The sequence below is a fragment of the Dasypus novemcinctus genome, unplaced genomic scaffold (genome assembly GCF_030445035.2).
Source record: "Dasypus novemcinctus isolate mDasNov1 unplaced genomic scaffold, mDasNov1.1.hap2 scaffold_252, whole genome shotgun sequence".
NCBI lineage: Eukaryota > Metazoa > Chordata > Mammalia > Cingulata > Dasypodidae > Dasypus > Dasypus novemcinctus.
Window position 1 is genome coordinate 141,873 of NW_026688218.1, and position 69,525 is coordinate 211,397.

Genomic DNA, 69,525 nt, shown 5'->3' on the forward strand with positions numbered 1-69,525 from the left:
GGGCACGTGGGACTTTAAATCATAATTTCATTGCCTTCATTGGTCTCATTGTTAGCATCTTTATTGAACCTGGGGCCTCAACTCAGTGTTGAATTTAAACTTAGTCCATTGTTAGGAAGGTTCATTTTCTAGTCAGAAAATAGTAGCTGTCTTGTTATAAGAGTCCCAATGCAGTGTCTGCTCCAGGGAAAGCATACCTCATCCCTCTCAAGAGCAGGAGGGGACCAATGTCACAGTCATTGAAGTGAGCATGATGGACACTCATGGGTGAAGTCCATGAGCTGTTGACAAGTAACAGGCAGCCAGAAATGTTGGGCTAGGTGCCTCAAGGCCTGGTACTCAAGTTGTTTGCCTTTCCTGTGGAGCCACTCTGCTTCTTCCCAGGTCTCTATGGTATGGCTCTGGATCTTCACAAAGGCATCTGCCTCAGCAGTTCTAAGAGAGATGTTAGAGGAGTGGGCAGGGTCATGACAGACAGTTACCTGTCACTGCTGGCAGGCATCCCAGATGTTCTTCTACAGATCTCTCTGCCAGAAAGTGAGTCAAAACAGTCCATTGTTTCTGTCCTGTTTTCAGTATTTGCAATCCACCCCTAGATAGGGATGGCAGTCTTCAGAGTGACCAGACACTATTGTGTTAAGCCTTTCACTTTCAGCAGGGCTTCTTATGCTGCACAAAATTGATTTTTTTATATTGGGCTTTCAGCCCTTTCCCAGAGTTGTTACTAAAACCCAAGGGGTACTTTTTTAGAATGTTGCCTCTGCCATAAACCCCACCCAAAGAAAATATTGGTGCTGGCTGAACCCAATTCATAGGCTAAGTCAATGTCCACCTTCTCCCTTTTTTTTTTTTTAATTTTTAAAGCAGCCTGCTGGAGGTCCTCCTACTCCCATGGAGGACCTTTCCCAATTAACACATACAATGGTTTGAATATTTGAGCTAAGTAAGGGATGAAAGATTTTTAGTATGCCAACAATATTACAAACTACATTAACATAAGAAAACTTTATTGATTACAGCAGAGGGTATAGTTTTGTCTTACCCAATCAAATAACATTTAAGAATTTGATAGAGCAGCTGGGACCTTGCAGCCTGTCCCAATTGTTTGCCTATTGAGGCTCTTAAGGTAAGATACTGTTGTCTCTGATGTTTCTTTTAATTATGACATAAGGATTACTGGTTACTGTAATGTCATCAGTAAGGTTTCAGCCACAGATTTCTTCTACACAGCCAGATTCTTTGCCACCAGGCCAGGGCAGATGGTTGGGCTATGCACACAGCCTTGGGGAAGCACTGCAAAAGTTCATTGTTGACTTTTCTACAGGCAGGAGAATGCTAGCTGGCTTAACCTGCCTAAGGAAATACTAAAGAAAGGCTTAGCAAGTTTTAAAACAAAGTGATAGTGACACAGTTGGATATTAATTTCTTGCAACAAACTAGCAATATTTGGGACTGCTGCATACTACAATGGTGTTACTTTAATTTACAATGAGGTTGTTTCTGTGACACATAATATTTATAATAATAAGTAAAACCATGATTAACCACATTGTACTTTTATCTAATATTATGCTGAAACATTGGTAAATTTCCAGGAATTTTATACACTCTTTAAGTATTCATATGAACATTTTACTCTTTACAAATTTAATTAACAGAGGGTTAAATAATCCTTTTAATTTTATAACACTTTTAAACACTTTCCATTCAACTTATAACATATTAAAGGAACTTAACTATTTTATTACATTAATTTTTTAAAGGTAAAAGAACAAATCTTCTGTAAGAGTTTGAAATAAAAAGATACTTTTCAGGATTCGACTTTGAGAAAGCAGGTTTGAACATTATGTTCCTTTAAAAGTGATGAGACTTATTTCTTCTTAAAAAACCAAGGAAATGATAAGGTTAAACTACAGGAAGCTATTTTGATAAAGCAGACTTTTTTTGTATAATGATTATTCCAGAGAAAAACTCTTCAATAACTTTTACTAAAACATTCTAATGACTTGAGAAACTTTGAGAAAGAGCAAGATTTTAACTTTGCATCAGTGTACTATTTGGTAGTAAAGCTCTTAAAACTTTATAGATAGACTCATCAAATCTTACTCAACTTTAACTGTAAAAATTCCTTTTCCACAAACCTTCTGCACTTTCTGTATTCATTCAGGTTTTTATTTTCTGTTTCCAAAATAATAAAAACACATTCTATATACCCAACATACATAAGTTACCAAAATGATTTTGAAAACTGTCCCCAAGCAAACTTCTTACAACATATAATTACTATTAACACTAAACAAACTTTTAAAAATAATGATTTGGTTTGGTTATATGTAAAAATAACTTTTCTTTATTTTAAATACTTAGTAGCATGCAATACTAGAAATAGTCTTTTGGAAACAAGTTGGCAGAGGGGGGTTGACTGCCAACAAGTTTTCAATTATTATAAAATTACTTTTTATTATTATTATAAGTTGTTTTTCTTTAATAATGACTTCTTGGAATTAGCCATTAAACACTTTAATTCAAACAATGCTTTTATAAACTTCTTATAATTATTTATAGCTATATAGGTTATAATTATTTTATTTTAAGACAAATTTCACTGTCACAGAACACATCCCCTTACTTAAAGTTACCACAATATCTTCTACAACTTGTTATATGCATTTAAGTTAGTCCTGCATATTTCCATTTTGATTTTATGAAAACTAGCCATTTTATTTTAGGACAAAAGACACTGTTTTGAACAAACATATTAAGTTTCAGTCAGTACTCTCACAAGCTTTTTACCTTTTATAATATTCATTTAAGTTTTACACCCTTCATTATCCTGTGAAGAAAAATAAACTATTCATTTCAATTTAGGCAAGAACTATTTTTTATGAAGAGACTTACAGTAATTTTGTTAATCAAGAGTTACAACTTTTATCATTGTAGAGATTTTATTAACAGTTAAACTTATGTATTAATATAAGTGCTTATTTATTTTTTGGCCATTTGAATACAGCTTTTTTAGAAATTTTTATTTATTAATTTATATTACCATCCAGAGATATCAAAATATACACTGACATTGAACAAACAGACAAACAAAACAATTACAACACATCAATGGAAACATAAAGTCTACAATTTGACTCATTATTCTTACTTTTCTGGTATAGCTGTTTTTATTTTTTTTTTATTTTTTTTTTAATTTTTTTATTTTTTATTGACTTTGTAATAATATTACATTAAAAATATATATGTGAGGTCCCATTCAACCCCACCCCCCCACCCCCCCTCTCCCTCCCCCCAACAACACTCGTTCCCATCATCATGACACATCCATTGGATTTGGTAAGTACATCTTTGGGCACCTCTGCACCTCATATACATTGGTTCACATCATGGCCCATACTCTCCTCTATTCCATCAAGTGGGCCCTGTGAGGATTTACAATGTCCGGCGATTACCTCTGAAGCACCATCCAGGGCAGCTCCATGTCCCGAAGACGCCTCCACCTCTCATCTCTTCCTGCCTTTCCCCATACCCTTTGTCCATTATGTCCACTTTTCCCAATCCAATGCCACCTCTTCTATGTGGACATTGGATTGGTTGTGTCCATTGCACCTCTATGTCAAGAGGAGGGTATAGCTGTTTTTAAGTTGTCCATCATTTCACATCTTAGATTTTACTGCTTTTAAGATTTCTTCTGGAATCCATGTTGCCTGTAACAAGCAAACTTGTTCTTGGAAACACTTTTATTAGTAATCACCTACCAGTTAGGATAACTTGAGCAGCATAAATGCAGTTAAGCTTTTATTTAGCAGTTTAGACAGACAGTTAACATACATTTTCTGGATTACTACTCTTTAAGACTAAACTAAGACTTGAAGTTCAGGAGTAAGCTATTGATTCAAAACCAAAAATTCCTTTTAACACCTTGATAAAAATTTTGTACTAATTTTATTAATTTGGTTAAATAGACCCAGTCAGAATCCTCCTCTTCTAGTGGCTTAACTCTATCATCCTGCACAAGCCCACAGTCACATTATCATATAGACAGCAGGGGGCTTGCACAGTTGCTTCCAGAATACTTTCTTTATCTTAGTCAACACTTTAACAGAGAGTTTTCTTACAAGCATGATTTTACTAACATGCTTATTATTTTGCATGTTTACCTGTACAGGACATTGTATTTGTGAGTTAACCTTTCCTTGCACAAGTGCTTCAACATGATTTCCCTCCATTCTAGCCTGCAAGATGCCCTGTTGTAAAGCTGACAATTTTGGTTGAGAATTTCTGGGTATGGGGGCAGGGGAGGTGTTGGTGGAGGGGAAAGTGACATTCCAAAGTCAATTAATGAAGGAGCTGAAGGCAAAACAGCTTTAGATTTAGTATCAAAACAGATTTAATAATAGTCCAAGTGGGCCAAATAATAACAGGGAGCAGAACAGCTTGTCTATGTAATTTTTTAAAACTCTTTTTGCTACTCTTTTCTAATCTCCTAATTCTAAACTTCCTATTGCTAGAAACTATGAGCAATATTTTTCCATAATCTGTAAGAGTTCTAAAATAAAAGATTCACTGGCCTTGACTCCTCCCACTTTGAAGAGACAGACATATGGGCAATATTTTGCTGACTGTCCCCATTTCCCATCATAAACCTGCTAAAATACCCAAGAATGTCCTTAATCACTGAGGACTTGGAAAGCCTTCTAAACCACTCAGGGCTCTGCACCATGACAACACCTTTAGTTTCACTTGAAGCAATTCTTCTTCCCCTTGAGTCCCTGTTCAGGTGCCAATTACTGAGACCAGATCAGCAATAGGTTTGCATGAAGGGAAGGTGATGCAGAACTTAAGAAATAAAGGACAAAAAGAAATATACAAGAAAGAAAATAAAGATGGGACCAGGGACTCAACAGCTTCTGGAACTGAGATCCTTGACCCTAGTTTCCACATCATATTTATTAGCAATTACAAAGCAGTAGCTCTCTATGTTTACTTTCAAGGCTCCTTGTTATTAAAGCTGCAACATTTGCAATACTAGGGAACAGGCCATTCAAAGGTCAAATGCTTCCTCATACAAACAATTTTCATGCTGACCAGACAGTGTTTCATCTAGTCAAGGCTGGTGCTCCTAAGCCCAAACTTTTTATCTGCATTATGGAAATGTTCCAACTTCAAGCTAGGTTCCCACGTTCAAATTCAAGCTATTTTCCCACACTAAATCATATCACAATCAATTTAAAGAAATACAGTTTGTCTTGGGGAAAAGTCCTGTCTGCTATACATGTCTGAAACTTATGAAGCAATTTATCTGTTTCCAATACACAAATGGACAGCCAAAGGATAAATATTTTCATTATAATATGGAGAAATAGAAATATGAGTCATGGATCCTCTACATTTCAGTAAACCTGTAGGGTATCGTCCATCTAATTTTAGTCTAAGAGTCATAAGATGATGGTTGCTTCTTCTTGATGCCTTAGGGGAACCCATCCTTTCCACATGCTTGCCCAATGGCCATTTTCTTGGTTCCACCCTCCTCAAGCATCTGGATATTGACCAAGCTCCAGATCTCACCCTCTGATACTGTTGGGGAGATTGCCACACCTTACCCAATCTTTGGGTTAGAGTCATAACACCCCTCATAGAGTGATGTGAAGACATTCCCCTGAATATTTGGCATACAGGCTCAACCCTCTCAGAGCAACAGGTTGACCACCTGGCCTTCCCTAACCTTTGGGGGGCAGATCCACCCCTCTCATACCTGTGGGGCATGTACCTCAACTTCCCTAATACTTGAGGAATGTGCTACACCCTTTTTGAACCCCAGTGCAGCAAAATTCTCCCCAAACATTGGGTAGGAATATCCACCCTCTTCAACTGCTGGTGGAAACTTACCCTCTATGTACACATTGGAGGAGTTCCTCTCTTGGCCCAAGGTGATGTTTTAATTCCAGATCTCAGCTTCCATGGTTTTCCTCTTAAAGCTGTTTCTCCTTTAATCTCTCCTCTCCATTTCCTTTTAGACCAAACTGACAGTGGTTTTGTTCATACAGCTCTGTCAAAAACCTTGTTGTTATAGCATACAAGAAGCAGGGGTCCAAGCCATCAGACAGTGAGATTTCACACAAGTCTTTCCAAGATAACTGCATCTTCAATTCTGATTTACAATTGCCAAGTTTAGCTATGTCCTCCAATGGGGCACTTTCATCTGGGAGCTTCATTTCCAGCAGCTTGGAATTTCCAGAATCAGTTTCTGTTTTCTTTATGCCTGACAGTCCAAGCCTCAGTGTATTTCTTTCATCTAGAATTTGGCTATAAACTGCAAGCAGAAGCCAAGCTGCAATCTCCAGGTTTACTTTGGAAATTTCATCAGCTAAATGCACAGACACTTCATTTTCAAATTCTGCCTTCCATAAAGTGCCAGGAGTTAATCTTGCTAAGTTCTCTGCAAAGTTAAAACATGGATTGCCTCTCCTCCAGTTTCCAATAAGAGTTTCATCATTTACTTCTCAGGCATCATAAAAAGTCTCTTTATCATCCATAAGTTTATCAACACTCTCTTCAAAGTGATCTAGGCCTCTTCCACCAAGCATTTCACAATTCCTCCAAAGAATACCCCTTACCCATTTATAAAACTGTTCCAGAATTTTGGTAATTACAAAAGCACTACCCCACTCCTCAGTACCAAATTCTGTAGTAGTCAGCCAGAAGGGGTGCTGATGCAAAATACAAGAAATTGGTTGGTTTTCATAAAGGATATTTATTTGGGGATAGGAGCTTACAGATACCAGGCCATAAAGCATAAGTTACTTCCCTCACCAGTCTATTTTCATGTGTTGGAGCAAGATGGCTACTGATATCTGTGAGGGTTCAGGCTTCCTGGGTTCCTCCCTTCAGGGTCTTATTCTCTCTGGGTTCAGGGCTCTTCTCTTCCCAGGACCTGCTTCTTCTTGAGCTCAGGTTTCCTCTCTTCCTGGGGCTTGCTTCTCTTTCCTCTGTGTGCTTACTTCCTAGGGCTCCAGCTTAAGGCTTTAGCATCAAACTCCAACATCAAAACTCCAATATAAAAAAAAAAAAAACAACTCTGTCCTTTTCCATGAATTCTATCTGTGAGCCCCACCCACCAAGAGGTGGGGACTCAATGCCTAATGATGGTTCAATCAAAGCCCTAATCATAACTTAATCATGCCCAGGTACAGAGCAGACTACAAACATAATCCAAAGTCCATTTGTGCAATTCATAACCATATCAAACTGCTACAACTGTGTTTTGTAGTTCTATAGAACAATCAGATTTGATTAATTTCTAGTCACTAGATTTCCTTAGAAAGCAAATACAATAAATGCAAATGGATTCAAGAGACATTTGAAATTCATATACATGTATTTACTGCAAGACTTGAAATAACTAAATAAAATATAAAACTGAATTACAAGCTTATTTTAACTGATCTTGTTAAAAATTTAGGTAACAATGCAAACCTTGCAACTATTATTAAAAGTTACATTTTTTTCATGTTCTTAGAGTTGGCCTATACTTCACATGGAAATGATATTCCTGAGACACTTTTAGCAAAGCATTTATAGTGAGACTTATTTCCCACTGGAGTGAAAACATTGCTATGATCTAATAAAAAGTCCTTCTCATTGGATGTGCCTTGTGGAAATTTAGAACTGGCGAATAATGAATTTGAAACAGTCCATCCTCACTGTCATCATACTTTAGTTATCCTGGAGTTCTATGTGTTCAAATGGACACTTAATTTAAAACATTTGAAAGTATATTTTTATTTTCTAAAGGATGTAAATGGTTCACTAAGAAAAGTTTTCTTCTTTTGGGATACATAAAAGTTATTCTTATATAACTCTGTATTCCAGTTCCAGTCATGTAGGCAACTTGCACTGTGAGCATAGAGATATACCTCCTTCCCTCCACCTGGCCTAGTTATAATACTAAATAGGAACTCTTCATGATATTGAGGGAAATATAAATAAGGTCTAATGACTGGAATAAGAAGGTAAGGTTTTGGAATTTCACAAAACTTTTTGTTGATGAAGCTTTTGAACAATAATCATGGGACTCATTAAGCTAACTAGACAACCAGTAACTACCATAGAGCTTATCCTCAGATTTGTGTCTCCTGAGCATCCACCCAAATTAATCATCATGGGGCTAGTGGGTAACACCCAGGAATCAGACATCTGATGAAAGCAAGGATCCTTTGGGAAGCTGAGAGCCCAAGAAGTCAGTGCAACTCTGGGACTGAAAGATTCAGAGGTCCCAAAGCATTTGTAAGAGTGATGTCTCAAGAAAAAAAGGAAAGAGGAGCAGAAGATACTCAAGTAATTATAAGGCTAGAGGTAGAACCAACCTGGCTTATTGCTTGAGCAGGCAGAACTCCTAATAGTTGAATTAAATAATGCTGTTTGATGTCAGCCAATTATTTAAAAACATGGCAATCTGATAGAGAAAGGGAAAAAAATCTTTCCATTGAAAGGATAGGCATCCCCTATAAAATTTTTCCTGTTAACAGTCTTTTTGTTTAAATGGTTCATTAATTAATACAATATATATTAACTGTTGAAGCTTAAAATTTGATGTATAATACCCAATAAATTTGCCTTGAATCTTCTCTTCTTGCCATTATGCTCATCCTGTATTATAAGTTAGTAGAGAGAAGAAACACTTTAATGAGCATTTAATTTTATTGATTACATAAAATCAAGATTTTTCACATAATTTCCATTCCCCAGTCCATTAAAATAAAATGAAAAATATTACGTGGCAATAAATCTGCCTTATTGGCACTTCCAAGGCATTTACACCAAATAGAATGACATATTACAATAGAAATTCATAGGTGAAAAGCATAAAAGGACCTAAAATGATTTTAAAAATTAAAGGTTACTAGAGGCACAACACACAAGACAGATAGGAGGAAATTATTTTTAGGGAAAAGAATTAATTGGAACAAATAGTGAAGATAATGGTAATTACTCCAAAAGAAAAGAAGCCAGATAAGAGAATCAGAAATTTGATTTAAAACTCCCGTAGTATGATAATTAGTTTTCCGGGAAGGCTGACTCAGCAAAGCTAATCATCACTGTGGGTTTTTTTTAATGAATTAATGAAATTTTTTATTATCTTTCTTTTTTTAAAAGATACATAGAACATACACAATGTTACCTTAAAAAACATAAGAGATTCCCATATACCCCACTCCTCACACACACCAATCCTCCCACATTAACAACTTCTTTCATTAAAGTAGCACATTCATTGCATTTCATGAATACACTTTGGAGCAGTGCTACACAGTTTACATTGTAGTTTACTCTCTCTCCCAGTCCATTCAGTGGGTTATGGCAGGATATAGAATGTCCTGCATCTGTCCCTTCATATCATTCAGGACCACTCCAAGTCCCCAGAATGCCCCTGTATCACACCTCTTTTTTCCCTCTCCCTGCCTTCAGCAACTCCTCTGGCCACTGTGTCCACATCAACGATATAATTTCTTCCACTGCTAGAGTACAATAATTTTATAGTAGACTAACAGTAAGTGCACTCTAACCATATTTTATTTCCCAACCCTGGGATGGCGATGCCCACTGCATCTTTAAATAGAGAGGGGGCTTAGAGCTCACGTGGCTGATGGATGGAATTCTCCTGCTTGCAGTTGTAGACTCTTGGTTCCTTGGTGTAGTGGCTGATCATGCTCACCTCCTTGTTAGCAGACCTGGGCATGTCCAATGAACTGGAGAGTAGGTGTTGAAATTCTGCTAAGGCTCAGGGCCCAGCTGGCACATAGAGAGTTGTAGCAGTTTGATATGGTTATGAATTCCAAAAATAGATATTGGATTATGCTCATAATCTGATCTGTACCTGCACATAATTGAGTTGTGATTAGGGTGTTGAGTCTCCACCCCTTAGTGGGTGGGGATCACAGATAAAAGGCATGGCAAAGAAAAGAGTTGAGGGTTTTCTGATCTTGGAGTTTTGATGTTGGAGTTTGATGCTGAAGACTTAAGCTGGTACCCTGGGAAGTAAGCTCACAGAAGCAATAGAAGCCAGCCCCAGGAAGAAAGAAAACTTGAACCCAGAGAAAAGGAAGCCCCAGGAACATAGGAACCCAGGTATTGGAGATTTGGGCCTGAAGGGTATCAGGAATGAAAGAAAGAGAAAAAGGAGAGTGAAAGAAAGAGAAAGAAAGAAAAGAAAGAATGAATGAGAGAGCTGGGATCAGGGGGTCTGCGAGTAGAGACTTATCAGACAACTTTATTGTTTACAAGGGGCTCTATATATACCCCAGTCCACGTGAGAACAAGCAACAACATGCAGTTAACCATCAGCATTACTCATAGTCTAAGGAATTCAAAAAATCTTATCTCAAGGTACAAAGTCTAAGTGTTCTATTTACTACAAAATGTTATCTGCTAATCTTTTCTTTCAGCCTTTAACAGCTTCAACCTGTTTGCCAGGAACTCTTAATTACCACATTCCTTAGGTTGCAAGGTAGCCATGGAAATATCACCTCTCTCCTTGCGAGACCACTGTGCCTCAGTTTCCAACACCTAGGAAGCCTGAACCCTTGCAGACGTCGGCAATCATCTTGCTCCAAATAGACTTTGGTGAGGGGAGTAATGTATACTTTATGGCCTGCTATCTGTAAGCTCCTACCCCAAAAAATGCCCTTTATAAAAACCAACCAATTTCTGATATTTTGTATCAGCACCCCTTTGGCTGACTAATACAGCAGTCCAGAGATTTAAATCTCCTGGGCATACACCAAACCCAGCACCAATGACAGGTTCAACAAAAGTGACCGAAGAGAGGTGACATCTAAACCCATCTCCATCACACTCAGGAGCACAAATTCCAAAGTAGGGTCCACTGGTAAGGCAGTGAACTCTAGAACCATCTGCCATGACCATAGTACCTGGGTGTTTCCATAACCCTCAGGAACACCACCAGGTGAGGTTTTATCTACTTTGGCTATCTCTGAGATCCTGCTGAGACATGGAACCCCACTGATGACTTCCTGATTCATTTTGAAGTCTCTTATCCATATAAATGCATTTGTCTTTACCATTTCCCCCTTTTATTCAATGTCTTTTTCTTTTTGCATCACCAGTGGGTGCTTGGTAGTAATCCCTTGGCACTAGGGAGGCTCATCCCCAGGAGTCATGTCCAATGCTGGGGGGAAGGTAATGCATTTATGCTGAGTTTGGCTTAAGGAGTGGCCATATTTCAACAACATGGAATTTACAGGAGGCAACTCTTAGGCAGCCTGCAGCTCCAGGCCTAGTTGAAATTTCAAGCTCACATGTTTATAAGTATAGTCATCAGTGTCAAGGGCCTATCATTGGACCATCCTTCTTCAATGGTCTTTGCTTCTGCACTTAGGGGATTGTTGCTGTTCCACTGGGGAATGTGACTGAGCTCCCAAGGATAAGAGCTCCCAAGGACAGCACACCCTTAGTTGCTGTGTGAAACTCTACCCACAATGTCAATACCCAACAAACATCTGAACATATCTATATATCCTATATGCATGCCCTGGCAAATTTCCTCCCACCCATGCATTCCCTCTGAAAGACAACCCACACCCAAGCTCCTCCCCTGCCAGAATTGAACCCCTCTGTGATCTAAAAGTTTTTAAAAAATGAAACATCAGTTGCTGAATTAAATTAATATGAAAATGAATTAGTAATGATAGTTTTAAAGATTAGAAATAAAACACATAATAATTTCAAAAAACTAAAATAAAGTGAAAAGTTGGGGTACTAAAAAATGAAAAATTTCATAAAATTTTTTTGACATTTTGCCTTTCATCAATGTGATAGATATTGTCCTGTATGTACAGTCACAAGACAATCTCTTCCATTTTTTCCTCTGTGTTCTACATCTTTTTTTAAATTAGGTCTTCCAAAAAGTTTTAGGTCACAACAAAGTCCCATATGGAATTTAGGTATGCTTGAGCAAATACTTTTAAAACAATTTTAAATAGGAGGGGTGATAAGGGGCATTCTTCTCTTGTTCCTGATCTTAGAGGGAAAGATTTTAGAATTTCACCACTGTATATGATGTTAGCTGTAAGTTTTTCATAGATATCCTATAACATATTCAGAAAGTTTCCTTCTATTCTTATCTTTTGTAGTGTTTTTATCAGGAAAGTGTGCTGTCTTTTATGAATTTTTTTTCTGCATCTACAAATATGATTATGTGATTTTTTTTCTTTCTATCTCGAACCATCCTTGCATACCAGGGATGAAACCCACTTGGTCATGGTGTGTAATTATTTGATGTGTTGTTGACTACAATTAGCAAGTATTTTGTTGAGGATTTTAGCATCTAGGTTCATTAGAGAGATTGGTCTGTAATTTTCCTTACTTGTGGTGTCTTTATTTGTCTTTGGTATTAGAGTAATGTTGGCATCATAGAATGATTTAGGCAATGTTCCTTCTATTTCAGTTTTTTGGAAGAGTTTAAGCAAGATTGGTGCTAGTTTTTTTAAGGAATGTTTTGTAGCATTCACCTATGAAGCCGTCTGACTTGAGGCTTTTCTTAGTTGGGAGGTTTTTAATGAGTGATTCTATCTTTTTACTTGTTATAGGTTTGTTGAGATCATCAGTTTCTTCTTTGTCAATGTAGGTTGCTTACGTGTTTCTAGGAATTTGTCCATTTCTTGTAAATTGTCATTCTTGTTGGCATATCATTTTTCAAAGTATTCTCTTCTAATACATTTTGTTTCTGTGTGGTCAGTGGTGATATGTCCTTTCTCATTTCTTATTTTGTGTATTTGCATCTTCTCTTTTTTTCTTTGTTAGTCTAGTTAAGCATTTGTCAATTTTATGGATATCTCAAAGAATCAGCTCTTTGTTTTATTTTTTCCAGTGCTTTCTTATTTTCTATTTCATTTAGTTCTGCTCTGATATTATTTATTTCATTCATTCTTCTTCCTTTGGGATTAGTTTGTTGTTGTTGTTTTCTGTTTTGCTTTTACTCATTCCTCTGTGCATTTGAGTCATTGATTTTAGTTCTTTCATCTTTTATGATATATGAATTTATGGCTATGAATTTCCCTCTCAGTACAGCTTTTGCTGCACCCCAATAGTTTTGATGTGTTGTGTTGTCATTTTCATTAGGTTCAAGGTGGTTGCTCATTTCTTTTGAGATTTCTTCCTTGACCCACTGTTTATCTAAGAGTGTGTTGCTTAACTTACGTATCTTTGTACCTAATCTTGATCTTTGGCCCTTGCTGATTTCCAGCCTCATTCCATTGGGGTCAGAGTAATTCCTTTGTATGATTTCAATCTTCTGAATTCATTAAGGTTTTCTTTGTGGCTTATTATGTGGTCTATCTTGGAGAAATTCCATGTGTGCTTGAGAAGAATGCATATCCTGCTGTATTTGGGTGTAGTGTTATTTACATGTCTATTAGTTCCAGATCCTCTAAAATATTATTCAAAGTATTTGTTTCTTTATTGATTCTCTGTCAAGATGTCATGTCTAATGGTGATAAGGGTGTATTAAAGTCCCCCACTATAACTGTAGAGGCATCTATTCCTCCACTTAGTTTTTCCAGGGTTTGCCTCATGAATTTTAGGTGCCCTGGTTAGGTGCATAAATGTTTATGATTGTCCTTTCTTCTTGAAAGATTACCCATTATACTACTATAAATTGTCCATCTTTATCTCTCACAATAGTTTTGCTTTTAAAGTCTATTTTTTCTGTCATTAGTATAGCTTCTCCTGCACTTTTTTTGGTTATTGTTGCTTGTATGATTGTTTTCCAGCCATTCAATTTCAACCTCCCTGAATCCCTGGATCTAACTTGGGTTTCCTGTAGACAGCATATAGATGTGTCATATTTCCTTATTCATTCTGCCAATCTGGCTCTTGACTGTAGAGTTTAATCCATTAACATTCAGTCTTATTATTCTCAATTACTTACAATAGCAATATTTTCTTTAGATTTATGTATGTCCTATGCTGTTTTTATTTCTCTTTTTTTAGTTGTTCTAACACTCTCCTTCCAATCTCTCTTTCCTGCTTTTTTCTTTCAACCTGCAGAACTCCCTTTAGTGTTTCTTTAAGAGTATGTTTTGTATCAGCATACTTTCTTAGTATCTGTTTATCTGTGAATATTTTGAACTCTCCATCATTTTTAAATGCCAGCTTTGCTGGATAGAGTATTCTTGGCTGGAAATTTTTTTCTTGTAGTACCTTCACTATGTTATACCACTACCTTCTTTGCTCCATGGTTTCAGAGGTGAAATCAGCACTTAATCTTATTGAGCTTCACTTGTTTGTGATGGTTCTCTTTTCTCTTGATGCCTTCTGTATTTTCTCTTTGTCTTGAGCATTGGATAATTTGGTAAGAATATGTCTTGCAGTATGCCTGTTGGGATTTATACTGTTTGGGGTGTGCTGTACTTTCTGGACATGTATATCCATCTCCCTCAGTGGATTTGGGAAGTTTTCAGCCGTTATTTCCTCCAATACCCTTTCTGTTCCCTTTCCCTTCTCATCTCCTTCTGGGATGCCTATAATGCAAATGTTCATGCATTTTGCATTGTCATTCAAACACTAAGTCCCTGCTGGATTTTTTCTATCCTTTTGTCTATCAATTCTACCATCTGTTTGATTTCAGTTTTACTACCTTCCACATCACTAATTTTTTCCTCTGCCTATTCAAATCATCTGTCATTTGTTGAGAGTGTAAGTTTGATTTCTTGGATTGTGACATTCATCTCTATCTTTTCTGCTATCTTTTTGCATATGTTTACAATTTCTTTAGTATGCTCTCCAAGTATTTTCTTTTTTCCTTTTTTTGTTTATTAAATTGTCATTTTTAAAAGATACATAGATCACAAAAAAAGTTACATTAAAAAATATAAGAGGTTCCCATATACCCCACACCCCACCCTCCCACTTCTTCCACATCAACAACCTCTTTCATTGTTGTGGAATATTCATTGCATTTGGTGAATACATTTTGGAGCACTGCTTCACTGCATGGATTATACTTTACATTGTAGTTTATACTCCCCCCTAGTCCATTCAGTGGGTTATGGCAGGATTTATAATGTCCAGCATATGTCCTTGCAATATCATTTAGGACAACTCTAAGTCCCCAAAATGCCCCCACATCTCATTCCTTCTTCCCTATCCCTGCCCTCAGCAACTACCATGGCCACTTTCTCCAGATCAATGCTACAGTTTCCTCCATTACTAGTATTAATTGTTCTATAGTGGAGTACCTTTAAGTTAATGCTAATCCATATTTTATTCCTCCATCCTGTGGACCCAGGGTTGGTGATGTCCTGTCCACTACTATATTGAGAGGGGGCTTAGATCCCTCATGTTTGATGGATGCAATTCTAATACTTACAGTAGTAGGCACTTAGTTCCCTGGTGTGGTGGTTGACCATCACTTCCCTGTTAGCCCAATTGTGCAAGTCCAATAAACTGGAGAGTAGGAGCTGCAATTATGCTGAGGTTCAGTGCCCAGCTAGCACATAGACAGTCCAGAGATTGAAGTCACCTGGATATATACCAACCCTAGCACCAACCACAGGTTCAATAAAAGTGGTAGAAGAGGCATGTGTAGAAAGTTTACATCTGAGTCAAACTCTATCATGCTCAGGAACACAAATTCCAAATTAGGGCCCACTGACAAGGCACTGAACTTCAGAGCCAACTGCCATGATCACAAAACCTGTGTCTCTGTAGCCCTCAGGAGCACCTGGGATTGAATCTACTTTGGCAGACTCTGGGAGCCTGCTGAGGTGTGCATAAGCATAACCCCTCTGATGACCTCCTGACTCTTTTTTGAAGACTCTTAGGCATATAAACTCATTTGTCTTTACCATTTCCCCCTTATTCAAGGTCTCTTTCTAGTTGCATCACCAGTTAGTTATTGGTAGTAATCCCTTGGTGCCATGGAGCTCATCCCCAGGAGTCATGACCCACATTGGGGGAATGTAATGCATTTACATGCTGAATTTGGCTTAGAGAGTGGGCACATTTGAGCAAAGTGGAGGCTTTCAGGAGGTAACTCTTAGGCATTCTGCAGCTATAGGCCTAGTTTATATTTCAGGCTCACAGGCTCATAAGCATAGTCATCAGTATCAAGGGCTCAACATTGGACCATCCTTCTTTACTGGTCTCTGCTGTTGCACTTGGGGGATTGTTCCTGTTCCACTGGGGAATGTGACAGTGTTCCCTTGGCTAGGAGCTCAGCACTCCCTCGGTTGTCATTTGTAACTCTACTATGAAAATACACAACATATATCCAAACAGGAGAACCAGTACCTGGGCTTCTATCTACTTTGACTGTCTCTGGTACCCTGCTGAGGGGTGCATAAGCATTATCCCTCTGATGACCTCCCAACTCTTTTTTGTAGACTCATAGCCATATGTATCCAAAGATTTTTATGTACCCTATACACATGCCCTGGAGATCTCCCTCCCAACCATGTGTTCCCCATCAATAAGACCCCACACCAATGTTACTCCCCTGCCATAGTTGAGCCCCTCTGTGGTCCAAAACTTCTTCAAAAATGAAGCCTAATATATTGCCAAATTCAATTAATAGGAAAATGAATTAGTAATGATAGATTTAAAGATTAGAAATAAAATACATAATAATTTTTAAAAACTAAAATAATGTAAAAATAAATTGGGGTATTAAAAATGAAAATATCATAAAACATTGTTTTTTACATTTTGCCTATCATCACTGTAACAGGTGTTGCCCTGTATGTGCAGTGGCAAGGAAGTTTCTTTCATTTCTTCCTAAGTGTCTCTACCCCTTCTTTTTTTTTTTTTATTTTTGTAATTTTTAATTTTGCCTTCAAAAATGTTTTAGATCAAACTAAAGTTACATATACAATATAGTGGATTCTCATATATTCAACATCAATTGAAGGACAAATACTACATGACCTCTCTGATATGAAATAAGTAAACAAAGCTGTCTCAACAAGCTAGAGAATGGATGATAGGCTTACAGAAAATTGACCAGGAGAGGAAGGCTGTGATCTGATGCCTACATGAGTGAAATCTATGATAAACAGCCTTCCCTCTTAAGCCTGTGTGGAGCTTGTCAGGCTGCTGGTGTTTATCAATTACCCTGCAGCTTTCTCACGACAGATTTTGAAGTGGCTTTTAGTGAGTAAACTATGTTAAATTACATAACACAAAAGTAAAATTATTTTAGGAAAAGTAAGAGACCCAAGGGAAGGTAATACAAGGATAATGTCTACATTTTCCCTGTTCTAAAGTATCAACTAGATGTTTAACAACCCAGTGGTTGTTTTTGACAAGAATTAAACTAGAGACCTTGCATAGTCAAGGCTGAAACTCATCCACTGAGCTAAACTTCCTTGTTGGGTTGATTAACTTCAGAAAAAGTCCCTTTTCCTGGGGCAGGATAGACTCTTTGCGATTGGATAAACTACTGATTAGGAATCTGTCCTCTCCCTGCCCCCACTCCATTTTTTTTCTAACTGCTTTTTTCCCCCAGGGTTGCAGAAGCAATAGCCTGTGTGAGAGTTCCCTTTTGAAATTCAAATGGGACCCCATTAACTTAACTCACCATAGAAAAAAAATTACTCTCAGTATCTTGAGAGAGAGTGCCCACACCTTGCTGGGAACCCTAAATATGCACTTGGAGGCTTATTAAACACTTCCTACTGTCCTCCTCCTTCAGAAGAGTTGCAGATGAGAGATAAGTATTCCATTTGACCATAGAGCTGCAGGACTTTACTTCCTATATCACTTCTAAGAGACTCTTAAATATCAGGAGCTTTGTTTTACCTTTCAAAACTTAATTTTCCTCATTCACATATTTTGATGATAAACTCATTACAGAATGGTATGATAGTAATATGAAGAATAAATTTGAATAAAATATGATTATTCATAATTTTTCTGATAAATTTTCTGTTTTGAGAATAATAATTTTACTGAACTGTACTATTTACAAGTATCTTCTATAGTTTTATAGAGAGAATTTGGCCATTCTAATTGGTATGAAGATTATTGTCAAAACACAGAACAGGTCATGAGGAGGAACTGAAATATAATAGTGGACTTACTGGTATTCTACTACAGACTTAGTTTGATTCTAATAATGGAAGAAATTTTATCACTGATGTGGAGCCAGTGGCCACTGGAGGTTCTGAGTGCAGGGAGAGGGTAAAACAGGTGTAAAACAGGGGCATTTTTGGGACTTGGGAATTGTCTTGAATGACATTGCAATGACAGATTCAGACCATCATAAATCTTGCCATAACCTACACAGAATTGGGTGGGAGAGAGTGTAAACTACAATGTAAACTTTAACCCATGCTTAGTGGCAATGCTCCAAAAGTGTGTTCACCAATTGCAATGTGTGTACTACACTAATGAAGGAGGTTGTTAATGTGGGAAAATGTGGGAGTTTTAGAGAGTGGGGCATATGGGAATCCCATATATTTTTTTTGTGAAATATGTATGATCTATGTATCTTTTAAATAAATAAATAAATAAATAAATAAATAAATAAATAAACAAACAAATAAATAAATAAAAGCAAGATAAATGATAATATGGCAAATCTATCCATCTTGGTAAATGAGTTCACACTAAGATTTTGAAGGGTATAGGGCTATGTCTGATTATGTATGCTCTGCTATTGGCCTGGAAATTTGGCAGGACTGAAATCATTATTGCAGACTCCCAGCTGCATGCTCCCAACTATTTCCTGCTCAGAAGCTCTTACTTCTGGATGTATATTATTCTTCCACTATTGCACCCACACACTGAAGAATTTTCTAGCAGAAAGTAAAGTGGTCTTTTGCATTGGCTGTGCCTGTCAGTTCTTCCTCCTCTTCCTCTACTATTGTTGGCACATTCCTTTGACAACCATGATATAATACCATTTCATTGCCATTTGAAAATTCCCTTTCTAATTGGTGATCATACTAGACCATGTCTGTGGTCCTTTGCTTGTGGTAGTACATATTTCCATGACATTTAGCTAATTGTTTTGTGGTAAAAATGAAATAACTGACTTCTTCCATTTCCTCCCTCCTCTGTTTTTCTTGTTCAGCTCAAACATAGAACTCAATCACATGCAATCTTAAGATGTGTGAGACTTCATTATTGTAGTCATATCCTTCATCAACATTGTCTTCTATGCACAATGTTACAGCAATTTTTAGGATCTGCTTTACCACGGAACAGCCAAAAACCTTCTCCACCCATTCATACCACCTTGTGGTGATCATTACTCTTTGGGACAGTGCTCTTCATGTATGCACAACCAAATGCCAACTTTTCAGTGGAGAAAAAGATAGTAACGTCAGTATTTTATACCCTGGTTATCCTCATGATACAACGCTTGGTCTCTATTCTGATGGAAAGAGACATTGAAGCCCCTCTGAGGAGAAACAGTCCCATCTATGACCTGAAATCTGACCTTTCATCTTGGGGTACAGCAGCACAGGAAAACTAAATTCTTGCATGTGTGGAAAGATAGAAATGTGCACATGTCCAGTGGAATATGTGAGTCAGAGCATGATATAACAAAGTGGTGATGTTGGCATGTATCCTAAACACTATTTTCTAAAGTGTATGAAAGCAAACAAGGTAACTTAACTAACATGGGTAAGTTAAAAGAAAGAAGTTGTGAGTCACAGTCATTTTTGACTGTTTCAATAAACTTTCTGGCCTCAGAGAAGAGATCTCCACATTTGCCATGTCCACTACCTCTTTTTGGTTTGCATTTACATTCCATTTTATATATCTTTTCTTATCTCTTCATTATCCACTTTTTAAAATCTCACTATCTTCATTCATTTCTCTACATTCTCAGTTCAAGTTCTATACATGGATTAATTGAAGTTAGTACAAGCTGATAGATGAAAAATTGATTTAGAATCAGAATTTTCCTTGAATCATAAATTTGTACTAAATGGATTGTGTGATATTGAGTATGTTATTTATAGTCTAAAAATAATATATATGAAAACTTTAGTTTTCCCATGTGCCCAAGTTTAAGGGAACTTTGACTATTTTTAACCCTAAATATAATATAGTTAAAACATTGCAAAAAATAAAACAGAAAATGAAAAGAAATGAAAATTACAGACTAATTCCTTTCAACACAAATGCAGATATTCTAAACAAAATTTTGTCAAATTTAATAAAAATATGAAAGAATGACAGTATACTATGAACAAGTAGGGTTTACCAAAGGAGTGTAGGGGTTGTTTACTATTAAAAATCACACATACAATAAATGTAATTCCCCATAAAAAGAAACAAAAAAGAAAAATCCTGTCATCATCTCAGCAAATACAGGAATATCATTAGAAAAAAATTGTATTTCTATTCTTAATGAAACATCTCAGGGAAATGGGAAGAGAAAAGATGTTCCTCTGTCTGATAAAAGACATATGAATATATGCTATAGCTAACATCATGTTTGATTTTGAATGCCATAATCCCAATGCAAAAGAACAATACAAGGATTTCTACTGTCACTGCTTCTATTTAAAATTTTACTAGCAGTTCTAGCAAGTGCAAAAAGACATGAAATACTGGCTGAAAAGGAAAATGTTTTAAAAAGAGAATAATCAGATTGAAAAAGGGAATAATACTGTATTTGTAACTTCTATGATTGACTATTTTATCTCACTCTTCCTCCACTTTTATTACCTTGCTTAAGAATCTGATTCAATGCACAAGTTTCCATTATTTTTGTGAACCTTATTTAGAATGAGGGAAAAACATGGTAGGTGTCAGCATTTCACATTCACATTCATATTTTACATTTTTCACATTCATATTTACATATTTTACATTCACATTCATATTTTAAAATTTTAGTTAGGAGATTTCTAATGACTAATTCCCTGCATTGTAGCATATACAATGGTTTTTATAAAATGGATTAACACAAAGTAAAATATAAAGTTTAGTTCATGAAATTTTCACGTGGCAAGATGTTACATAATGGAAGGCAATTACAGCATTTAATATAGATGCGTCAAAACATGTGATATAAATCAGAAATAATAAAATTTTGGGAAAATCATAAAAATAGGAGAACCTGATTTCTACCATAAATTATAGGTTAATGGTTATGTTTTCTGCTGACAATTACAGAAGGAAAAATCAACATGATACAAAAGTAAGAAAATTTTGATTGTTTCACAAACCCTTTCCCAGGTATTTTGATTGGGAGTCCAGTGAGAAGTTTGAGAGCAGAAAGATATTAACTAGATATTTTGATATGTATGGATGGATACTGTTTTCTTCACCACAAAAGAAATGCATATGCTTCATATGGTGAAGGAATGTGAAAATCCAATCCACACTATCTGTGCTCTAGTTGATTTAACGCACCAGTCTGTGCCTTTAATCAAGTGGTCAGTGGGAGCCATAGAAATTATATTCAACAGAAGAAAAAAGGCAGGTTTGTGTTTTTAGAGACAAAAAAATCATTGTACCATAGGGAAAGAAAGTTGAATTAAAAAGCTGATAAATATGTATATAAACTTATGATTTAAAGGATAATTGTTAATTAAGTACAAATATTTCTAGTAGGCCAGATTAAAAAGCATGACTGTGAAAATAAATTAATTAATTAAAATTAAAAGTTAGATATAAATTACATTAATACTGTGGGCACAGCAATCTCCTTGACTCAATTATAAGAATAAATGTTCATTAGTTAAAATCGTATTTTGATTTGGAAGAAATATCATTCTTTCTTGAATGAAACTATTATATATACAGGCAGAATAACAAAAAGATCTAACTGGCAAATATGCAGGCAGCAAGGGTTCTTTATAACAAATACCCAAGAATACACAAAACCTTGTGGTCTTATGAACAAGAGATGTGACATTACTGGATTCCACAATTGACTATTTTTCTATTCTAGATCTATTGGGAAGATGGAAAGGAGAAATCTAATAATGGTCATCTGTGATTCTGGAATTTTTCCAACTCAGAGCAGTAATGATTCTTCCTGTGATTTTCCTGCGTATGTACTTGGTCACCTTATCAAGGAGCATGCACATTATCTTAGCCATCTTAGCCATCGTAATAATTGGCTTACCTCCATTACACTATGTATTTCTTCCATAGAAACTTGGCCTTTATGGACACCTGTTTGACTTCCAACACAGCCCCTCAAATGGTCATGAATACCGTGGCAGATATGAAGACCATTTCTTTTACAGGCTGCATCACCCAGCAATTCTTCTTCTTTTCTTTTGTGAATATCGACAGCCTTCTTCTCTGAATGATGGCCCATGGTAGATATGTGATGATCCACCACCCTTCACATTACAACTCTATAATGAATTCTCTCTTCTGTGACAAACTCGTGTCTGGACTATATGTTGTGACCTATATCCATGCCCTCTTACACACTGTCCTGATGCCATGTCTCTCCTTCTGTGCTTCTGATGTCCATAATTTATTCTGAGCTCTGCAGTCTCCTACTCAGATGTTTCCTTTAGGGTGATAACCATCTATACTGTAGGAGCTCTCTTTTATCTGCTTATGTGCTTTTCTTCTCTGCCATTCTCAAAGTCACTTCTACTCAGGGGAAACAGAGCCTTTTCCACCTGTGGCAGCCTCCTGTCAGTGGTGGTTGAGTGCTACGGCACACCATTTGCTGCCTACTTTAACCCGTCCTCTGAACATCCCTGAGAAAATTAATGTATAATGTGGTTATTCATATTTTGAATCCTTTCCTCTACAGACTATGGATGAGGATATGAAGAGAAGACTCAATAAAGTATTTTGCAAATGCAGTCTTTATGTGCAGCCTGAACCACCATGACTGAATTTAACAATACTAGTCTAGTGACCTAAAGTGTATATCCCTAGGGGACAATACTAACAGCAGTATTCCAAAAAATGATTTGTTAAAGATTCCTTTATGCTGGAAAGTGTGTTATACTTTTTATTGTTTAAGTACATTTAATCCTTTGAATACATTGATGAGTTAAAATTATCACTTTTTTCACATATGAAAAATGAATCTTAAGTAACTTTCATAGCATTCATAGGTTCAACAGCTTTTTTTAATGTACTAAATTTTATTTTTAAAGGAGTTTTAGATTACAGAATTTTTACAACAAAAATATCTGGAATTACCATATACATGCCCTCCCCTCCCACATCTTCCCCTGTTAATAACATCTTACAATTGTGTGGTACATTTGTTACAATTGATGACTAAATATTGAAGCATTGCTACTAACAAAAATCTAGTTTAATTGTGGTTTGCACTTAATTCCAATGCCCTAAAAATGACCTATGTCCCGCATCTATTCTCTTCCTCCCCTCAGAACCTTTGGTAACAGCTATCTTTATAACAGTGTTACGTGTTCATGGAAGTAATGTAGTACTACAGCATTAGTAAGTTAACTTTGTCCATGCATGCATTCCCCCCTTATGTTTGTTCATTACTCAACCTTTAGGATTTTGGGCTAGTGATGCCCACTCTGCTTCAGACTGAGATGGGGTTCATGTATTATGTGGCAGATGGAAGGTACCATTTTGCTTGCATCTGTAGATATTCTCTGTTTTGGGGGATGGGGGTTATCCATTATCATTTTGTTAGTTGTCCTGGGCAACACCAATGATCTAGAGAGTAGGTGTTGGCCACAACCCTTCTGAGATTCAGGATTAATAAGCATATAAACAGACAAAAGGATTAAGTCTTTGAACCACATACTTACCAGTTATAGTACTAAAAATAGGCTCAAGTAAAAGGGGTAGAAAATTATGTATAGGGAAATTATAAATGAGTCTAACAAATTAGGGAAATAAGTTGTCATATATATTAAGGTAATGCTAACTGTCAAGGAGCTGATATTAAGGGATTGTGTGCATTGATTATATAGTGTGCAGACGGCTTTAGAGTTTGCAGGAGCACACTTATTTCTAGCTTTGTTCATGGTGGCAGTTAGTGAGATCTGCCTGAGACATGCATATGTGTACCTCTGAAATGAGATCCAGATTCATTTTGAAATCTCTTAGCCATAAATACTCTTCTGTATATGATGTTTCCCTCTTTTGGACAAGGTTTTTTTCCAAATGTATGACTGGCTGGTGCTTGAAATTAATCCCTTGGTGCCAGGGAAGTTCAACCCTGGGAGTCATGTCCCATGTCAGGAGGAAGGTAGTACATTTATTTGATGAGTTTGGCTCAGAGAAAGGTCACATTTAAATAACAAGGAGGTTTCCAGGATGTAACTCTGATGCAATAGCTATTGTTAGGCTTTCAATTTTAAAAGAACAAGGTTCATAGTTCCAAGCATTAATACTAACATCTGACATAATGATCTGTTTTCTTATATTAGGCACTGCCTAAGTAATCAAGAGATTCTTGACCTTTATTTGAGAATATAGTGGGATACCCAAGGATGGAAATTTGTACTTTCTTGTTCATTGTGTGTCTCCACCCACTGAAATAACACCCTATGACATGATGAACACATTCATATTCCATAGAAGCATGCTCCAGATGCACTCTTTTCCACACATCACATCAACACCAACACCCTCAGAGACCTTCCGTTGCCATATTTGTCAAAAGAACATTCCCATAACTGTATTTTCAACCACAGTCCTCCATCTCCCCAGAGATTAACTGTTCCATCCTCCAGACCTCCCTCAAGTTTCATCCATCCCTAAAACCCTGCTCACTATCATGCTCCAACATCATCACCCCTACTCACATCCATGCACCAACATTATGCCATCCACTGCCAAACCACCTCCTTCCACCTTACAGATTCTGTACAGATTGAGCATCAGTTCACCACTCTTTACTCCCTTTTTGTCACCTTGTAAACCATCTTCCAGACTATCTTTTTTGAGTCAGCTCAAGATCCTTAGGTCATTTCAATGGTGTCCTACAATATGAGTCATTTAGTGACTGGCTCGCTTCACTCAATATAAAGTTTTTAAGATTCATCCATGTTGTCATGTGTGTCCAAAATTCATTCCTTCTTACAGCTGTGTAATATTCCATTCTTTGACTATATGGCATTTTGTGTAACATTCATATGTTGATCAACTCAAATAGTTGCTTCCAACTTTTGACAATAGCAAAATAATGTTGCTATGAACTTTGTTGGACATATATCTTTTCATGTCCCTGCTTTCAATTCTTCTGGGTTTATATCCAGCAGTGGTATTGATGGATAGTATGGTAATTCTATATTTAACTTCCCAAGGATAAGTCAAATCATACTCCACAATTAGTATACCAATCTACATTACCAGCAGCAGTGGGTGAGTATTGCCATTCCCCTACATCCTCTCCAACACTTTTAGTTTTCTGGTTTTTTAATAGCAGCTAGTCCAATAGGGGTAATATGATATCATATTGTAGATTTTCTGATTATCATTTCCCTCATAGCTAGTGATGAGCACCTTTTCCTGTGCTTTTTAACTATTTGTGTTTCCTCTTTGGAAAAGTATCTATTCAAATGTCTTGCCTGTTGTTTAAATGGGTTGTTTCTCTTTATCTTTCAAGATGTAGGATTTCTTTATATATGTTTGCTATTAGATCATTATCAGGTATAGGGTTACCAGATATTTTCTCCTATTGAGTATACTGCCTTTCCACTTTATTGACAAACTCCTTTGAAGCACAAAATAATTTAAATTTAGGAGGTTCCACTTATCCATTTTTTTCTTTCCTTGCTGCTGTTTTGGGTGTAAAGTTTATGAAACCATTTCCTACTTCAAGATCTTAAAGATACTTCCCTACATTATCTTCTAGGAGCTTTATGCTCTTGACTCATACACTTAAGTCTTTTAACCATCTTGAGTTAATTTTTGTATATGGTGTGAAATGGTAACCCTTTCTTATTCATTTGGATATGGATATATAGTTTTCCCTGCATCATTTGTTGAAGAGACCATTTGGTCCCAGTTGAGTGGGCTTGGTGGCCTCGCCAAATATCAGTTGTGTGGGTATGTGTGGGTTTAATTTAGACTTCTCTATTTGGTTCTATTGGTAAGTATGGCTATCCTTATTCCAAAACCATGCAACTTTGACCACTGTGGCTTTGTAGTACATTTAAAGATAGGCAGCATGATTTCTCCAATGTCCTTTTCCAATATATTTTGGTTATTCAGGGCCCTTGCCCTTTCAGTAAATTTCATAATTAGCTTTTCCAATTCAATAATAAAATACTGTTTAAAATTTTATGGAGGTTGCATTAAATAAACAAATAATTTGAGGATAAAAATATTAATTATATTTAGTCTTCCAATTCATGAACATGGAGCAATTTTCTATTTATTTAGGTCTTTTGAGATTTCCTTATCAGGTCTAGAAGCTTTGTTGAAAATTTCTCAGGGTTTTCTATGTATAGGAACCTGTCTCTGCAAAGTGTAAAAATTTTATTTCTTCCTTTCCAATTTGGATGTATTTTTAATACTTTTATTGGCTAAGTGCTCAAGCAAGTACTTCCAACACAATGTTAAATAAGAGGAGTGACCTTGGGCAATCTTGTCCTGTTCCAAATCTTAGAGGGAAAACCTTGAGTATTTGTCCATTGAGTATGATATTAGCAGCAGGTTTTTGTTTGTTATATTATTATTATTATTTTAAAGACACATAGATCACACAAAATGTTACATTAAAAAATATAAGAGGTTCCCATATACCACACCCCAGCCCACCCCACTCCTCCCACATCAACAACCTCTTTTATCATTGTGGCACATTTATTGCATTTGGTGAATACATTTTGGAACACTGCTGCACAACATGGATTATAGTTTACCTTGTAGTTTACACTCTTCCCCAGTACATTCAGTGGGTTATGGCAGGATATATAATGTCCAGCATCTGTACCAGCAATATCATTTAGGACAACTCCAAGTTCCAAAAATGCCCCCACATCACATCTCTTCTTTCCTGCCATCAACCATTGCCACTTTCTTCACATCAATGCTGCAATTTCTTCCATTACTAGTCACAATAGTTCTATAGTAGAATACCAGTAAATCCACTCTAATTCATATTTTATTCCTTCATTCTGTGAACCCTGGGATGGTGATGTCCACTCCACCTCTAAATAGCAAGGGGGCTTAGATCCCATATGGCTGATGGATGTGATTCTTCTGCTTGCATTTGTAGGCACTCTTTTTTTTTTTTTTTAAAGATTTATTTATTTATTTATTTAATTTCCCCCCTCCCCTGGTTGTCTGTTCTTGGTGTCTATTTGTTGCGTCTTGTTTCTTTGTCTGCTTTTGTTTCTTTGTCCGCTTCTGTTGTCATCAGCGGCACAGGAAGTGTGGGCGGCGCCATTCCTGGGCAGGCTGCACTTTCTTTTCACGCTGGGCGGCTTTCCTCACGGGCGCACTCCTTGCGCGTGGGGCTCCCCCACGCGGGGGACACCCTTGCGTGGCACGGCACTCCTTGCGCTCATCAGCACTGCGCATGGCCTGCTCCACACGGGTCAAGGAGGCCCGGGGTTTGAACCGCGGACCTCCCATATGGTAGACGGACGCCCTAACCACTGGGCCAAAGTCCGTTTCCCTGTAGGCACTCTTTGTTTCCTGGTGTGAAGTTTGACCATCTTCACCTCCCTGTTAGCTGACCTAAGTCTAATGAACCAGGGAGTAGGTGCTGCAACTCTGCTGAGGCTCAGGGCCCAGCTGGCACATGGACAGTCCAGAGATTCAAGTCTCCTGAGTATACACCAACCACTAGGCCAACCACAGGTTCAGTAAAAGTGGCAGAAAAGGCATGTGTAGAATGGTCATATCTAAGTCCAACTCCATCCATCACACTTAGGAGCACAAAGTCCAAAGTAGGGCCACTGACAAGGCACTGCACTTGAGAGCCAGCTGCCATGACCATAGAACCTGTGTGTCTCCATAGCCCTCAGGAGCAAAAGAACCTGGGGTTGTATCAACCTTGGTTGTGTCTGGGATCCTCCTAAGACCCCTCTGATGATCTCTCAACTCATTTTGAAATCTCATAGCCATATAAACTCATTTGTCTTTACCATTTCCCCCTTTTATTCAAGGTCTCTTTCTAGTTGTATCACCAGCCAGAGCTTGGTAGTTATCTCCTGGCATGAGGGAGGCTCATCCCCAGGAGTCATGTCCCACTCCAGGGGGAAGGTAATGTATTTATTGCTGAATTTGGCTTAGAGAGTGGCCACATTTGAGCAACATGGAGGCTCTCAGGTGCTAACTCTTAGGCACCCTGAAGCTCTAGGCCACATTGAAATTTCAAGCACACAGGTTCATAAGTATAGTCATCAGTATCAAGGGTCCATCACTGGACCATCCTTCTTCACTGGTCTTTACCCTTGCACTTGAAGGATTGTTGCTGTTTCATTGGGGAATGCAGCAGATCTCCCCAGGATAGGAACTCAGCACTCCCTTAGTTGTTGTGTGAAACTCCACCCACTATGTCAATACCCAATGAATATCTGAATATCTCTATATACCCTATATGCATGCCCTGGAGAGTACCCTCCCACCTATGCTTCCCCCCTCAATGATACCCCACACCCAAGCTCCTCCCCTGCCATAGTTTAACCCTTCTGTGATCCAAAACTTCTTCAAAAATGAAGCCCAATATATTGCCAAATTCAATTAATAGGAAAATGAATTAGTAATGATAGATTTAAAGATTAGAAATAAAATACATAATAATTTAGAAAAACTAATATAAAGTAAGAAATAAATTGGGGTATTAAAAAATGAAAAAAAATTTTGACATTTGCCTTTCATCGCTTTGTCCTGAAGTACAGTGGGAAGGCAATTTCTACCATTTCTTCCTCAGAGTATTACAAATGTTTTTTATTATGTCTTCAAAAAACTTTTAGGTCACAGTAAAGTGACATATAGAATATAGGGGACTCCCATACACCCAACATCCTCACCTTTACCCCTTCCCCAACAATGATCTTTTTACATGTGGATGTTACATTTGCTACAACTCATAAAAATATTGAAACATAGCAACTAACCATGGTTACATTATGGTTTACATTTTAGATTATATACTTTTATAAATTTTTGGTGAAATTTAACATGCCCTGTATACATCACCGCAGGACAATGCAGCACAATTCCTTCGCCCCCCAGTTACCCCCTCTTCCATCTATTCTATTCTTCTCTCCCCCTTCCCTTGTGGCCCACAGTGACACCCAAGCTTCCCTGCTTGAAGGACAAGATTCATAAATACTTGCAACAATGCTCAGGGCTTGACACAGTTATCTGTCCTCCCTCTTTGGGAGCCACCCATGCTCTCAAGAAATACCCTCCCCTCTGTTTGAGAACATCAGGCCTCCCCAGGATGGGGGTACACCACCTTCCTGCTCATTGTAGGGTCTAAGGTGTTTGATGGGGGGTATCTGGCACAGGGTGCACTTGGGTCAGTCTTCTAAGGAGCGTTTGAGTGCTCATCTTGTCATAATGTATTGTATCTGTTAGATTTCAGATGTCTTATCTTAAACATCACTCATTCTTTTCTTTGCCTGCATAAATATGCTTTTATGTGCTTCCAATGTATTTTTAAATTTTTACACTGTGCCTTTCATCACCATTAGATATGTCTTTTTTTATGTGTGCTTATGATTTCTTCTCTATGTTCCTTCAGTGTTTTCTTAATATTCTTTATCTCTTCCTTCACTTTATTAAGTTGATTCATAGTATTCATTTGGATATCCTTTGTTAGTTGTTCCACATTCTGCATCTCCTCCTGCTTTTTAATGTGTTCCTTTGACTGGATGGTGTCTTCCTGTTTCTTGGCATGGTCTGAATTTTTTTGCAGGTGTCTAGGTATCTGTTTATGTTAATATACTAATTAAGTTGATTATCTTCTATTTCTATTCTACAGTTTCATTTCTTTTTTGTGTGAGTGTTAAATGTCCTCTTTGACACTTGATTTCACATATTCTATATACTTGTAGTTGTCCATGTTACTCTGAAAAAATATTAGGACCATAAATAGGAAAGAAAGAAGAGAAAAACAATATAAAAAGGAAAAGGATGGAAAAGGAACCATAAGAGAGCCAGTAAAAATAAATAAATAAAAGGAGTAAAAAACCATAAAAAATAAAATTAATAAGAATTTTAAAAGCAGAAGATAAAAAGAAATAGGAAAAAACAAAATAAAAAAACAGAAAGATGATAAAATAGAATGCAAATGCAGAACAAGCAAGAGAAAGTAGAACAAAAGAAAAGGAAATTAAGAGAGAAAAAATGAAAGGGAAGATATAAAGAAATTAAGGAGGGAAAAGAAAAAGGAGAAAAAAGAAACAAAGAAAAAAAAAGGTCTTCCCTCACAGACGATTAGCAATATTCTCAGGTCACCAGTGCTCACCAGTTAATCACCCTGTGGACTGCCCTCTTCAGATAAGGTACCCAGATGGCAAAAAAAGAAATCATCTAAAAAACAATCTCAGCCTAAGTTCCCTGTCATAAAGCTGCTTGCCTTTGTCTTGCAACTCCCTCCTCCACCAGGGAGCAGGCTGGGTCCTGAAAACTCCCTGAATCACTCTCTGGATCCCTTCTTTTCTGGGTTGGTTGGGCAATTGACAGCTCACTGGCTGCCTCTTCCCACCCCTCTTTCCCTCAGGTCGCTTGTGTATCAGATGGCTCAAAGACTGCCTCTCACTGTCCCCTGTCCCTCATGCCAGTTGGACATCTGACAGCTCACTGGTTGCCTCTCCCAGCTCCCCTCTCACCTGGGCTGTTGGTGACTGTGAACCAGCCCCCTCACTGACCCAGTTCATCTCTCTGAGGGGGTGGGTGTTTCAGCCTGCCTGAACAGCTCCTCCTCCCTTCTTGTTGGAGCTGCTTCAGTGCCTCTGGCATCTCTCCTTTTCCCAGAACCAGCTGAGATCCAGTCCGCCTGCCCTATCTTCCCTCCCCCCTACTCCTCTCTGAGCCAGCTGGGTGTTGATCCCCACACCTGCTTTCCCAGCAGCTCCCCCACCCAAATACACTGGGATGCACCCCTAATTGCCTGGTGGCTTTCCTCACTCTCAGGGACAGCTGAGCTCTGGACGTCCAGCCAAATAGCTTCCCTGGCTTCCCTCTCAGAGCCACTGGGCACTGGCTTGCCTGCCCTCTCTCATTTGGCTTCCATCTCCACTGACCAACTTGTTTCCTCCTCTCTAGCTGCCCTCTCCACTTGGCCCTGTGATCCCACAACTTCCCTTCTGCCAGGTAAACCTGCCCATCTTCCTGCAGTTTCTGGAGGAGTGTAGCTGTCTTGGGTCTATCAGACCCAAGGTTTTCAATTAAAGAAATGGTTCCAACATCCATAAAGATGCACCCTAATTATGAGATGATATACTTCTTGATAAATTCCTCAAATATTATAAATTAAGGTAAATATTCTTAATGCTTATACTTATGAATTCAGATTTCTAATTAAAATAGACAAGGTTTCAAATGTTAGTTCCAAAACTTGGTGAAATCATGAGATCTAATTTTAACATTTCATTTTCCTCAAAATAATCCATAATTTGTTTAAGATTTAAAAATTGTTTGCATTCTTCTAATTCCTTTACACTTTAAACATAGCCAGTAATTTCATTTTTTTGTATCAGGAATATATCATGCTTCAACCTTATTGTCTTTAAAATAGAGAAACACAGCCCCTCACAATATTTCTCATAAACACTCTAACAGAGCTGAGTTCTTCCAATCTCCCACTGTAGAGATGTTCTTAATATATACCACATTTGATTAAGAGATCATATAGTTAGTGTATTTTTCAGATGCAGAAGGATGGTTTATTATTTTTGTCGAATAAATTATTTTTCCAAAGAAAACATTTACTCCTTCAAGGGAAACCTCACCCACAAAAACCTATGGGTTTTGTTTCAACCTATGATCTGACAGAAAATCAAATAGCATTTCAAAATGTTTATATTAGGTATTATTCAATCTCATAAATCTCAAGTAAGACATTGACTCCCTAGTCCAACCCAGTCTTTTATACTTCCATTTATTTTTCTTTCTATAATATCAACATGAGAATCAGTGAAGGACCACTTTTCTTTTTATTTTCACTCTTAAAATATCATCCTGGGAGCACTGTAAATAACTGTATAAATGAATACATCCACATATGCAGTTAAACACATACACACACACAGACAAACATACCTTTAAAAAGAGAAGCAAACATGCACAAGCATTGCCAGATACACATCCACTTAGAAAAAATTTTTTTCCAACAGTACAACATAGTTGGCAAATATTTTTTACCTATTTATCTTCACCTAATTTAAATTTTAAATAAGAAAACACATTCCCAGTGTTTAAAAACTCAATAATAAATGAATTTTGAAGAATTTTCATTTGAGCTTTACCCAATAAAACTGAACACAATTTTTATGTATGCATTTCAAAGGTCATCTGTCAAAAGTTTAATTCATTAAATCAATCCTTTTACACATATTTGCTTTTTAAAAATAAGTTTTTACTACTACTGCTTTAGTATTAGGAGACTACTCCTGATTTGGCAATGACTATATTAAGCTCTCATATATACCAGCCAGTCTTGGATTATACAGTCTATTATTCTGTGCCATCAAACATTGTGATGGCTCTTATATGAAGGAAAGGATATTATTTTCCTCTGAATTCTTACTATAATTTATTCCTTTACTAAATCTTTCTAAATTATCTATATTCATTTTTATTGCCTGGGAGTTTTAAATCATTCAATACATTGTATATCTTATGAATAAATCTCAGATTAATAGCTTCCAAGAACTCAAATAAGAGTATAACTTAATAAGTTTACTCCTGTGTCCAATAAGTAGCTATATGGAATGAGGCAATTATATCTGTATAATTCACTCAAAAATGTTTCACAAACTTTCACTGCTCTTATGATGAATTTCATCAAAAATGAAGCAATGAATCAAATGGGATTCTATAAGATTTCAGATTCTACCATTCACTCAACAACAAATTAAAGAAATTTCTTTCTAACATATTGTGACCTCTGTCTTACCTGCAGATTTTGGATTGGTGTAAAAAAAAAGTATTCAGTAATTAAGCAGGAAATAATTCTACTTGTAAGGGATGAAGTTACAGAAATCTGTGCACACACCTTTGTGTTCTGTCATAGACCTCTTCAGGTACAAGAGAAGTGAACTGAAACAAAAGTTTCCTTTGGAGTTGTCAATTAGTAGCTTCTAAATTCATTCAATATGCTTGAAATTTGGCACAGAATTCAGAAATTAAGTTTGCTATGAAGAAAGCAAATTAAACTCACAAAGACTCAGAGAATGTTTGCCCATATCAAATTTTACTAGAAATTAAAGGGATACAGGGTACTGTGAGACACAGGCAGAACCTGAAATCTGCAACCACCATGGCAGATAACAAATGAGTCCCCAATCATATATAAGTGACATTATCTTACACAGAGATAGTTATTTAGGGTCAGAGAACATCTCCATTTTATAATACAGTAATTTTATAGCTTGAAATGACATGTATCAGTAGCTCATATACATGTACCAGCTAATTCCAATATCTTTCTTATAAGCCAAATAGAGAACCCTGGTATATAAACCTAATTGCATCCCACAGAAGAGAATTTCACTTAAACTAGAAACCACAATCACTAAATCTCATTAAAATAGTTGCAATAAAGTTTAGACCTGATTATTTCTCCCTGCAGGTTGTATTCTCAAGATGGGGGTGTTTATCCACAGGACTGGCTGATAATGTTCTTTCTCAGCCACTCATAGGAGTGGGCAGATGCAGATAGGTCAGTGTTAAAGATTTCAGAGTTTGGTAGGTATTACATTTCTTCTCAACTAAACAGATAAAAGTGAGGCAAGGACATTGTACATATTCCTAGAAAAACATTTCAGCTTTTAGAAAGTTGATAAAGATGCTTGTGTCTCAGTGGCACCAAACATAATAATCAGGTAAAATATACGATCTTAATATTGGCTCTCCAATTCTTAGAAGGAAAATAAGTTGTGGTTTGAATCTGTATGTACCCTAGAAAAACATACTATTAAATCTAATCCATTCCTGTGGCTGTGAACCCATTGTAAGGACAGCATTTTCATGAAGCTACTTCACTTAAGATGTCTTTGAGCTGAACCATTCAGGATAGCTATTAACCATATTCTGGAGTCCTTTATAAGTGGAATGAATTCAGACATGAGAGAGAGAAAGCCACAGGAGGCAAGAAGCTGGACCCAGAAAAGGAGAGATGAGAAGATGTAAACATGTACCCTACCATTTGACAAGCTATAAGCCCTAGGATCCATGGGAAACAGTCTTAGAACAACACAGTCTTCAGAAAGTGTCACCTTCAAATCACCTTGAGAAAGTATCACCTTGATGATGCCTTGATTTGGACTTCCTTTTAGCCTTAAAATGTAAGGAAATAAATTCTCATTGATTAAGCCAAACCATTGCATTTGTATTTGCTTAACCATCCTAGGAAACTTAAAGAGATGGGTTGATAAATTAAGTTATTCTTCTATATAGAATTTAAAATTAACATTTGTTACCTTAGCTAATATTGGAGGCAAAAATTAAAATTACTGAATAATTCTATGTGTATAATTTCATTAACACCACATTAAACAAATAGTATCCACATGAGTGTATGTGGTATAGATATTACTTTAGAGTTCCACTATACAAGGGGTATCACATTACATTGTGATTTTTTATATCAAACTAATTTGATTCTGAATACTACAAGTTTGTGTCAACATGTTATAAATTAATTTAGGATTATAATTGGGGCTCTCATTCTAACTTAATGAGCAACTCTCTGTGAACACCACTAAAATTTAGTTGTTTTTTGTCAGATAAGCGGTTCTTTTTATATATATTATTACTTCTGTTCCCCTAATGAAAGAGATGTCTACCATGGCTAGAAGGGTCCCCTTGCTCCAACATATGAAAAAATACTCTCCCTCATTTCAGGTTACCCCATTGATTAGGTTGTTCTCATTATCACTGCAGAACAATGGTTTTCATCCCTTTCTTGCTACTTGATGATTTTTTCCCCTTTGATTAAAATATTGATGCAGAAATTCCAGGAAGGTGGAAGATTAAGAGCTGCAGAGCTCACTTCCTTCCAAGGAAACATTTAGATGGCAGGCAGAATCTGTCTGAAATAACTGTTCTAAGACCCAGGAGACTAGAGGAGGGCTCAACAGCACTTAAAATAGAGCAAGGCCAAGAGAAGGAAACTCTATGTGAGGACCTGTAAGTAACCAGGGCAGCTGCTGCTCCTGGCACCCAAACTCCACCCTTGGAGCAAAGAGCTTTGGTTCCTCTAGTCCGGGCAGGTGGTTACAGACTAAGAGGACTTCAAGGATCCGCTTCCCCAGGAAAGGGGAGAAGGAGGGACACAGTCAACTGCTGATACCACTTTTGGCTGGCTAATTTGGTCTTTTGGATCCCATGGTCTCCAAACTTCCTGGGCAGGTGGATCCACATCATTGTCTCCACATGGAAGGGGCAGAGTGCTAAGGATAGCTTGCTTTCTCAAACATCCTCCTTACTGACCAAGAGTGCTTGCTGCCAAAATAGAAGGAGCAGAATTCTTCTCCCTGAGAAAAGGGAGTTTGTGCCAAGGGAGTAGTGTCAGCAAGTTTGAATTGTGAGGCTTGGATCAGAATAGCCCAACTGAGTAGGATCATTCCCAGTCATTACTTCACCACTGCCCACCCTAGCATGGTTACAGAGAACATATTTCCCTCCTGGAGCTTGAGCAATAAGGATTGTTGAAGACCAGCATCTCGTGGCAGGTTAAGAAAGTGCATCTTAGGGAATAAAATTTAAAATCAGTTTGGGGACTTTACTGTTATTAAGGCACTTGGAAACTTGTCTGCACACCATTAGTGGGCCCCTGGCCCTGTTTTGATAAGTTAAAAGGACCATTTTTAAATGATAGAATTAGTTGAAGCAAGAATCATAAAAGAATGGTAACACAAAACAATACAAAACTAAAGACGTAGGCAAGAGAAAGAAATTACTCATCAAAATAACTTCATCATTATAATCAGATGTCCAGACATCAGCAAAAAATTACAAGCCACACGAAGAACAGGAAGAGATAATCCAGTAAAAGGAACAAACCAAAATGCCAGATGAAGTACAGGATTTGAGACATCTAATAAATGATCTTGAGACAAGTCTCCTAAATCAGTTCAAGGAGTTTAAGGAAAACATGGATAAAATGATAAAGGATATTAAAGAAACACTGGGTGAACATAAAGAAGAGTAAAATAAAATGTATGGGAATGAAACACACAATGGTGAGATGAAAAATACATTCGAGGCACACAACAAAAGATTTGAAATGGCAGAAAGAAATAGTGAATTGGGAGACAAAGTAGCTGAAATTGAAAAATAGAAGATCAAATAGAGAAAAGAATGGAAAAAATGAGCAGAGGTCTTGGAATTGAATGACAGCATGAATTGAACCAAAATATCTGTGTTAAGGGTTCCAGAAAGAGGAGAGAAGGGGAAATTCCAGAAAGATTGTTCAAGGAAATACAGGCTTAAAATTTCCCAAATTTTGTGAAAGACAATAATATTCATATAAAAGAAGAGAAAAATACTCCAGACAGAATAAATTCAGAAAGATCTATGCTGAGGAACATACTATTCAGAATGTCAAATGCCAAGCATAAAGAGAGAAAACAGAAAGCAAGAAGAGAAAAGCAATCCATTACATACAAGAGATGTCTAATACATCTTATTTTGGATTGCGTATCAGGAATGATGAAAGTGAGTAAAGAGTGGTAGCATATTTTTAAGATACTAAAGAAAAACTGTCAGTCAATAATTATTTAACTGACAAGATTTCTTTCAATAATGAGTTTTAAATATTTACAGATAAACAGAAACCAAGAGAATTTGTAAACAAAAGGCTGAGTTTATAAGGAATACTGAAGGGAGCACTGCAGATGGAAAAGAAAGACAGTAGAGAGAGGATTGGAGGAGAGCGTAGAAATGAAATTATCAGAAAGGGTACTAAAAAGGTAAAAAGGATAGAAAAATTAAGGTATGACATATGAAAGCCAAGTAGTTGAAGAAAGTAATGATTTTACAGGAGTAGCACTAACTGTTAATGGGTTCTACTTTCCAGTCAAAAGACCCAGGCTGATAGAATGGAAGAAAAATATGAGCCATCTGTATGCTTTATTCAAGAGGCTCACCTTAGATCAAATGATAAAATAGGCTGAAAGGGAATGGTTAGATAAAGATATTCCATGATAACAGTAACTTAGAAAGACATTATATTATACTAATATACTGATATTATACTAATATCAGACAAAACAGACTGCAAGTGCAAAACTGTTGCAAGAGATAAAGAAGGTCATTATATATTAATAAAAATATCCTTCATAAATATTTATGCACTTAACCAGGGTGCTCCAAAAATACATGAGGCAGAGGAGGGCAAGATGGCATCCAAGTGAGTACACCTTTATCAACTCTCCTGCAAAGGACCAGCTAAGTGGAGATAGAATCCTGCTGGAGAGGGCTGTTTAGGGACCCTACAAAACAGGAGGTGTCTGGAAGTTGAACTGGAGACACTGTGACAAAAGTAGTGCTTGCTCAAGTAGTACTGTGGGTTTCTAAAACTGAAGCTGAAAGCTGTGGGAAGGCAATACCCTTCCCCCTAGGGCTGAGGGCCTCAGCATTCCCTGAAAACCACTGGTCACATGGCAGTGTTCCCAAGCCCATATTCCCCAAATGTGCAATCCCCAAGCCTCTGTTCCCTGAACTCCTGTAACCCATATCCCCCAGACCCACGTTCACTGAGTCTGCATTCTCCTGGGCCTTTATTCCCTGAGTCCAGCACTCCCCAAACTATGACATTCCCCTAGCCCTCCAGTCTTGGGCTAACTCCAGGAGGGGGGGGGTAACTTTTTTAAATTTTTCAATTTTTTAAAATTTATTAAAATATATCATTCATACATAAACATACATAAACAATAAGTGTACAATAGTTGTGAACTGACAAACCAAACACATATAATATCAAACAAACATATATAACATCTCACCCTACCGCCAATACCTTGCATTGTTTTTAAACTTTTTAAACTAATGATTAAAGAGCATTGTCAAAATATTACTACTAAAAAAAGTAGTTTCCCCCTAACCAATCTGATTGTTATTATCTTTATATCATTTATATATGAACATACATAAACAAATGTATAGTAAAAGTTGTGAACTTACAAAGCAAACATGACTAATATCATACAGGGGTCCCATACATCAACCCTCCACCAACACCTTGCATTGTCATGAGACGTTTGTTACAAACTATGAAAGAACACTGTCAAAATATTACTACTGATCATAGTCCTTATCTTACATTTGGTGTGTTTTTTCCCCAACCCACCCTGTTATTATTTTTTAAATATATTTTTTATGACAGAAGTTGTAAACTTATAAAACAATCATGCACATGTGCAGAATTCCCAAACATCCCTCCATCAACACACCTCAATGTGGTGTGTCATTTGCTACAGATAAAATAATATCATCTGATTGTTACCATGCCATAGTGTACATTTGGCTCACATTTTTCATACTGCCTCAGGATCAACACAATACATCTTTTGGTTAGAGGCAAGACCATTACATTATTACTACTAACCACAGTCCGTAGGTCACTCCAGCTGTATTTTTCCCATGCTTCTCCACATTCCCATCACCCTGCAGTAGTGATATACATTTGTTCTGCTAACAAAGGACACTCTTGCATCTGTACCATCAACCACAATTCTCACCCACCTCTTGGTTTACTGTCCTATTTAGTTAGTGGGAGGGCTTTAGTGAGGGGTGGAGATGGATGCAAGGACTGCAGGTTCAATTTTCTGATCCTCCCCTTTTATCGAGCTTTGAGGAACATACTAGCTGGCTTAGGGAGAGTCTAGGAAGAGAGGAGAAGCAAATCTGCTGAGAGAGCCTGATTTGCCTAAATACCCTGGGATAGGAAACTTGGATTGGGAGAAGGTGGAATCAGAAATTTAAAGAGCCCCCTTGTAGCACACCCAAGGGAGAGGGACAGTAGGATGTGCTTTTCAGGATTGCAATAGCATATTTAGGGCTCCTGGCAAGGTGTGGGTGCTCTCTCTCAAGAATTAAGAGGCATTATTTTCTATGGTGACTTGGTTCACCAGGGTCCCATTTCAATCTCCTATGAAAGCCCTCACACAGCCTTCCTGCTGCCCTGGGAGAGAGAGAAATGAGGAAGGGAGAAAGGGGGAAGGCCAGACTCCTAAGCACTTTATTCGATCGCAAAGAGGATTCCTTGCTTGAGGCCTTGTCTAGTCTTTTTTGTTGGTTAGTTTTGTTGTTTTCCTTCCTCTTTATCCCCCCATGGCCCTTTTCTCTTTTTCTTTTTCTACCTTGCTTTTTTCCCACTTTTCTTCTTCTTTTCTCTTTTTTTTAATATTAGGTGCTACAGGCAGTGTTTCTTATTATGTGTGCTTCCTCATCCTCAATTTTATCTTTTCTGTGTGTATTGATTTTGGTTACCAACACTATCCCCTTTCCTTTACATCTTTCTATCCTCCATCATTTATTGTTTCTCTTATATTCCACCTCTATTTAGCCCTCAGTTTTTCTGACTTTTTATTTCTAATACCTCTATTCTGTTTTCTATCTTTTATTCTCTTTATGTTATTGTCCTTTCTTTTCTCTTTCTCTCTCTCCTGACTACACTGGCTTTTTAATTCATACTATATTCCTCCCCATATACAGTTTACTATCTCATTATAGGTACTCTACATTTTTACTATTATAACTCTGCACAGCTTACATGAGTTTAATATCCATTCTCCTAGGTCTCACATGGTTCTTCTGCTAACATTTACTATCAATACTACTAACATACTTTTTCTTTTCTTACCCCTTTTGCTTTCCCTGGCCCTAATATTTTCTCTCAAGGGAAATTAGACAACAACAAAGAAATAGAATAAGAAGAACAAAGTGACAAAGAGAAGACTTAGCAAGCACAAAAAAAAAAACCAAAAACACCTAAATAAACCCTGAGACTAGACAAAGAAGTTAATCAACTAAATAAACCCATCAAGATAAAATGATGATCAGACAGGAACAAAAAATTACAAACCATATCAATAATCAGGAAAAGGTGGCCCAATCCAATGAACAAACTAAAAACCAGGAAGAGGAGTGCAACATCAAACAACTAATCAAACATACATCATGGACCAATTTAATGAAGTGAAGGAAGGGATTAAGGATATTAAGCAACACTTGGAGAGCACATAGAAGAAATTGTAATCATATGCAAAAAGATAATGGATATGATGGTGATGAACAGCACAATCCAAGAAATCAAAGATACACTCTCAGAAAATAACAGATTTGGAGGCAGAGGAAATAATTAGGGATGTGGAAGACAGTATATTTAAAATAAAACAGATAGGTGAATTGATCAAGAAATGATAGAAAAAAATCCAGCTGAGACTTAAGGACCTGAATTAAAAGAAAAAGTACACAAATATATGCATTATAGGCATCCAGGAAGGAGAAGAGAAATGAAAAGGGGACAAAAGGGGGTTGGAGGAAATAATGGCTGAAAACTTCCCAAACCTATTAAGGAGATGGATGTACATGTCCAGGAAGCACAAGACACCCCAAACAGCATAAATCTCAACAGGTCTACCCCAAGACATTTACTTGTCAAATTATCCAATGCTCAAGGCAAAGAAAAGATACTAAAGGCAGTGAGAGAAAAGAGAAACATCACACACAAAGGAGGTTCCATAAGATTAAGTGCTGATTTCCAATCTGAAACCATGGAGGCAAGAAGGCAGTGGTATGACATAGTTAAGGTACTAAGAGAAAAAATTTCCAACCAAGAATATTCTATCCAGTAAAGCTAGCACTCAAAAACAGTGGCGAGATCAAAATATTCACAGATAAACAGAAACTAAATGAGAATGACAACAAGAAATCTGCCCTTCAAGAAATACTAAAGGAAATTCTGAAGGAGAAAAGAAAAAAAACAGGAGAGACAGAGTTAGAGGAGAGTGTAAGAACAACTAAAAAGACAAAAAGAGAAAAAAATCAAACAACATAGGACAAACACAAATCCAAAGAAAATATGGCTAATTCAAGTGATTACTTGAAAGTAATAACACTGAAAGTAAATGGATTGAATGCAACATTAAGGGACATAGATTGGAAGATTGGATAAGGAAATATTAACCACCTATATGCTGTCTAAAAGAAACACATCTTAGACCCAGGGATTCAAGGAGGTTGAAAGTGAGTGACTGGAAAACAATCTTACAGGCAAGCAATAGCCAATAGGTCAGGAGTGGCTATATTAATATAGGACAAAATAGACTTTAAATGAAAACTACTGTGAGAGACACAGTAATTTGTAGTGTCCAAAGATGGACACTACATATTAATGAAAGGGATAATCTTTCAAGAAGAAAGAACAATCATAAACATTTATGCCCCAACAAGGGGTGCCTCCAAAGTCCAGTGAGACAAAGGGTGCCTCCAAAGTCCAGTGAGACAAACACTGGAAAAACTAAGTGAAGGAATAAATGCCTCTATAATTATAATGGGGGACTTTAATACACCACTATCACCATTGGACAGAACATCTCAACAGATAATCAATAAAGAAACAAAGACATTGAACAATATATAATAGAGGATCTGGACCTAATAGACATAAACAGAACATTACACCCAAATACAGCAGGATATACATTCTTCTCAAGCACACATGGATTATTCGCCAAGATGGACCATATGCCAGGCCACAAAGAAAGTTTCAATGAATTCAGAGAGACTGAAATCATACAAAATAATTTCTCTGACCAGAGTGGAATGAAGTTGGAAATCTGCAAGGGCCAGAGACTCAGATTTGGCACCAAGATATTGAAGTTAAACAACACACTCTTAGACAAACAGTGGGTCAAGGAAGAAATCTCAAAAGAAATCAGTAACTACCTTGAAACTAATGAAAATGGGAACACAACATATCAAAACTTATGGGATGCAGCAAAAGCTGTAATGAGAGGGAAATTCATAGCCATAAATTCATGCATCAAAAAAGTAGAGAGAGCTGAAATTGAAGAACTAATTGTACACTTGGAGAAATTAGTAAAAAAACAACAACAAACTAACCCCAAAGGAAGAAGAAAGAAAGAAGGAATAAAGATCAGAGCAGAACTAAATGAAATAGAAAACAGGAAAGTGCTTGAAAAAATAAACAAAGAGTTGGTTCTTTGATAATATCAATAAAATGGACAAACCCTTAGCTAGACTAACAAAGAAATAAAGAGAAAAGATGAAAATACCCAATTTAAAAATGAAAAAGGGGATATCACAACTGACCCCACAGAAATAGAGACTATCATAAGAAGATACTTTGAAAAACTATATTTCAAGAAAAAGGACAATTTAGAGGAAATGGACATATTCCTAGAAACACATAAGCAGCCTACATTGCTGAAAGAAGAAATTGATGATCTCAACAAAACAATCACAAGTAAAAAGATAGAATCAGTAATTCAAAACCTCCCAAAGAAGAGCCCTGGGCCAGATGGCTTCACAAGTGAATTCTACCAAACATCCCAGAAATAACTAAAACCAATCTTTCTTAAACTCTTCCAAAAAAATTGAAATAGAAGGAACATTGCCTAACTTATTTTATGATGCCAACATTACCCTAATACCAAAGCCAAACAAAGACACCACAAGAAAGGAAAATTACAGACCAATTCTCTAAGGAATGTAGATGTGAAAATCCTCATCAAAATACTTGCCAATCATATTCAACAACTTGTTAAGTGAATTATACACCATGACCAAGTGGGTTTCATTCTTGGTACGCAAGGATGGTTCAACATAAGAAAATCAACTAATGTAATACAACACACAAACAGATTGGAGGAAAAAAATCAAATAATCATATTAATAGATGCAGAAAAATCATTTGACAGAATCCACCACCATTTCCTGATAAAAGCACTGCAAAAGATAGGAATATAAGGAAACTATCTGAACATGATAAAGTGTATACATGAAAAACCCACATCTAACATCATTTACAATCGTGAAATTCTGAAATCATTCTGTCTAATATCAAGAAAAAGACAAGGATGCCCACTATCACCCCTTCTATTTAACATTGTTTTAGAAGTAGTTGCTTGAGCACTGAGGCAAGGACCAACTATAAAAGGCATCCAAATTGGAAAGGAAGAAGTCAAAATTTCACTATTTGCAGATGACATGATCCTTTACATAGAAATCCCTGAGAAGTCTACAATAAAGGTTATAGAACTTATATATGAGTTCTGTATAGTCACAATGTGCAAAAATCAGTAGCAATTCTATACACCAATAATGATCAATCTGAGGAAGAAATCAAAAATCAAATACCATTTGCAATAGTATATAAAAAAAATAAAATACCTAGGAATAAATTTAAGTAAAGATGTAAAAGACTTATACACAAAAAACTGCACAACACTGTTCAAGGAAATCAAAGAAGACCTAAATAAATGGAAGAATATTCCCTGTTTATGGATAGGATGACCAAATATTATTAAGATGTCTATCCTACCAAACTGATCCACACATTCAATGCATTCCCAATAAAAATCAATGCATATTTATCCCTAGTTATTTGATTCTTTCAATTGCTATTGTAAATGGGATTTTTTCTCAGTTTCCTACTCAGATTGCTCAATGTTGGTGTGTAGAAATGCTACTGATTTTTGTGCATTGATCTTATAACCAGTGACTTTACTGAACTTATTTATAAGCTCTCAAAGCAGTGTAGATTTCCCAGGGCTTTCTATATATACTATCATGTCATCCATAAATAGTGAAATTTTGACTTCTTCCTTTACAATTCAAATGCCTTTTATATCTTTTTCATGCCTAAGTTCTCAAGGAAGTACTTCTAACACAGCATTAAATAGGAGAGGTGATAGTGGACATCTTGTCTTGTTCCTGATCTTAGAGGGAAAGCTTTTAGGATTTCACCTTTTATACAATGGTGTTAGATGTCGGTTTTTCATACATATCATTTATCATGTTGAGGAAGTTTCCTTCTATTCCTATCCTTTGCAGTGTTTATTACCAGGAAAAGGTCCTGTATTTTGTTGAATGCTTTTTCTGTGTCTATAGAGATGATCATGTAATTTTTTTCTTTCAAAGTGTTTATGTGGTATATTACATTTATCAATTTTCTTATGCAGAACCATCCTTGCATACCAGGAATGAAACTCATTTGGTCATGACATAGAATTCATTTGATGCTCTTGAATATGATTAGCAAGTATTTTTTTTTTTTAGGATTTTAGCATCTAGGTTCATTAGAGAGATTGGTCTGTAATTTTCATTTCTTGTGGTGCCTTTTTTGAATTTGATATTAGGGTAAATTTGGCATCAGAGAATGATTTAAGCAGTGTTCATTCTTCTTCAATTTTTTGGAAGAGTTTAAGCAGGATTGGCATTAGCTCTTTCCAGAATGTTTGGTAGAATTCACCTTTGAAGCCATCCAGTCTTGGGCTCTTTTTAGTTGGGAGAATTTAATGACTAATTCAATCAAGTTAGTTTGATTGGTGTGTTGAGTTCATCAATTTCTTCTTTCATTGATGTAGGCTGCTTCTGCATTTCTAGGAATTTTCCTATTATCTCTAAATTATCCTTCTTGTTGGCATATAATTTTTCAAAATAGCCTATTATGATACTCTTTATTTCTGTGGGGTCAGTGGTGATATCTCCTTCCTCATTTCTTATCTTGTGTTTTTGCATCTTCTTTATTTTTACGTTTGTTAGCATTGCTAGGGGTTTGTCAATTTCATTGGTATTATTCAACAACCAGCTTTTGGTTTTGTTTATTTTTTTCTAGTGCTTTTTAATTTTCTGTTTCATTTAGTTCTTTTCTTTTCTTTTCTTTGTTATTTCCTTCTTTTAATCCCTTTGGGGTTAGTTTGTTGTTCTTTTTCTAATTCCTCTAGGTATGCAGTTAGGTCTTTGATTTTAGTTTGTTTTTTTGTTTTTGTTTTTTCTTTTTTGATATATGCATTTATGGCTATAAATTTCCCTCTCAGTACAGCTTTTGCTGCATTCCATATGTGTTGATATATTGTGTTGTTATTTTTATTCATTTCAAGGTAGTTACTGATATCTTTTTGTAATTTCCTCCTTGACCCACTGTTTGTATAAGAATGTGTTGTATTTAACTTCCATGTCTTTGTGCCTAATCTGGTTCTCTGGCCCTTACTGATTTCCAGCTTCATTCCATTGTGGTCAAAGAAATTACTTTGTATAATTTCAATCCTTCTGAATTCATTGAGAGTTGTTTTTGGCCAGCATGTGGTCTATCTTGGAGAATGTTCCATGTGACATTGAGAAGAAAGTATATCTTGCTCTATTTGGGTGTAGTGCTCTGTATATGTCTAGTAGGTCCAGATCCTCTAATGTATTTTTCAAAGTCTTTGTTTCTTTATTGATTTTCTGTTAAGATGTTCTAATGGTGATAATGGTATATTAAAATTCCCCAATATAATGGTACAGGCATCTATTTCTCCCCTTCATTTTTCCAGTTTTTGCCATGTGCCGTGTGCCATGCTTAGGTGCATACATGTTTAAGATCGTTCTTTCTTCTTGAAAGATTACCCCTTTTACTAATATATCATGTCTACTTTTGTCTCTTACAATAACTCTGCATTCAAAGTCTGTTTAATCTGATATTAGTATAGCTACTACTGCCCTTTCATTGTTGCTATTTGCTTGTAAAATTGTTTTCCAGCCATTCACTTTCAGCCTCCTTGAATCCCTGGGCCTAAGGTGGGTTTCTTGTAGATAGCATATTGATGGCTCACATTTCCTTATCCATTCTGCCAGTCTCTGTCTCTTGATGGGTGAGTTTAATTCATTAATATTCAGTGTTATTACTGTAAAGGAATTATTTACATTAACTATATTTTCTTTGGGTTTTTTTTATGTCATATGTTGTGTTTGTTCTTTGTTTTTTTAATTTTTCTTATACTCTTTTCCAAGTCTCTCTCTGCTGTTTATTCCATTCAACTTGCAGTACTCCCTTTCATATTTCTTGAAGGATGGTTTCTTATTGGAATACTCTCTTAATTTCTGTTTTCTGTGAATATTTTGAATTCTCCATCATTTCTGAATGCCAGGTTTGCTGGATAGAGACTTCTTGGCTGGAACTTTTTTTTCTTTAAGCAGCTTAATTGTGTTATGACACTGCCTTCTTGCCGCCATAGTTTCAGGTGAGAGATCAGCATTTAATCTTATTGAGCTTCCCTTGTATGTGATAGTTCTCTTTTTTCTGGCTGCTTTCAGTATTCTCTGTCTCAAGCATTGAACAATTTGACAAGTATGAATCTTGGTGAAGGCCTGTTGGTATTTATACTGTTTGGAGTGTGCTGCACTTCCTGGACATGTACATCCATCTCCCTCAATAGGGTTGGGAATTTTTCAGCTATTATTTCCTCTAACTCTCCTTCTGTCCCCTTTTCCTTCTCTTCTCCCTCTGGGATGCCTATAATGCATATGTTTAAGCATCTTGTCTTTCAGATTCCTAAACCTTGCTTGATTTTTTTCTGTTTTTTTTTTTATCTATCTGTTTGATTTCAGATGTACTGTCTTCCACATAATTAATTCTTTCCTCTGCCTGTTAAATCTACTGTTATGTGCTTGCAGTGTATTGTGTCTTTCATCAACATATCTGTTATCTTTTTCTATATGTTTACAATATATTCAGTATGTTCTCCCAGTGTCTTCTTAATATCCTTAATCTCTTCCTTCACTTCATTAAGTTGGTTCATGATATTTGTTTGGACAGCTCTGATTAGTTTTTTCCATGTTCTGCATCTCCTTCTGGTTTTTAGTTTGTTCACTGGACTGAGTCATGTCTTCCTGTTCCTTACTATGGTTTATAAATTTTTGTTTGTGTTTAGGCATCTCTTTATCTTGATGCATTTATTCTGTTGATTTGTTTCTCTATACTCTGGGGTTTTATTTAATTGTTGTTTTTGAGTGTGTGTTAAGTTTTATCTTTGAAACTTTGTTCCACTTATTCTATTTCCTTGCTCTTGTTTATGTTCCCTTGAAAGAAAAAGATTAGGGCCTGAGAAAGGGAAAGAGACAAGAAAATAAAAAGGATAAGTAATAATAATAGTAGAGGGGTAGAAGAGGAAACATACTAGACTTAGGAGAAGGGATAATTATCTCATGCAAGAAGTACAGAAGAATAAGAATGAAAAAGTGGCATATAAACAATGTAATGGAAAACTGAATAGAGAAAAATATCTAGAATGAATTAAAAGGCCACAATGGTAAGAAAAGAGGGAAAACAAAAAGACTATAAGAAAAGTAGTTTAAAAAAGAAAGAAAACAGAGAATGGGGAGATAGAAATAAAAACAAGAAAAATTGAAGACTAAACAAAGAGAGGTGGAATGTAAGAACAAAAACAGGAAGATTGGAAGATTAAGGGAGGAAAAGAAATAGTGTAGGTAGAAAAAATTAGTATACAAAAAAGGGGAAACAAAGGAAGGCAGAAACACAGAAAACAAGAACAAGATAGCATCACCTAATTTAAAAAAATAAAAGGAAGGGGAAGAAAGAGGAAAAAGAAAGAACAATGAGAAAACAAGCAAAATATTAGGAAAACAGTTTTCCCTCTTAGGCCTCTGAGAAGCTTCACAGCCGGCCAATGTTCATTAATCAATTACCCTGCAGCCTGCCCTCTGCAGGTTTTGAATAGGGTTTCATTGAATAAACTAAGTTAAATTTTTTAAAAAAACCTTTTTGATGGATGGAATTCTCCTGGTTGGATTTGTAGGCACTCTTGGTTCCCTGGTGTGGTGGTTGACCATCTTCACCTCCCTGTTAGCTGACATGGGTAAGCCCTCTCTTGATTTAGAGGTGGAGTGGACATCACCAACCCAATGTCCACAGGATGGAGGAATAATATGTAGATTAGAGTGGACTTACTGGTATTCTACTATAGAACTACTGTGACTAGTAATGGAAGAAATTGTATCATTGATATGGAGAAAGTGGTCACAATAGTTGCTGAGGGCAGGGAGATGGAAGAAGAGATGTGATGTGGGGGCATTTTGGGGGTTTGGAGTTTTCCTAAATGATACTGCAGTGACAGATGCTGGACATTGTATATCCTGCCATAACCCACTGAATGGACTTGGGTAGAGTGTAAACTACAATGTAAACTAGTATCCATGTGGTACGGCAGTGCTCCTAAATGTAGTCACCAAATTCAATGAATGTGCCACAATGATGAAAGGATATACAGGAACCTCTTATATTTTTTAATATAACATTTTTTTGTGATCTATGTATCTTCAACAAAAAACAATTTAAAAATAAATACATAAATAAATAACCAAAGACACAAGTGGGTTAAAAATGAAAGGATGTAAAAAATATTACATGAAAAATGAAAGAATTTTTTAAAAAAGAACCTTTTTCAGGAAAATAAGAGATCCAAGAGAAGCTAATACAAAAACACTATCTATGTGTTCTCTGTCCTAAAGTATCAGCTGGGTATTTGATAACTCAGCAGATCACACTCTAAGAAGAGCTGGGAATCAAGCCAGGGACCATTTGTATTCAAAGCAGAGATTCCTGCACTGAGCTAACTTTTATCATTGGGCTTGTTGGCTAGAGGGCTATTCAGTCACTTTGCTCAGGGCAGGTTTGACTCTTTGCAGTTGGGTAGATTCCTGCTGTTTAGGAGCCTGTCCATCCCTGCCCCCTTTCTATTCTTATTGCTTTCTCTCTTAGGGCAGCAGGACCCAATAGCCTGTGTGATGGGATCTTCCCTCACTTCTCCTAGTCAGGTTTACTTCCCTCCTGAAATTCAAATCTGAAACTACTACAGAAAAGTATTCTCAACCCTCTTCAAGATTCCCCCCTCCTTCCTCGGGACCCTGAGTAGTCCCTTAGAAGGTTAAGTGCTTCCTACTACCCACATCCCTTAGGGGAGTTGGAGTTCTGATAGTTTTCAGACCCAGACTAGTCAATTGCCTGACTGCCCCCTCTTCAAGCCCAAGGTTCTCTCTCCCAGGTCAGCTAGGTAAATGAGGCAGCCTGAGCAGATTCACCCCTCACCTCTTCCCTGGGCCACCTCTGCCAGCTGGCATGCTCCCTAAAGTTCAATGGGGGACCAGATAATCAAACACACAGAAAGGAAACCCCTCTCCACCCTTCACCAGGACCCTCTTACTCCCAGAGCATGCTCCCTCCCACTCAGTGGCTGGTGGGAGTCAGGGGGTTCACAGCAGAGTTTTGCCTTGAGGGTGGGGCTTAGCAACCTGTGGCTTCCAGCCTCTGGGGTGAGAAAATCATGGTTTTCCTTTGGGCTTTTTATCTCTTTGTCCTGTTCTCTCCAGATTGATGCCCTGAAACCTCCTGCTCTGTGAGTTCCCAGAACAGCTCACTAAGGCGGGATCTTGCCCTTCTCAGCCATTTTTTGCAAGATAGGCGGTGAGGGCCCACTAAAATTGATGTCATCTTGCCTCCTGAGCCAAGATAAAGTGTGTTTTGATGTAGTAAATAATGAATGCTGAAATCTCCATGGCTTAAAATATATAATTTTATTTTCTGTACAGGCAAAATTCATAGAGGATTTGGGGGTCATGTAAGTCATTTGTCATCTGTGTAATTATTCAGTCATCTAGGTAGCTTTCTCTGTAAAGCCTTCCCATTGCATTTCTTCTAGGCTTGCTGCCAAAGGGAAAACAGAAGCTGCATCATAGCACATTGGCCCTTGTAGGTTTCATCCTCTAGTGCCACACATATCTGCAAGCTAGGCACATGGCCCTTCTTAGACAAAATGGGTCTGAAAACATGGATAAGGGGTTGAAGTATATGTATATTTGATAATGAACAAAAGTTTTGCTCACAATTGAGAAAAACCTGTCCTCCAATTCAGAATTGTTTTCTAACTGCAGCATATTAGTATACATATAATATATATAAAACAAGAGATATAGAAATGACTGAGGAGTAATTTGGGTTAAATCCATCCTAACAAACACAGAATGTTATATCAAATTTAGGCAAGATATCTGCCTGGGCAATCTGGAACCTCTTCTTTTATCCAGATTCATTCTCTTAGAATTGTCCTGTAAGTGGCCACATCTCAAATGACTACTTATTTCATTGGTAGGCAGTTAGTCTGCAATTCTCTATTCAAATTTGAATGTGCAGACTTTCTGCCTTGATTACTCATATATCATAAACTCTCTATTTTTAACCCTATTAGCTAAGGCTGTAATCTATTGAATAAAAGCTATTTTGAAGGTGAAGTTTTTGGGGATTCCTTTGGCAGAAAAATTGCTCCTCATATGTATTTTATCTGGAAATGTCATGTGCAAAGTTGCTTGATGGCCGCACCTCAAATAATTTAATATCTCTTCTTGGCTTTAGTCAGAGAAAATAATTTTTCTGAGCAGAACCTGGGTTACTATGTGATTGGTGCTTTGTGGCTTGTACAAAACAACAGCATTAATTACGGGATGATTCCTGCCTTTATGCTTTTCTCTTTTTCCTCCAAACCCATTAATTACTGGGTGTTCCTTATTTCCTACACACACAAAAATTGTCTACACTGATGGCAGAAGTTAAGGTTAACACAATGCACTTTTAACAAAATTCTAACTATAAAACTGTTTTTTTTTTTTATATTTAAAGTGCTTGGTCTATTAGTTACATAAGCTTCACCTGCAGATTTACAGATAATTTTTGTATAGAATATATAATGCCATATATTTTCTGAACAATGCAGAAATTTCATTTAAATTAACCGAATTCCACTGATTATTAATTTGTACGTGTAATGAATTTTCTAATTGGATTGGACTAGAGTCACAAATTATGAAAGAGGAACCATTAAAGATTTCAGATAACAAGGAGATAATATGTAATTAACCCTCATATTCTGAAGACAAGGCCATTTATTTTGCTTTAGACCCAATTGCTCTTAAAATATGAATTGACTTTATTTTATCTTATTTATTTACACACTTCCAAATTACTTGTAAAAGAACAAAAAGCTTACTCTTTGGCTCCAGAGCTTCCTCATTGCATTTTTCACCTCTGCATTTCTGAGTGTGTAGATTAAAGGGTTTAACATGGGTGTTACCATCGTATAAAATACAGCCACTGTTTTATCAATGGGAAAGGTGCCCGTGGGCCAAAGGTATATAAACATACAGGGCACAAAGAGTAAGATGACCACGGTAATATGTGAGCCACAGGTAGAGAGAGCCTTGCGCCGCCCTTCAGAGCTCTGAGTTCTGAGGGTGCAAAGGATGAGGACATAGGAGGTAATAAGAATAGAAAAAATGAGCGCACACATGAAGCCAGTGTTGGCAGCAACAAAGAGTCCTAGGATGTGAGTATCAGTGCAGGAGAGTTTCAGCACAGGGTAAAAATCACAGAAGAAATGGTCAATGACATTGGGACCACAGAAAGATAACCACAGCATAAAAAGGATTTGAATCAGGGCACGAAGAAATCCCCCAGCCCAGGACACTGCCACCAAGAGACCACACGTCTGCCAGTTCATTTTGATCATGTAGTGCAGGGGCCTGCAGATAGCCAGGTAGCGGTCATAGGCCATCACTGTGAGGAGAATGAGCTCAGCTCCACCGATTAAATGCTCCAAAAAGAGCTGAGTCATGCACCCATTGAAGGAGATAGTTTTCTTTTCAGCGAGTAAATCAAATATCATTTTGGGGGCTATGATAGAAGAACAGGTAAAATCTACGAAGGATAAAAATGACAGAAAGAAATACATGGGGGTGCGGAGTGCTGGGCTGGTGGTGATGGTCACTACAATGAGTAGGTTGCCCACAAGGGTGAGAAAGTAGATGAGTGTAAACACAACAAACAAGAGTTTCTGCATGTCTGGGTTCTGTGTCAGACCCAGCAGGATGAATTCTCTCACATTGTTCACTGCTCCATGAATCAAGGTTTGCATTTGGATAACTGATTTATCTGCAAATGGCACAGGGATTGCACTGGCATTAGAAAAATTTTGATCAAGAGAATAATATATCTGTCAGATAAAATGTTTTCCGTATGATTGTTGGAAATGCTGAGCAGATAAATCATAAACTTAATGTTGGGTAAATTTTGAGTCATATATTGATAACATAGGTCAATTCTACATACACATGCACATACATACTGCTTTATGACTGATGACATTCCAGGCACCTTTCCTGAAATAATATATGACTGAAGGGTCATCCAGTCATTGCCATAGTATGTTCTCCCATGGAAAACAGCAATAAAAAAAGGACATGTCTTATAGAATAAAAATAAACAAAATAAATAGACTATACAATGAACACTAAGTTAAACCATGGACTATAGTTCATAATACAATTATAAAAATCTGCTATCGTCTATTGTAACAACTGTCCCACACCAATGCAATGGTTAATATTTGGATGGTATACTTATATACCATAAAATATCCTGTATTTTATGCATGATTGTTCTGTAAACCTACATCTTGTCTAATAAATTTAAAAAGAATGAAAAATGAATCTGTAAGTATTAGAGACTAAAATTCACAAGTCTGTTCTCATGTGTCTCTTCTATCATCACTCATGCTGCTAAGGCTAAGTTGCCAAACTTGTTTTAATTGATATTTATAACTTGTTTCAGGGTGCCTATAAAACATCAGGGTGAGTTTAATTTGAAATTAGGAATGTTTAGTCGTATTCCAAATCAGCTGAACTGAATGAATATATGAAGCTACAATAGGATACATCCTGATAGATTTGTTACCTCAAGCAAGGGACATGGACTCACTATTGAATAAGACAAACATAAATTCTTTATTGACTTCCTCTGGAAGAAAGCTATCAGGAAGAAGATAAAACAGGCAGCATGATGCAATACAAAGGTATTTGATAATCTGGAATTCACTATTTGGGAAACTTCTGTCATATGTTGATTTCAGAAATTTTGCAAAAAAAAAGTCAATTTAAGGAATTTATGAAACATTCTCTGGATCTATTTTAAAATGCAAACAGGCACTTCTTAGAAAAGAAAACACAGGCACCAGGATTTATTAGATATGTGTATTCATTAGAATAGACAGATGTTTTTGTATTCTGTATTCAAAGACTACCAGTAGTCAGTGATGCTGTGTATGGGACTTAGTCTTATTGAGCCTAACTTTTTTATATATATGTAATAAAGGAAAAAAAACAAAGAACAGAGAAATTGAAGTATATTTTAACCTAAGTAAAAATTTTTAACCTAAGCTAAATTACTAATACTTCCAAATTACTGGTAAAAGAACAAAAAAGAGAAATCATATATCAATACTTTTATCCCTGAAATACTAGCCTGCATAACACGAATTGAGTAAACAAATTAAATGAGAGAAAATAAGTGAACAAAGTAGTCACCAAGAAACTAGAAAAACAGTCAATTATACTAAGAAAACATTTGAAACAGAAATCAGTAAAACAGACAAAATATTAGTTGACAAATAATTTCAAAAGAACATTAGCTTATAAAATGCTAATAAAACTAATGAACACAGAAAAGATCAATGAGAAGGAAGTATGAACCAATCCCCAAAAGATCCTGATTTTAAATTATAATGTAGGCCACTGACCATGTGGTGCAGCAGTGCTCAGAGATGTATTAACCAAGTGCAATGAATGTCCCATGATGATGGAGGAGGTTGTTGTTATGGGAGGAGTGAGGTGAGGGTGGTGGGAGGTATATGAGGACCTCATTTTTTTTAAATGTAATATTAAAAAAAATAAATAAAGACAAAAATAAGGAAAAAAATCCTAATTTTTAAAGTATTTAAAAGAATATTAGGTATAGTTTAGTGGAGGAAATAAAACTTTTTAAATAACTGATATATATTTTTCAAAACAAAGTAAGTCTTCTACTCATGCCAGTCTGAAAATTCAAATAAAATAAAAAGGAGAGTCGAGTGCCTTAAAATTTAAACCATAAATTAGTATAAAACAAAAAAATGTAGAAATAGATATGAATTTAATCTCTCAATGGGGTAGAATACCCCTGGAGTTATACAAAATAAAGTGGCATAAAAGAAAAAAAGTGACAGATTCAACTACATGTAGTCATGAAACTCACTGGAAAAATAGTTGCAACAAGTGTCACAGACAGCCATTATTATAACAGAAATTTCTTCGAAAAACAATGAAAAGTCTTTACGAAGATACAGTAAAATTAATGAAAAGGTAATCCTCAGGAAAAAATTAGACATCTAAAACTGCCTTCACTTCATATGTCATCAATATATTCAATTTTAAAATAATGAATATTTAATTGGCAAATTAGCAAACATTAATGAGTCCTATGTTATCCAATACTGTTGAGTATGTACTGATATAAAAGTTTCAGTATTCCTTATTTTTAGAATCTATACTAGAAAAATATATGGCCAAAACTTCACATACAGGTTGCATTTCACATTTTTTTAAGTAACAGAGGAAAAGTAAGACAACCCAAATGTCTACATAAAGGTGTACATTTAAATGCATTGTCATATATGGTTATGAAGTATTAGGTGGACATTAAAGTGATTTGCAAGAAGATTAATGACATGGAAAGAGATTTTAATATCATGCTGAGTGGAAAAGGTAAATATATAATGACATATATAATGATACTAAGTCTAAAAAGACATATATACTTAGAACAGATCTAAAGAACATACACTAAATACCAATAGGCTTATCTGATTATGGGATTAAGGAAGATTATTGTTTCCTTTCATAAATTTTATGACATGATTTTTCTGTGAGAATATTTTCCCTTTATATTTAGCAAGATAATTTAACAAAAGAAAGTTTTATTTACTTATCTCATGTCTGGGTCCATAATACTTCAAGTGAATGCTATTCTAAGTACAATGGGTATGCTAGTCATTATTTATTTTTTTAAAAACCCACTGTGACAGATGAAATAGATGTTTAAATATAAATTACCTGAAATTGAACTCTAGACTCACCTAGAGAGAAAAATACTAATTAGAAGTCACCGATTATGCCTATCTCTCTGAATGCACTTGGGGAAGAAATAACAAGTTTATCCCATATTTGTAGAAAACAGATTCTGACCCATCACTACCTATTGCTTTGCAAGTTCAGCCATTTTTACCTTAAGTGTAGTGTTTCTGTACTTCATTAGTGACTTCAAAATGAATCTTTAGAGGGCTTCCTAAGTAAATCTCAGTTTGTGGGGGGTGTGTTTATCTTTGTTCTATAGGTTCACATCAACCAGTGAATGTAGGCCATCAGCCTCCCAGCTCAGATAAGAAGTTCTTGACTCAGAACTTCCCAAACTTTAGGCTTCAAAAAATGGATGGGGAGAAACCAAACCATTGAAAGACATCTTTTCCCAAACTTCCTTGCTGCACATGTCAGTATTATTTTCTTGGTGACCAGATAACGTATATAAAGAAAATCTCTTGATCTTTGCTATAACACGATTTAAAGACCGGAAAATAGCAAACTGTTAATGCAGAATAATTGGGAATTGCAAGTACCATGAACTCAGCAACAAATGACAGTTGTCCTGGAGTAGCAGGTCTCTGAGGTCTGCTTTTTTCAGTCTTTACTTTATAGAAAGCCTGTGATAGCTCCTGTTTTCACTCAGAATCTGGATGGATAATGGGATAGCAATTTAGAAACAAAGAGCATTTATAATCTGTGGTTCATTGTGTTTAGGTGATATTGCAGGCTCAGTGATCCCCAGACTCTGTCCTCATGAATATTTTCATGAATGATTAAAGGCAAATATTTAAAGAATATTGCTCAAGCTGAAGAAGGAGTTAGGGAAGCTCTGAACTTTCTATTCCCAGACGGTTAGAATTAGCAGCTGCATCCAAGTTGGCAGCAAACAAGTTTTCTCCTGTTCTCTCTTGTGGCTGTGGCATCTGTGATCAGGGGTGCTGGGCATAGAGCCTGCAGTGTTAGACTAGAAGCATCTTATGCCTGCAGTCTGGAAGTCAGCCTAGAATGCGGAAAATAAGGCATAACTTAATTTAGTCATGGGAGAATGGGTGCAAGAGATTATTAGAATATATAAAACAATCTTATTGCTTGTCTCACAGAGTCATAGGGAGGATTAAAAAAAATAAAATGTGAAAGTGCCTAGGCCATTAAAAACTGCTATTCTACTGCTGATGCCCTGAGGATAGACACATGCAGGCTAGAGAACATGCTCCCTAATATCAACATTCTCACATGCGGAAAGAGGAAATTCTTCAGAGTCCACAAAACTGCACCTCCAGGGCTGGGGCTTCTACTTAAGACTATCTGACCTTGGGCAAGGTTCATAGCTTCTTTATGCTTCATTTTTCACAATTGCCAAAAGGGGGTGAGAAGGAGACTATCTCATAGGACTGTTGTGGGTTTACAGGAGATCATACAGGCAATGTGTAGAATGGTGTCTGACAAAGAATCATCCCTTTGTTGTCTGTTGTCCTCTTCTGCACATAACAGAGAGCTCATGGTGTAACAGTGCCTTGGTCCTGGCAAAAATGTTCTCAGCTCGTATGTGTAAATAGTCTGCATTTCTCTTGTGGATGGTAGGATTGTGGGAAAATGCTGAAATTAGGAGAAAAACAAAGGCCAAGTTTAGAAGTATTCAGTAATTACTCACAAGTAATTATAATTCTGAAATCTTTCTAGTAGTCTTTGATCTACCCTATAAAATATGTAACAGTGAAGTTAAGATTCCTGGAAAAAATAGTAAGGGATAAACGAAATTAACTATCATTAAAACTACCATGTAATGAGCACTTTTATATATCAGCCAGTTTTTAAACTGTGGTATCTGTTCTGATTCTAATATCCCCATGATGAAGTTCTTATTATTTCTACTTTATATCAAAGTAAATGTGGCCATGGGCAAAACTAAGAATTAGTAGTGCTCAGATTAGAGTCCAGTGTGATTTGATTTCTAATCCTGAGCTCTGATCATAATGTTTTTGCATTTCATCAAAAACTGGTGCTGTGATGTGTCCACCCTGGATGGGTGAGGAAGTGCTGATGCAGACCAGGTCTGGATTGTTTAGGAACTTTATATCATCAGGGAAGGCAGGGTTTACTCCTCGGACATATCCGATGTTCGGCAGCTGAAGAGGGAAGAGGATGGAGAGAAGCAAATATCTCCTAACTGATACTTCTGCTGGAAACCTGCCTAAGCATGACCTAGTCTTCTTTGATTTTGTAATTTCTCTTTGACTGCAGGATGGAAAGAAGTCTAAGCAGAGGTCTCAACTTCTGAACAGGGACATCCTCTACATGAATGGGATACACTAAAATGCTAGATTAATTATACTTGAAAGGAATGAAATTGGATATGATTCTCAATTCTTCCACTTTTTAATCATATGACTTTCTGAATGACAATTAACTTATCAGGGCCTGTTAAAGAGACTTAAATAAAATATTATTAGGAGAGATGCATATGAAAAAATCAAGCTAGTATATTTTGCATAGAAAATGCTTAGAATATATTTTCCAAATTAAATTGAGGGAAATGTTTTCATGGCTGACATACTTATTGCTGTAACATTGTTGGTAAAAAATTTTTGACTTCTGGCCAATCCATGTCTTCTTAGGCAAGTATCTCAACTACTCTCTGTCTCAGTTTCCTCTTCTGAAGAGTACATGGTTGCAAAATAAATAGTTGTACAAGGAAAGAAGATAAGAATGACTTCATTCTACACATCAGAACCAATGCAAGCAAAGAGCCAGTGGACTTCATATGAAAGTAAAATTTGTGAAAGAAAAAATTGTCAAGCATACAGCAAGGATATCTTTAAAAAGAGAAAGTAAGGATGTTTTCATTCATACAAAACTAACAAAATTCATTGCCAGCACACTCACAGAATAATATAGAAAAGGAGGCTTTAAGGGAAAGGGAAAGTGATTCTAGATAGAAATATGGATTTATAGAAGGAATGAAGGTCACCAGAAAAGATAACTACATGAGGTATAATTTTTATCACAATATATAGGCTAATTCAATATATGATTCACTATTAAAACAAAATAAACACAACCTAAATATTCTGATAACAGCAACCTTTTAATTAATGATTTTGAAAACTTAGGGGACCAGATTCCCATGATTCTTACTCTCAGTTGAATGATTTAAAATGCATGGATATAAACATTTCCTTTTGCATGAGTGGCTAAAAGTCAGTTTATCATAAAAGATATGGAGGAATAGATTAGCCTTTCTTCTCAGATGGAAGTTCACACATAGTGATAGTCTATGTTTCTGTGAAAAAGCCATTGAAAAATCATGCTCAGCCAGCCCCTCCCTGTAAAATATACCTAGAGGATAAAGAAAATAAACTCTGTAGGAATGAGGACTCCACTTCCATTCCCTCTCCCTCAGCCTCCAATGTGGCCTTCGTTGCAATCTTGCCAAGGATCATTTGAGTTGGTATAGTTCACTTGGCACTTTAGGTTCAGGTTGCTCCTGTACACAAGGAGATGATGATGGATAGGATGTGCACCCTCCATACCCACAGAAAGATCCACCATTAGAAAACTTTTTTGAGCAAAAAGTGTCCTTGAGGATCCATTGAAAAACAATTATGTAGGGCATGGCTTTTGTTAGCCATGTTGTTTGGTTGGAGTTCTGTCTATATAAGAGAATGTCAGGAAAGACATTCTCATAAGACCAACTTCTAGTGAGAATTTCTAGCAATGGCTCCAAACAACTCTAACAACTTTAAAATTTCTAACATATCTAATTTTCATTGTCATACAAATAAGAAGAAAACAGGATTTTGTAATCCTCTCCATTGTTTTAATTTTAGAGCAAAAACTCTCATTAAACCTTAGCAGGACCCATAAATATTTTGAGGGTGCTCTGGTTATGGGAGTTAGAAGCAGAGTTTCTGAGGATTCAAGAAGTACCTAAAAAAACTCAGTTGGAGCCCTTGAATATATTTTTCTCATTGGGCAGGAAGGCATGAAGGTGATATGGTTTTTGGTTATGATTATTGATGAGGAGGCTTGAGACTGAAATAATGATTCTATGATGGCCCTATGTTCCTAAAAAGTAGGATACATAGTCATCTGAGATGAGAGGAGAATTTGTGGGATAACGATTGCAGGACTTTGGTATAAAATTGGAACTTATTCTAAGATGGACGTATAGAAGAGGGGACTGTCTAGAACAGCTATTCTAGTTCTCGTAACAAGAATACTGAATTCACAGTGGAGTTCATAATTGTTTTTGATATTCCCTAGAATATGATTGCATAATTTTCTTAAGCATTATCTTACATCTTTGGTTAAGGGGTAAAAAGCTGAGGTACAAAGTTATACTTTAACTATTTCGGTTACTGTAGTGTATTATACTGAAGCAGTGAGAAGCTCTAATTAGGTGTGGTTTTGAGGGATTGCTGTTCATCCATTCTACACTATTACAGAATCAGGAAAACTTCAAAAGTTTATGCTAATCTGTACTCCTATTATTATCTATCAGTCTTTGTAGAGATAAACTTAGTCAATGAATTAAGCAGATTTAAGCTGCATTTTGCAGTGATAACACATGAATCCTGAAATCTGAACGTCTTCACCTACTCAATTTTATTTCCAGCTTAAGCTAAATCTAGTTAGGGTTGTAAGAACCTCTAGGAAATTTGTTCTCTGGGCAGTTACTCAAAAATTCCCTCTGTGTATTCCTGCCAGCTTAATGCATGTCTTTCAGATTTGCTGCAGCCGGGAAAAAAGAATGCTGGAGCCAAGAATACTGGCTCCTAAATGTTTTTTTTCTGAGTGCAGAATACATCACTACCAAAATGTCTTCACATGGTCTCATTTAAATACAAAGGAGATAAAATTATGGTGAGAGCTCATGGAAATTTGGTGACCATCGAATGGGTTAATCACCGTTGGGAAAACTAGTTTCTCACTTGGAATGAATTCTTTGTTAAACTATTGATTATTAATCTGTATGCAAAACATACTTAACATAATGTTTTGTTATTGTAATGGAGTAGTTTGTACTAATTCACTTCATTTGAAGATATTAATAGAAGTGAAGTCACTAAGATCAGCAAGACTTCTGCCCTGGACCTGGACAGTCTTCTTTAATCTGGACTCTTTCATTTAGAATTGCAATATAAGTGTCAACATCTCAAATAATTTCCATTTCATTGTACTGAAACTGGTTTGCAGGTTTTTTTCTCCTATTCAAATTTTAAAGTGTAGAATCTCTGGCTTTCAGATATCATCAACTTTCTGCAGCTTTTGTTCCTATCAGTAAAGGTACAAAAGGTGCTGCGTAGACTGTTTTTGATAGAAAAAGGCTTTGCAAATATCTTCTACCTGGAAATTGAACATGGATCCTCTGTGGCTGTACCTGGAAGAACTTAATATACATCCTTAACTAAGGGAAGATAAATGATTTATTCTTGGATTTGGCCAGATTAATAAAAATGATACTCTCTCTAATGGTGAAATACATCAGCATTAATTTTGGAGTGAGTCCTGCTTGAATGACTTTCTCTCATTTTTGCAATCCCATATATTTCAGGTACTTGGCACCATTCATGATAATAAGTCTACTCTTACTTCAACAGTTTGGATTAAAATTATGCATTTTTAACAAAATGTCTATATCAGGGGATATTCTATCTCATAAAGTTCAAGATATTGGTTGTCCAGTCCAACATGATCTTTTGTACACATATTTTATTTTCTTTCTATATTATATGTAAAATCAATGATGGTCCTGTTTTCTTTTTATTTCCAGCCTTAAAATCTCATCCTTGGGATGCTGGAAACAATTTCTTGAATGAATACCTATGCAAATATGCAATTATAAACACATATGCGCACAGACACCCATGTCTTCTCAAAAAAATCCAAATAAGTGCAGGCATTGCAAAATATCTATCCATTTAGGGAAAAAATGGTTCTTCCAACAATATGAAAATAGTTGGCACAGATATTTAAACTCTTCTGACATATTCACCTAATTTAAATGTCACATAATAAAACTGACTAACAATATTAATAAAGCAGCAATAAAAGCATTTTGGAGATAATTTGTCCCTAGAGCTTTACTCAATAACAAATGGATATTTAATTTATATGTATGAATTTCAAAAGTTATTTTTCAAATTTTTAATTCAATCACTCAATACAGATTTGGGTGCAAAAATGTGTTTAAATTTACTGGTAAATTTGTAGGAAAGTAGGGCTTGAAGATGGTTGTATTAAATTATCAGGTATATAAAAGCCAGTCTTGGATCATGCAGTCTACTATTCCAGGTCATCAAACATTGTGATGGCTCTTTTATCAAGGAAGGAATACTAGTTTCCTCTCAATTCTTACTGTCATTTATTCCTTTACTGGATTATTCCAGATTCTCTATAATCATACTATTTCCTCATTAGAGTTTTAAATTCTTCAATTCATTGTATATATTATGAAGAAATCTCAAATTGTTTAATTGCTTCCCAAAACCAAAATAATTATTTAACTTTAATAATTTTACTCCTTTATCTATTTCTGTACCATCCCCTAACAAATGTTTCACAAATTTTCACTGCACTCATAATAAGCTACAACAAAAAAATGAAGCAATGAAGTAAATAAGGGTTTCTAAGATCTCAAATTCCACTATTCACTCAACAAAAAATTAATTTTTTTTCTAATATGTTATGACCTCAGTCTTACCCACAGAATTACATTTGTGTAAAAATAAATGTAGGTAGTAAATAAGAAGGATATAATTCTATCAGCAAGGTTTGAAGGTACTGAAATTTCTGACACACACATTGTGTACCTTCATATAATTCCTCTGGGACAGAAGAGGTAAACTGAAACTAACATGTTACTTAGGGTTATAAATCCATGGGTTCTAAATGCATTTAATATGTTTCATGTTTGCCACAGAATTCAGAAATAGAGTTTGCCACTAAGAAAGTAAATTAAACTCGTAAGAATAGAGATGTTTGCCAGTATCAAATTTTACTAGATGTTAAAAAGATGAGGCTACTGTGAGACACAGGCAGAACATGAAATCCATGACTATCAGTGCAGATACCCAGGTTTTCATTACCACATAAATTTGGACTATGGTCTAGGATGAACAAATGAAGTTACCAAACATATGGGAGGGTCATTATCTTAAAAACAGTTCAGTATTTAGGGGTAGAGAGCATCTCCATTTTATACTACAGCAATTATACTATAGCAATTATATAGCTGGGAATGACATGTATAAGCAGATCATACACATGTGTCTGCTAATTCCAATACCTTTCCCATAAGCAACATAGAGAAGCTGGTGTATCACTCTAAATACATTCCGTATATAAGAATTTCATTAGAAACCACAATTAGGAGATCTCATTAGAATATTTTTTAAAAAAGCTTACATAATTTTTTCTCTCTAAATGTGTCTCCAAGGCTGGAAAGATTATCCACAGAACCAGCTGATAAATATTTTCCTTCTCAGTCACTCAAAGGAATGTGCAGATGCAGACTGGTAGGTATTTTAGACTTCAGATGATGGCATTTATTCTCTTTACTCTCAACAAAACAGATAAAAGTTGAGTCAAGGACATTGCACATATTGTTAGAAAATCATTTCAGCAGTTAGAAAGTTGATGAAGATGCTTGTGTCCCAATGACACCAAACAAAATGCTAATCCGGTAAAATAAACTATCCTAATATTGTTTCACCAATTCTTAGCAGAAAAAGAAGTTGTATTGGTTAGAACTTGAAAAACATGCTCTTAAATCTAATCCATTCCTGTGAGTGTGAATCCATTGCATGTATGACTCTGATGAGGTTGCTTCACTTAAAGTATGTGTGTGGGCCAGCTCAATCTAGATAGGTCCTAATCCCATTCTTGTCTTTTGTGTATGGAATGAATTCAGACATGAGAGAGAGGAACCTGCAGGAGGAAAGGAGCTGATACCAGAAGAGTGAGGAGAGTCTAGGAAAAACCACCGTGTGCCTTGCAATGTGACAAGCTAAGGACTCCAAAACCCTGGCTTGATTTGGACATTGTTTAAGCCTCAAAACTATAGCTTGTGAAATTCCTTTTGTTTAAACTGAGCCATTGCATTGATATGTTCATGAGCAGCCTAGGAAACTAAGACAGATCTTAGTACTGAAACAGTGGGGTATTCCTATTACAAATACCAAAAATGTGGAAATAATTTTGGAATTTGTTAAGGAGTAGAGGCTGGAAAAAATGTGAGATGATTGATGTAAAAGCTTGCTTTTCTTTGAAAAGACTGTGGGTAGAAATATGGATAATAAAGATACTTCTGATAAAGAGTTAGAAGGAAATGATGAATTTTTTTAAGGTATGGACTATAGTTAGTAGTAAGATTTTTAATTTTTTATATTTTTTATTTTTATTAAAATGTCTTTTTTTAAAGATACACAGATCACAAAAAATGTTACATTAAAAAATCTAAGAGGTTCCCACATACCCCAACCCCAATTCCCCCACTCCTCCCATATCAACAACCTCTTTCATCATTGTGGCACATTCATTGCATTTGGTGAACACATTTTGGAGCACTGCTGCACCGCATGAATTATAGTTTATATTGTTGTTTACACTCTTCCCTAGAAGGTATTGATAACTGGAAGAAAGGTGATCCTTGTTTTATGGTGACTGAGAAATTTTCAAAATTATGTTCTGATGTGGGATGGAAGGCAGAACTTGAAAGTGATGAACTTGGATATATTGCAAGGGATATTTATAAGCAAAATATTGAAAGGGCAACCTGATTCCTCCTGGCAGATTTTATTGAAATGAAAGAAGACAGGGATAAGCTGAGAAATGAATTCTTAAGGACACACACAGAAATTGATGATTTAGAAAAACAACAGGAATTGATGATTTAGAAAATTCTGAGTTTCCAGAAAGTGAATCCCCAGAGAATTGTGCTCCAAGTGAGGGTTAAACTGAACATGAATCCAGTCCGCAATTTCTGTGGAAGTCAGAACTGGAAATTCAGTTATCTAGGAAGAATCCATGGAAGGTATTTTGTCTGATGGTCTGGACTCCTGGGAACTACATGTGTAACTACAATTTTTTTTTTCCACAATTGTATAAATGGAACTATTGCCAGCCTGAAAAATGGGACAGAAGATGGGCAGATTAAAGGAAAAATCACTTCAAGTTCAGAACCATAGGAGATGAGGCTGGGCTGAAGACACGTTGGGTAAAGACTGTGGACCCACCCATGTGTTGGGAAAGGGTGAGTCTGCTGCCACTTGCATAGGGTTTTGCCTTCCACCACGTTGTTCAGGAAGAGTGCTGCCACCCCAGGGCTTGGAGAGGATAGCGTCTTTGGGCCTCAGGTTATGGAGAGTCTGCCCACCACCCCAATGCTCTGAGGGTAAATCCTGTTCCCTGGTCATTCACTGAGAACCTTTCCACCATCCTGATGCTGGGAAAGGGTGGAGGACTCATCCCAGTTTTCAAGCAGAGCATGGGTGCCAGACAATATCTTGGAATGAGTTGTGCTGCCACTTCATCAATGATGAGCTTCCAAATTTCAGTCCGTCGATGATTTTCAGGCCTTGAAATCTAAGGGAGTATACCCCGTAGGACTTCAAAAATGTTTGAAACTCATGACTTCCCCTCCCCCCACCCCTATTTTTCCCAAAGGGAATAAATCTTTATCCTATGCTTGTCTCTCCATCAGAAACAGGTAAATTGTTCTCTAAGTATCACAAATACACAGGCAGAGAATTGCACCCCGGATAGTCCATATCTATAACTGATTTTGATCAAACTTTGTACCAAGCATTTTTTTTTTAATGATTTAAGATTTTGTAGTTTTTTTTCATATTATGAAGGAATTAATGCATTCATATGTATAAAAAATGTGTTTTGGGGATGCAGTGTGATCTGTGAGGGTTTGAAGCTCTATGTTACACAGAAGAACATGTTCTTATATATATATCCCATTCCTGTAGGTCTGAACTTATTGTAAATAAAGGTCTTCTGATGTGGTTATGTTATTTAAGGTATGTGTGGCCCAGCCCAATTAGGATGGGTCTTAATTGTATTACAGGTGTCCCTTGTAAGTAGAACAAATTCAGACATGAGAGAGAGTGAGCCATAGGAGACAAAAAGCTAGTCCTGAAAGGCAAGAGAGATCATAGGATATTTTGCCATGTTCCCTCCTATTGGGCAAACGAATGTCCCAGAGTCTGTGACAGACAACCCTAGGACAGCACAGTCTTCAGGTTTTGCCTTGATGCTAACTTTCTTTATCCACAAAACTGTAAGCACATACAATCCTATTGTTTAAGCTGAACCACTGCTTGCACAGCACAGGAAACTAAAACATAGGTTGATAAAAAACTTATTACCACAAGAAGAATTTGAAACTAGCTTTTGTTACTTAAGTTGGTTTTGGAGGCAAACATTAATTTTACTAAAATAATCTCTATGTATAATTACATTAGTATTTTAAAACAAATAATATTTAAATGTATTTATGAGATTTGGGTATTATTCTTGAGTTCCACTATGCAAAGGATATTACATTTTACTCTTTTTTTAAAATATCAAAACAATTAGATTCTGAATATTACAATTTTATGTCAGGATGGTGGAAATCAGTATTTGCTATTATAACTGGGACTCCATATTCTATTTTAGTGAACAATTCTCTCTGGATACCACAATTTTTTTATCAGGTAAGTTTTTCTTTGAATTTATTATTATTTCTTGTTCCCTAATCAAGTAGATATTTGCCAAGGCTAGGAATGTCAACTTACCACACATATGAAAAAATACCTTCTCTCATTTTGGGTTGCTCCAAGGAGTAGGTTGTTGTCATTTACTACTGGAGCAAAATGGTTTTCATCGCCACCAGCTCCTTGATGAATTTACTTTCTTTGATTAAAATACTGATGCATATTTTCTTACAGAAGATTGCAAAAAAATATATCAATACAGCTGAATATATTTCCATACACTTCACAGACTCAAGTTACCAGCATTCAGTTCAAGAATCAGATCAGAGTGGCATGTCTCCTTTCAGTTCCAGCTCCCCAGGTATATGCCATGGTACCATTAGGGGGCAATGACTTGTGTTTACTCTTATATAAAATAAATACCATCTTGCAATACACACTATTTTGTGTCCAGTTTATTTCCTCAATATTTGTAAGATCATTCATATTTTGTATATAGTTGTACATTATGCATTTGCATTGCTGTTCATAGAATTTATTTGTTTGAATATACCAAAATGTAACCTTTCTAGAGCTCAAGGATGGCTGGATGGTTTCCAGTTTCAGGTGAAAAGATATAGGCAATATTTCACTCTTCTCTGATATCTCCTACATGTATGGCAACTCAAATGTGATACAATGATAATGAAGTTTAGGATTTTATTCAGTGTATTAACTTTCTATTGCAACAGTAATGAATTAACATATCCCTAGGAAATTAAAACAACAAAAACTTTTAGTACAGTTCTGTAGGTAAAAAGCCTGATTTGGGTTTCAATCAGATAAAATCAAGTGGTCAGAAGACCTCTGTCCCTTTTAAGTAAAGAATTTGTTCTGTTGCATTTTCCAGCTCCTAGAGACTGACCACGTGGTTTGGATCAGGTATCACTTCCCCCATATTCAAAGAGAAGAATGATAAAAAATGAGAAAAACTGGTGAAGTCTTTCTAACACTGCCAACTCTTTTACTACAACCAGGGAAGGTCCTCAGTTTTGAAGAACTTATGTGATTTCTTTAGACCTCAGGGAAAAAATGACAATGTAGAAGGAAAAGAAAGATAGATCAACCAATAACTTCTTTTCAGCCCTTATGTAATCATCAGTAACAACATAAAAAGATGGTATAGAATGGAGGTAAATATGTGTTGATCAAGAAATTAAATTAAAAAAACAAAATGAGTTAGTTGTGTGCACAATTACCAGTCTCTGGAAAAACAGCATACATATGCATGCTGCATTATCTGTGAAAGTGAATCACAAATTAGTAGAATATGCACATAAATTAATTTATGTTTGCATTTAAAAGTATATGCTGCAGAATATTAAGATAAACAGTAAAATATAAGTTAATATGCATAGTGATGCTCCAAAATGTACTCATCAAATGCAATGAATATACACTAATGAAAGAAGTTGTCGAGGTACAAGGAGTGGGGGGCGTAGAGTGGGGTATATGGGAATCTCTTATATTTTTTAATGTAACATTTTGTGTGATCTATATATCTTCAAAAAAGATAATAAAAAAAGAAAATAACAGAAAAAATGTAAGCTAATAGTTTATATTTTTACATTTTTTAGAATGATATTAAAGAACAAATTAAAATTTCCATGACAACTTCATCAAGAGACTTCAGAAGAAAGTAAAACAATTTATAAATTAGTTCCATGAATATCACATATTCCCTACACTTCAAAGAGTGGGCCTCTTCTTTTCATTTTTCCTTTGAACCACCAAATTATGTAGCTACTCCTGTTCCTATTAATAATTGCTTATAAGCTCCCAATAGCCGATGCCAAAGATTTTGAATTCATGTATATCAGTAATAAAAAAGCACCAAAGACAAATAGTAGCAAACATCAAAGGCTAAAATTCATATATTTCTTGCTATGTCCAGGACTCCGTGTCCCAGGTACTTTCTGTAACAACTCATTTAATACTCAGACAGTGTTATAAGGGAATACATCCACCAAATGACCTAGATTGCTACCCACAAACACTATGCCTTTACCTCAACCAGGTCTGTTTTTTTCTCCATCTATATTCCTATGGTGCGCAAGTTAGGTAATGGTAACATCCTAGTAACTCAGGAATTTGGATGGTACCATGAAAGAGGAAAATGAGTGTATGTCAAAGCCAGTTTGCCATGGCAATAGAAGGAAGAACCATCAGGTCATAAAGACCATGATTTCAGTGACTGCCCTGTCAATTTCTGGTCATTACATGTAGTTTTCTGAGACTGTGCATTAGATTTCCTATAAAATGGAATCTTGTATCTCACTTTAATATCACAAATGGATAACATGGACCACATAAATAAATTATATTTATCACCTACAACATTGAATGAAATCATCCATTTTCAATTTGCAAAACATGAGTGGAATATTGAAAAGGTAAGTATAAAAAATATGAGTCACCACATTTCTCCTAGCTCAGAACAAAATAAGGGGAAAAATAGTGTTTATGATCATTTTAAGATTTTTTAAAAATTGCAGCAACTTGTGACAAAATATTATCATTGATACTTATTAATATACATCATAAATTCCAGGATAGAAAGCTAATGTGTGAGTTTCTGTTGAAATTTAGGGCATCAAATATTCTATGCACATACTGAGAAGTTTATGAAACCACATGCATGGCAGGACAGTTTGCATGCTTGAAAAGGCCTAAAAATGCTCTATGCTTTTAAGGCCTGATTTCTAGGGCCAGTGCAAGCAGGAAGTTTTAAATAAATTAGACTTCTATAATAAATGCCATGGTTAAGTGTTGAAGTCATGTTCCAGCACAGAATCTTTTGGTGAAGTATGAAAAAGGTGTTTTTGTTTGTTGGATGTTTTTGGTTGGTTGGTTGTGTTTTCCCCTTTCCTTTCTCCTTTCCTCTCCTTCCCTTTCTGTTTTTTTAAATAACTTATGAATTTCAATGAGATTTGTCAAAATACTGACAACATCTTAAAGGAAAGAGATTTCAGGGCCACATGCGATATTGAATATCATCTTCAAAACATAGTTTGGAAAAGTGATTAAACAAACGATGACTATAAATATCAATTATGAAGAATGGCAAAACTTGAGGAAGGAGAAAAGTATCTTTTCCAGAGCTAACAGATAATAAATATTAAAATATACAATTTTTAACTACCAAATCAGTAAACCAACAAAGAAAAACAAGAGTGGATAGCCCATTAAAAAGAAAAGCATAATTTGACAGAAATCATTCCTCAGGAAACATAAATATTGGAATTAATTGAAAATACTTTCTGTCATCTGTCCTCATTATGCTCATGGATTGAAGTAAATCACAAAGAACAAATTAGTCCATGAAAATGATACATGAGCTGAATGTGAACATTGATAAAAATTAAATATTATGTAAAGGAGTCAAATTATAATTCCTTATCAGAAAAGTACAGTACTTAAATAAAATGTTCACTAAAAAGTTCCAACAGCTGATTCAAGCTGACAGAAGAATGAACCAGTGAACTTGAAGATAGGACAATTGAAATTATCCACTCTGAAGTGCAGAAATAAAAAAGGATGAAGAAACTTGAACAGACTATAAAGGAACTGTGGAAAAGCATCAAGTGGTCCAACATTTTCATAACGGTATTTCCATAAGGGACAAGAGTCAAAAAGAATATTGGAATAAATAATGGTTACTGCTTCCCAAATT

At 36.1% G+C, this 69,525-nt stretch overlaps 1 protein-coding gene across 1 annotated transcript; it reads right to left on the reverse strand.

The window, feature by feature from the left end:
* Positions 1-5,978: 5,978 nt before the first annotated feature.
* LOC139438540 (olfactory receptor 4C5-like) lies at positions 5,979-60,638 on the reverse strand. The gene is made up of 3 exons (XM_071213639.1): positions 60,629-60,638; positions 51,147-52,045; positions 5,979-6,407 (listed from the first exon to the last, which is right to left on the reverse strand). The coding sequence occupies exons 1-3, from the start codon at positions 60,636-60,638 to the stop codon at positions 5,979-5,981; spliced, it is 1,338 nt and encodes a 445-aa protein (XP_071069740.1).
* Positions 60,639-69,525: the final 8,887 nt, after the last annotated feature.

Excerpts from the sequence above, each read along its gene's own strand:
- LOC139438540 (XM_071213639.1), bottom strand. Across the intron at positions 6,408-51,146 it reads GGAAGCTCTGGAGCCAAAGA|GCAGAATTTGAAAATGAAGT; the intron begins GTAAGCTTTTTG and ends ACTTTATGGAAG.